A 72,089-nucleotide genomic window follows, 5' to 3' on the forward strand; every position below is an offset into this window, starting at 1 on the left:
TAGTTGTTCTACTGTCTATAGGGGATGGATTTTCCACAATCAGGGAAATTCCTTTAAAAAGAAGATCGATTTTCTTGTTCAGTGTCTCAATCTGAAGTAAGACAGTACTGAACGATTCCCCCAAAAGGTCACATAGGTAGGAAAGATCGTTCTTCCTCCGAGTTTCCTGCATACTCAGTGTCTATTACCTTCTCAATGACCTCCTTATAGTAAACCACTCAGATCTTTCTTTCCTATAGTAAACCACACAGATCTTTCAACAAATTCAGGGTTGACACCCCATTCCTGATATCTAATTCTGTCAGCCTCTTGCACACTAATATGTCAACCTACACAAACCATCTATCACATTCCAAAACCATCAGATTCAACCATCAATTAAACTCGAGGTACTCTCTAATCCTATGTGATTACTTCCTATGACCTTTAATACCAGACTCTCACATCCACTTCCTATTACAATCAGATCCGTATCCCCTATTAGATTACATTAAATTAAAATAAGACTATCTTACTCCCATCCTTAATAAACAACCATTAAAAAAAAGGCAAAGTGGCAAGCTGTAGAACTGATGAATTCTGGAAGGTGCTGCTCCACACAGGCCCGGTCCAGCGCGATCTCCGATGGCCTGGCTCTCTTTATGACGACCAAGGAGTAGGTTGGAGGTTAAGGAGGCCACCCGGTTTGGCGCGGCCTCCACAGGCCTAGTCTTTGTAAAGGTCGAAAAGAAGGATGAAAGAGGCCACCCGGTCCGGCGTGGCCTCTAAGGCTGAGGAAGGCCGATGAAAAAGCTAAGAGAGGGCTGTGGGAGGTCGCCCGGTTCGGCACGACCTCTGGAGGCCTTGATCTCTTAGATGGCCGAGAGGGGGGCTGGGGGTAGGTCGCCCGGTCCGGCGCGGCCTCCACGAACCTGGCTATCTTTGTGAGAGCTTGCTGGGAGCTGTAGTCGTCCCCGGCGTATGCGTACGTGCGGCGGCCGAGGGGGTTAAGGGCGGCCGCCCGGTTCGGCGCGGCCTCCACAGGCCTAGATTCTCCTGGGGCCGATGCAAAGGCTACAGGAAGCCGCCCGGTTCGGCGCGGCCTCCAGGGCCTCGTTGTCTTTCCGACGGCCAGGGGGGGAGGGCTGGGGGAGGCTGCCCGGCACGGCGCGACCTCCAAGCCTGGAAGCAAGCCGACGGGGAAGCCGAAGGCGGTCGCCCGGAGGCCGAAGCGGGAGCAGAAGAAAGCCTCAAAGGCCAGTAAGAACGCTCAGGGAGGCAGCCCGGTTCGGCGCTGCCTCCAAAGTTGAGGGAGAAAACTGGGGGGAGGCTACCCGGTTCGGCGTGGCCTCAAATGTCCCAATGCTCACCCCAATGCTCACCGCTACCGCCACCGTCGGGGTTCCCGGGCGAGCAGATGGAATGGCGGTCGGGCTTCTCCCTCTCCTTATTGATCTTCCGCAGCTCCCGTCGGCAGCTCCTACAGCCCTTACGGTAAGACCAAGACCGAGTCCAAAAGTCCAAAGAGATAGCCAGCAGCCTCACCCCTCAAACAGCAGCCGGCTAGGGTTTCAGAGGGGCCGTGTGGCAAAGGTATATGGCGGTTTTTATTTCTCCTTGTCGGCGGAGCTAGACACGGAGGCTGTTACCACGCCGCCATCTTGCCCTCCTCCTTAAGGAGCCTAGATCCAATGTCAGCTGGGTTCAGTGAGGCAGGTGAACTACAAATCCCATATGCAAGTTCCATTGTCCATGGTCCATCCCCCTCCAAAGAGTGCCAGGATGTAGAGTAGGTCATGGGAGCTCTGACAAGGTTGGTCTTGATCAGTCATTTATGGGGGTTGCAGTGCTCTCAGGAAGTGAAGATACTGCAAGTCCCATCATCCTTGGTCAAAACTCTTCCAAACCACACCAGGATGAAGAGTGGGTCATGGGGGTTCTGTGTGCCAATTTTGGTACAGATTTGTCGTTGGTGGGAATCGCAGTGGTCTCATTAAGTGAGTGAAGGTATTGGAAGTCCCATCGTCCATGATCCATCCTCCTCCAAACCATACCAGGGTGTAGAGCAGGTCATCAGGGTTCTGTGTGGCAAGTTTGGTCTTGATCAGTCATTGGTGGGGGTTGCACTGGTCTCTGAAAGTGAATGAAAGTATTGGAATTCCCATTGTCCACGGTCCAGCTGAGGGTGTATGTACACCAGTGGTTCTCAACCTGTGGGTCCCCAGGTGTTTTGGCCTACAATTCCTGGAAATCACAGACAGTTTACCAGGTGTTAGGATTTCTGGAAGTTGAAGGACAAAACATCTGGGGACCCACAGGTTGAGAACCACTGATCTATAGCATCTAGTTATGGTATTTATTTATTTTATTTATTTGAGATATTTCTATATTACCTTTCTCCATGGACTCAAGGCCATTCACAACCATAGTTAAAACATAACAATATAAAATAGCCCATTAAAATAATCCCAAATCGGTTCATATAAGATATAAAATTATCTTTTTCTTTGTTTCCTCATTTTATTCAATTTTAAGACACAAACACATACCCACAATTTACAATTCCCACCACAATCACGGGGATTTATTCCTTTTATTGTACATATTAATCATTTTTGAGATACAAATAAAAATGTTATATGGTACGTAAATATAAAAGGATCAATGTGTTGTCGAAGGCTTTCATGGCCAGAATCACTGGGTTGCTGTGAGTTTTCCTGGCTGTATGGCCATGTTCCAGAAGCATTCTCTCCAGACGGTTTGTCCACATCTGTGGCAGGCATCCTCAGAGGTGTGAGGTATATTGGAAACTAGGAAAGTGGGGTGTAGGTATCTGTGGAAAGTCCAGGTTGAGAGAAAGAACAGAGCACTTGACGAACATAGCAGAACACTTGATGAAACCAACCTGGACATAGCATTTGAGAACACAGAAATGCTGGACCATTCCAACAACCACCATGTCAGGCTACACAGAGAAGCCATTGAAATCCACAAGCATGTGGACAATTTCAACAGAAAGGAAGAAACCATGAACATGAACAAAACCTGGCTACCAGTATTGAAAAAAAAGTTAAAATCGGGACAGTACATAAGGAAAAACACTCTGAAAACAGGGGAATTCCAGGCAGGAAACAATCAGGGCCAGCTAGCACTTCCCAACAAAGGATTCCCTCAAGCAGGAAGCAGCTAGGCTTTGATGCTCCAAGGCCATTAAATGCTAATCAAGGTGATTAGTTGCAGCAGTCACACTTGCCTCCAACAGACAAGAGTTCTTTCTCCCACCCTGGACTTTCCACAGATATATAAACTCCACTTATGTAGATTCCAACAGAACTCACAACCTCTGAGGATGCCGGCCACAGATGAGAGCAAAACGTTGGGGGAGAATGCTTCTGGAACATGGCCATACAGCTCGGAAAACACACAGCAACCCATATAAGGATCATCTCAAAAAGTACGTACAACTGTCAAAATTAGACAGTCTAAAATACCCAGGGGGGTAAAATGCAAATATAAAATACAGGTCCTAGGCTTTTGTCACCATTAAGTAAAGGTAAAGGTTTCCCTTGACGTTAAGTCCAGTCGTGACTGACTCTGGGGGTTGGGGCTCATCTCCATTTCTAAGTCGAAGAGCCGGCGTTGTCCATAGACATCTCCAGGTCATGTGGCCGGCATGACTGCATGGAGCACTGTTACCTTCCTGCCGGAGCGGTACCTATTGATCTACTCACATTGGCGTGTTTTTGAACTGCTAGGTTGGCAGGAGTTGGGGCTAACAGCGGCCGCTCATTCCACTCCCGGGATTTGAACCTGGGACCTTTTGGTCCGCACCGTTAAAAGCTATTCCTCACAGGAAAGTTTTCAAGCTTTTCCTAAAGGCCAAGAGGGTGGTATAGTTCCATAACTCCATAGCATCCAGTTATGGTAGTGAATGTGAGGTTAAACTGCATTCATTCAACAGCAGACATGGGCAAACTTGGGCCCTCTGGGTGTTTTCGACACCAACTCCCACAATTCCTAACAGCCTATTGACTGTGTTGTCGAAGGCTTTCATGGCCGGAATCACAGGGTTGTTGTGCGTTTTCTGGGCTGTATGGTCGTGTTCCAGAAGTATTCTCTCCTGACGTCTCGCCCACATCTATGGCAGGCATCCTCAGAGGTTGTGAGGTACTGTATATTGGAAAAACTAAGCAAGGAAGCTTTATAAGAGCTCATATATCTTCGGAAGGTCCAGGGTGGGAGAAAGAACTCTTGTCTGTTGGAGGCCAGTGTAAATGTTGTAATTGATCACCTTGATTAGCATTATAATGGCCTTGCCAGCTTCATGTCCTGGTTTCTTCCTGCCTGGGGGGATAATAATAATAATAATAATAATAATAATAATAATAATAATAATAATAATAATAAACTTTATTTATACCCCGCCACCATCTCCCCAACAGGGACTCGGGGCGGCTTACATGGGGCCATGCCCAGAACAATACAATATAACAGAATATAAATTTATTTATTTCGTGTCAAAAGCATTGTACATTTCAAATAATGGAAATAAAAATAAGAATATAAATAGAACAACAAATCATAACACATTGAACAATACAATAAATGATAATATACACTACATTACGCAAAATCAGGAGAACAATAAAACAAGGGTGGGTCACATGAACACTAAGTTAAAACTTGGGGTGAGAAAAAAAATAAGAATAAAAACCACAGAGAACAGGGTCATAAAGTAGTGGATCCTTTGTTCAGAGGTGTTCAGAGGGATCCTTTGTTTGGAGGTGTTAGCTGCCCCTGATTGATTCATATCGAAATCCTCTGTTTTCAGAGTACTGTTCCTTATTTACTGTTCTGATTTTAGAGTCTTTTTAATACTGGCAGCCAGTATTATTCATAGTTTCCCCCTTTCCTCCGATATAAACCACCCTTGCATAGTTTGCAACAGACCTCACAACCTCTGAGGATGCCTGCCATAGATGTGGGCAAAACGTCAGGAGAGAATGCTTCTGGAACATGGCCGTACAGCCCGGAAAACACACAACAACCCAGCCTATTGGCTGTTAGGAATTGTGGGGGTTGCAGTCCAAACACCTGGAGGGCCCAAGTTTGCCCATGCCAGTTCTATAGCGTAGATGTACCCGAAGCATGACTGGATCCACAGGACCAAGTAATGCAGTTTGACGTGCATGATCTGGTGAATGTAGCACCATATCATGCAGCTCAACACTGAGCAGAATCCGCCTGAGAGCTGCTTCCTGCTTGCTTCTCAGTGAGCCTCCCAGGCGCAGAGTGCATGAATGGTCTTTTGTTGGCGATCACAACGGGGTGGCTTTTTCAATGTCTTTGGAGGCTTAAGGCGGCTCCGCAGGCGGCGTCTGCTCCTGTCGCTGCTTCTATTATTACGCAGCGCCCTGCCCGGCCTCTCCCTCGGTTCCATAGAGGTTGCCATAGAGCCCTTGGCTAGCACTGGCCTCCTTCCTTCCTCCTGGCCCGGCTGCCCCGCCCCGCCGGAGACAGCCATGCCCCGGGCCCAGCCGCCTGGACGAAGGCGCCGCCGGAGCGGGTGAGCGGAGGCTTGGAAAGGCAAGCACCTCCAAGCCCACCGGGTAGCCTTGAGCTGGCCATGCCTTGGACGAGGCGCATCCATCCCCTTTGTCTTGGCTTTGGCCTGTGATTCTCTAGACACACTAGAGCTGGAAGAGCAGGGCGAGCGTGTGCATCCCACTCGAAATCCTGTAGCTGCCTCCTGCAGAATTGTTTGCTTTGGAGCTGAATGAGACCCAGGATCTCTCAGACACTAAACTACAAAGCCCAGAATCCTGCAGGAAAAGGCAGCCACAGGATTTCACTCTTTACTGCTTTTTCAGCTGGAGTGTTGATTAATGCAAATGACTTAAATGCATGGCTCAGTGCTAGAGGATCCTGGCTTTTCTAATGAGCTGCATGCTTGGCAGAGAAGGCAGCAGACCTTGTCAAATGGGACCACTGCCTTGACTCCATACCACTCAGACATGGCGATTAAAGGGGTTTCAGACTACATTGAATTCTGGGTTGCTGTGAGTTTTCTGAGGAGTATGGCCATGTTCCAGAAGCCTTCTTTTCTGACATTTCACCCACATCTATGGCAGGCATCCTTAGAAGTGGTGAGGTCTGTTGGATACTACGCAAGTGGGGTTTATATACCTGTGGAATAATGTCCAGGGAGAAAAAAACTCTTGTCTGCCTCAGACAAGTGTGAATGTTGCAAATGACCAGCTTGATTGGCATTGAATGGCCTTGCAGCTTCAAAGCCTGGTTTCTTCCTGTCTAGGGGAATCCTTTATTGGGAGGTATTAGCTGTCCTTGATTTTTTCATGTCTGGAATCCCCCTGTTTTCAGAGCGTTGTTCTTTATTTACTGTCCTGATTTTAGAGTTTTTAATACTGGTAGCCAGATTATGTTCATTTTCGTGGTTTCCTCCTTTCTGTTGAAGTTGTCCACATGCTTGTGGATTTCAATGGCTTCTCTGTGTAGTCTGGCATGGTGGTTGTTAGAATGGTCCAGCCTTTCTGTGTTCTCAAACAACATGCTGTGTCCAGGTTGGTTCATTATTTCAACGTCTGCATTTTCTCTTCTAAATTTATGTGAATAATCTGAGTTGATTATTTTTGTTTTCTTAATATTCAGCTGTAAACTACTTGTCTGCACTTTCTTCCTTGGGTTTGTTTAGTAATTGTTCTAAGCCATTGCTAGTTTCTGCTAGTATCATAGTAAGGTCTGCACATCTTGTTCATGTTTCTGTCTCCAACTTTCACACCTCCTCCCTCCAGATTTAATCCTGCTTCAAGGAGAATATGTTCAGCATACAAAGTAAACATATTAGATGATGAAATGCAGGCTTGCTTGGTCTCTTTCTCAATTGGAAACCATCTCATTTCTCCATATTCTGTCTTGATGTAGCCTCATTGAGTACAATTAAATGCTATGGCCTTAGTTTTTTCTGCACAGTTAAAGGCTTTGCAATATGCACAATTCTCCTGAATTTCCATGGACTGCTCCATTATCTGATTTACGTTTGCAGTATGATTCCTTGTGCCTCTTCATTTCCTGAACCCAGCTTGGACATCTTGCATTATTCACTCCATATATAATTAAAGCTTTTATTGTAGAATTTTGAGGATTATTTGGCTTGTTTGTGATTACTAAAATCCTTGGTGTACATCTTCTTGGGGACTGGAATTTACATTGAGTATTTCCAATCTGTAGGGCATTCTTTTGTTTTCCATATTTGTTGATAGATTTCAATTGAAACTCGAGTAGATTCTGTACCTGTAGCTGAAGCCATTCTATTGCCATCTGTTTCTGGCCCTTTTGAATTGTTATCTTCTGTTTCTCTGCATTGATTATTATAGTAATCATAGTAATACTCTTTGTCCCCGTAAATATGTAGGTTGAAAGTAATGTGCCAATATCTATGTTTGCATTTTACCTTATGGCAGCTGAGACATGTTGTTGTCATGATGCACTATTGCATCATCAGTAATATCTACATCTATGACTGCAGTAATATCTACTGCAGTCATAGATGTAGTATCACAGCAGGAGCTAGCTGGGTAACTGAGGCATGAGTGGAGTTTCAGCACCTGAGTGCTCATCTGATGTGCCCATCTTCTTGAACAGAGGAGCATTTGTCATAATCTTTGGGACAACTTTTGAAGTGTCTGGACACCAAACATAGGTACAGTTGTTGTTCATTGCAATTGTTGTGATCAGCTAAAAGAGTTATTTTTACTTACTTGTTGCAAATTTGAACTGTCAGCATTTCTGAGTAATAGATTTCTGCCCCCTACATATTATTTATTTGTCATATAGAAATATACATATACCTATATACATATAATGAGATATGTATGTTTGGAGGAAAATTTCCTTTTCTGAATTTGGCCCCCAACAGTCTGAAGGATTGTGGACTGGCCCTCTGCTTCAAAAGTTTGAGGACCCCTGGGTTAGACTATATTCAGAGCTCAGTCCCCTGAAACAGTTCCCAGCTTGGAAAGTGGAGTTTAGTTCTATGAAAGTTCCTGGTATTTAAATATGCTCTTATTTCTTGCCATTGATTGGAAGAAATAAAGTGTAGAAGAGTAAAGAAGCCTGAAAAGAAGATAGGGAATCCATCTGGACTGCATCCAACAATGTTGAGGGTTCCCCACTCCTGGCTTAGTGTCCAGGCCATTGACGGAACAATAACAACTCCAGAGTTTCTTTGGCTGAATATCACTATGAAGAAGACTTGACTGCTTTCTTTCTATCTTTTCTATCCAGAATCCATCTCTATGGGAATACCCTTTCTTGATTTGACTGAGGATGTCTTTGGCTGACAAGAGACTTGAGAACCTCCAGATCTATAAAGTTCTCCAATGTGTTCGTCAAAAGGATACGAAACAGATAGAGAAGCTCACGAAACTGGGATATCCTGAGCTCATTAATTTCACTGAGCCCATCAATGGAGACAGTGCCCTTCACTTGGCCTGTGTTGCGAACGACATTGACATGTGTAACTTCCTCTTAGAGCTTGGAGCACACCCTGATGTCCAGGATAGAATGGGTCGCACACCAGTGATGAAAGCTGCCGAGCTTGGCCATGACTTGGCCTTGGAAGTATTAGTCCAAGCAGAGGCAGACATGACAATAGTCGATGCAGAAGGAAAAGGTAGACATTGTTTAACTTTGGTTCATTTGTACTTGTAGCCTAGAAATGTTAGATTTTACTGAATCCTTCCTAGTTCTGCTTAATACTCTAGATCTTCATTTGTTCAACTGTTCTGCCCCTATTCCTCAACAGGTGTGTTGTTCTATTGCATTCTGCCTACCAAACGACACAATCGTTGTGCTCAGATGGCCTTAGAATTTGGAGCAGATGTTAACAACTGTACTACTGAGGGGAAGCCTGTTTTTGTACAAGCCTGTGAGCAAGCACACGAAATCAAAGAGATGTGTATGCAATTTTTGGAAAGAGGAGCAAACCCAAACTCGACAAATACAGTAAGCACATTCTTACCATTTGAAGAGGGGGGGAGTTAGAGCGTTGAAGGTAGAGACATAATGATGAGTGCTTAAACAAGTTGCCCAGTTTAGTTAATTTTTAAAAATTGATTGACTAATAGAGTTTCTTGATGGCACCAGATTATCCTTTAAAAAAACTTAAAAAAAACAGGCACTGGTTGAGCATCCTTTATCTGTAATTCCAAAATCTGAAATACTCCAAAATTCAAACTTGTCCACTTAAATGGCTCAGATAGTGACACCTTTGTGTGTTGATGGTTCAGTGCACACAAACATCATTGCATGCATGAAATTATTTTGACATATTATATCAGTTATTTTAAATAATTATATATATTTCCTTCAGGCTATGTATACAAGGTATATGTGTAACATAAATGAATGTCATGTTGAGACTTGGTTCTATTTTCAAGATATCTCTATATGGATATGGAAATATTGATATTCCAAAATCTAAGCATAATCCCAAATCATAAATGTTTCTGGGTATTTTTGGAAAGAGCAAAGGTAGCAAAAGATCCACTTCCTCTTTGCCTTCTAAGGACGCATTTCCATATCACCAAAGAACCAAGAAATAATGCTTTTCTACTTTAGTAACACTCTGATCAATTGATTGATTCTCATATTAATAATCTGTAATCAAGAAAATTCAAGTCATCCATTCCACGGGACAGTGTGACATTGTTCATGATTGGTGAAATGCATGGAATCTAATAGGAATGTTTAGATTGATAGCAATCCTATTTGATTTTATTCTGAACTTTTAAGAAGCTGTTCAAGGCGCTGAAGCTATTCCTTAAGATTGGACACAAACCCAGAGTGGATTTACTACCCAGCCGACATGCAAGTCAACTGCTGTCACTTGTACATGTTCATAATCCAAATAGATTCCACCTTATCAAGATAGACAAACAGGGATACATACGAGTTGAGGATGACCAAAGGAAACATATTGTTTATTTTGGGCTCTGGACCTTCTGTTTTGTGTCTTGGAAAACAATGCCACTGAGTAAAGAAAGCACCACTTATTACAAATCAAGGGAGAAAGCAGCTAGGAAGTTTTCTTTAACAGCCTGAAACTCTGCAACTAACTCTAATTACTTAATAGAAAAACAAAAAAAATATGGATGTACTTAATTAAGGAAGTCACAGCCCTGACGTTGCAAGATCTGGGGAGGGCTGTTAAGAAGAGGGTATTTTGGAGGTCTCTCATTCTTAAGGTCACTATAAGTCAAAGCTGAATTGATGGAAATTAACAACATCATTGTTGTATGTGCAATATGATAAATAAAAAGAGCAATGTGGACTGGTAAAACCAAATGGAAGGGATGTAGAGAAGAGACAAAGTCTTAAGGTATTGATAAAAAACAAAAGAAAGAATAGAGATGATATATAAATGCTACAAATTAGAATAAGGTACAAGTTACAATTTGCTGCAAAGTGTTTTTAAAGCTGAGACATTTTATATGCCATTTGATGTAAGATGTATGTGCATGTACCTAATGCAGCAATTATAATGTATTCATGCATTGTCCCTTTTCTTTATTTTGTCTTATATCAGCCCCTAAAGAAGGTCATTTGGAAAAATAAAAACATCCTTTTCAACACCCTGAGATCTTGATTTTTCTCTATATTCCTTCCAATATGGTAACTAAACATATCTAAATATCCATCAGATCCAATAAGTCATTGTGGTATATCTGCTATGGTGCCAGACTAGGATACTTGGTTTTAAATACCAAGAAATCAGTCACTACTTTCTTGCTAGAGTTGGTTGTTGTGAGGATAAAAATGGGAGAGGATACTTTGTGCACCTCCTCATGTTTCTTTTAGGAAATATGTGATGTATATGTAATAAATAACAGGAAGTCAATTTAACAAAACTCCCATTTGATTTGTAGGCAACAGGCCGGACTGCCCTGATGGAGGCCTCAAGAGAAGGAGTTTTGGAGATTGTCCGTGGTATCCTGGAACGAGGTGGAGAAGTTAATGTTTTTGATCATGAAAGACACCATGCTGCCCATTTTGCTGCCAAAGGAGGGTTCTTTGAGGTATTCTTTGTTGGTGGTATCAGAAGCAAAGGTACCCAGCCAAGGACGTTTCTTAATCAATTACTATTAATCAGCCTTTGCTTGGGGAGGGATTCCAGAATTGTTTTGCTTATGCTTGTGCAAGGAATCTTCCTGTTTATATTGATTCTGGATGTTACAAGAATGAACGTCTGGCCAAAGCAAAGTACACATTTATGGTGTGTCAAGAGCTGGGAAGGGAGAACTGGCTATCATTTCTGAAGATGCACTCATGAAAAATGTTCAACTTGGGGCCTTCCTCATGTTTTCTGGACTCCCACTCCCAATAGCCCTCTCTAGCAAAGATAGCAATAATGTGTATTGGGAGCTTGAGTCCTGCAATACATGGAGAGCTACACATTACTCACCTCACTTGGGAGTTTGATTTATAGACTGAACTAGACAAGATGGCGAACATGATGATGTTGCTCTCAAAAATATCAAAGCTCCTTTTCCATATAAAGACTAAGCATCACTTATCTGAAATTCTAGAATCCAAAATTGTCCACATGGGGGGCTGAAATAGTAATATATTTGATTTCTAATGGTTCAGTGTACACAAATTCTGTTTTGTATATTGAATTTTTTACTTTCAGCTGTAAGTGAAGTATAAAGTGATGAAATATACATGAATTTTGGGCTTAGACGTGGGTCCCATCTCCAAGAGATCTCCTTATGCATGTAAATGTAAATACAAGGTTTTCCTAAATCAGAAAAAATAGAAATCCAAAACATTTTTGGTCCAAAGCATTTTGGATATGTTGCAATTTGTTGAGGCAGCAGCACTCTTTGGCAGAGAAGGATAAAGACCTTGTAGAACTACACATCCCAACATGCCATAGCACTGTCTTGTCATTCGCTCTCAATCCAGCTGACCAATCTCACCAAGTTGTAATGAGGTTAAAGGTGTGGCGGAAGTGAAGTATGAACAGCACCTTGAGCCCACTAGAGGAAAAGTGAATTTAAATATAAAAAATAATATGTTAAAGGTACATACAATGACAATTTCCAGCATTTCCTTTCTTTTTTTGCTAGTTTTGCAATCATTTCTTTGTTGTCAGGGGTTGTGTCCTAATGGGATTCACTCAGATTTAAACACACCATACCCTTAGTAAAGGTACATTTTAGCTGCAGGGGAACTGGTAATAAAGGAGGTGAAAGAAAACCAGAGAAAGATTTCAGGAAGGTTGAACAAAGTGCAGACTGTTTGGGAAAAATTGGGAAAAAGAAGAAAACACTTATTTAAGGAAAGAAGCTTATAGTTTGTGATTCCTTTTTGGGTAAACAACCAGTTTCTCTGCTTTGCTTCATCACCTTTGAATATTTCGACATATAGATGATGGGGAAGACAACCAAGGCTCTTGACATTTTGAAAAGTACTGAGGTGTCTGTTGAAATGACAACTTGATACTGAAAAACACTGTGGAAGAAGCCCTAAGAGAACAATCTCTTAGGGTTAAAATTCGGACAGAAAAGGAAAATGTCCTCAGATGGAGAAAATGTTCTCTTAAATGTATGCTACTTGGGAGCTGCAAGGTGTGCTGGGTTCCAATGCCCACCATGCTGCCCGAGGTGTTAGAATTTGCAGCCCAGCAAACCTGGAGGGTGATACGTTGGAGGCATTGACAAGAAATGGTATTTGAGTGAAGAATACTTGCTCTTTTGCCATTACATAGCAAGGTATTGCTGTTCATTTCTCTGACATTCATAGTGCATGACATTTAAAGCATTAAGGTAACATCAATTAGCTACTGTTCTGCTGTGGGGGCAAGGGAGCTGGTGCAGCGCAAGACCAATGGTGTGGGGGGGAGTAAAATAAATTGGCTTGAAGGCAAGTGTGTGAGCATCCAGAAGTTTATTTTCTAATGCTATTGATGTTTCCTTCTTAGATCCTGAAGATTCTTTCTGCCTACAATGGAGATGTGGGCTTGATTGCCATGAATGGAAACACGCCACTTCACTACGCTGCTGCTGGAGGTTTTACAGAATGTTGCAAATTTATAGGTCAAAGAGGTAAAATAGTATTTTACTTTTTTATGTGAGTCAGTATTTGGTCTGAGTTAACTGGCTCATTAAACAAGAATGCATTCTGTGTAAAGACTAGCTCCTGGCCTATAAGATGAACAATTAGAAAACATTTATTGCCAGTTAGAATTGTTCAATTGTACAACCTTGCAATGTTGTGGGGTTTCCTTTGTTGTGTATGGCAACCTCTTAGGGATGCTTTATCCATGGATTACTGTACTTGTTTTATATGTTTTTTATTTTGCCTATTATCTGTTTTTGGGCTTGGCTCTGTGTAAGCCCCTCCGAGTCCCTGCGGGAAGATTGAGGCAGGATAGAAAAATAAAATTGTTGTTGTTGTTATTGTTGTTGTTGTTATTATTACTATTGACACAACGACATTGTATGACACAGCAAACAAGATAGACATGCTGGATTTCGTTTCACAAAACCACAAGTCGAACACTTCCCAAGTGTCTAGGACTGTGTGATGTATTTTCGGATGATGCGTGCAGATCCCAGCAGGGTGGCCTTTTGCAGTTGGCAGATCGTAATTTTGTCAATGTCTATTGTTTCCAAATGCCGGCTGAGATCTTTTGGCACGGCACCCAGTGTGCCCATCACCACCGGGACCACCTGCACTGGTTTCTGCCAGAGTCTTTGAAGTTCAATCTTGAGGTCCTGATAGCGGCTGAGTTTTTCCTGTTGTTTTTCGTCAATGCGACTGTCACCTGGGTGGTGGGGGGGCTTAACTGCTCCAATGATGACTGAGGGCTGTGCTGGCGGTAGTGTAACTACCGGCAGGTCCAACCAAGCCAGAGAGGCCTCAGCTGAGGAGCAGGACTAAGAGCACCTAACCCATTAGCATTATGGAGAATCAAACCCAAACGAAGTCTATACTGGCTCGGTCGTCGCCCAGGATAAAAAGGACCGCAGTGGATGCTGCTGATTCTGGACATCCATCGACAAGTGGGCTGCGGAATCATCAAAGCCCAAATGAACAGTTACAGAAGCGGCAGAAATATACAATGCCAGAAAACCGCACAATTGTTATTATTATTATTATTATTATTATTATTATTATTATCAACACAACGACGTTGTATGGCACAGCAAACAAGATAGATATGCTGGATTTAGTTTCGCAAAACCACAAGTCGAACACTTCCCAAGTGTCTAGGACTGTGTGATGTATTTTCGGATTATGTGTGCAGATCCCAGTAGGGTGGCCTTTTGCAGTTGGCAGATGGTGATTTTGTCAATGTCTATTGTTTCCAAATGCCGGCTGAGATCTTTTGGCACAGCACCCAGTGTGCCCATCACCACCGGGACCACCTGTACTGGTTTCTGCCAGAGTCTTTGAAGTTCAATCTTGAGGTCCTGATAGCGGCTGAGTTTTCCCTGTTGTTTTTCATCTATGCGACTGTCACCTGGGATGGCAACATCAATGATCCAAACCTTGTTCTTTTCCACAACTGTGATGTCTGGTGTGTTGTGTTCCAGAACTTTGTCAGTCTGGATTCGGAAGTCCCACAGTATCTTTGCGTGCTCATTTTCCAATACTTTTGCAGGTTTGTGATCCCACCAGTTCTTTGCTGCTGGGAGGTGGTACTTGAGGCATAAGTTCCAATGAATCATTTGGGCCACATAGTTGTGCCTCTGTTTGTAGTCTGTCTGTGCGATTTTCTTACAGCAGCTGAGGATATGATCAATGGTTTCGTCGGTTTCCTTGCACAGTCTGCATTTTGGGTCATCAGCTGATTTTTCGATCTTGGCCTTGATTGCATTTGTTCTGATGGCTTGCTCCTGGGCTGCAAGGATCAGGCCTTCTGTCTCCTTCTTCAGGGTCCCATTCATGAGCCAGAGCCAGGTCTTCTCCTTATCAGCTTTTCCGGTAAACATCACTGTGAGGGTGCAGTGAATGATGAATGGTCATGAGTTTTCTTGTTTTTCTGTCCAAATTGTCCAGTTCCACCTGTGTCCAATTTATAATGCCAGCAGTATATCTTATGACAGGTATGGCCCAGGTGTTTATGGCCTTGATGGTGTTGCCTCCATTGAGCTTGCTTTTGAGAATTTTTCTGACCCTTTGTGTGTATTCTTTGCTGACCACAGTTTTCACATGTTCATGCTTGATGTTGTCCAGCTGTAGTATGCCCAGATATTTATAGGCCTCTGGCTGGTGACACTTTATTGTTTGGCCATTGGGCATATTTATGCCCTCACTTTCAATGATTTTTCCCTTCTTCAATGCCACTGTCGAACATTTGTCCAAACCAAACTCCATGTTGATATCAGTGCTAAAAATTCGGACAGTGTTGGTCAGAGACTGGATTTCAGTTTCCGTTTTCCCATATAGCTTCAGGTCATCCATGTACATCAAATGTGAAATTTTGTGAGAATTCTTAGATATTTGATAGCCGAGATTTGTTTTTTGTAAGATTGTTGACAGAGGGATCATGGCAATAATGAAAAGCAGAGGGGACAATGAATCTCCCTGGAAAATTCCTCTCCTGATGTTGACAAGTCCATAGCTTTCATTTCCAACAAACAGTTCAGTTTTCCAGTGCTCCATCATGTTTTCAATGAAGGTGCCAACTGTTTTACAAATCCCGATGGCGTCCAGGCACTTGATGATCCAGCCGTGTGGGAGTGAGTCAAAGGCCGTTTTGTAGTCAATCCACGTCATGTGGAGATTAGCTTTTCGGCTCTTACAGTTCTCCAGAATCATTTTGTCAATCAATAACTGGTCTTTTGTGCCCCTGCTTTTCTGTTTGTTGCCTTTCTGTTCATCTGGCAAGATGTTTTTTTCTTCAAGATAGTCTTGAATTCTGTCAGCTATGATGCCAGTCAGTAGTTTAAACATAGTGGGCAGACACGTTATTGGCCTGTAGTTTCCTGGTGCTGCTCCTTTTGCTGGATCCTTTTGTATCAGGTATGTTCTTCCAGTTGTTAGCCATTCACTGATACTTCCTTTCTGCAGCATCTCATTGAATTGTTGGGCCATTTTTCCATGTAAACTAATCAGATGTTTGAGTCAAAATCCATGAAGTTGATCACTACCAGGCGATGTCCAGTTCTTGACTTTTTGCAGTCGTTTGCTGATCATTTCAGTTGTTATTTCCATCAGTTCCATTTTGTTCTGTGAGAATTTTCCTTCAAACTCCTTTATCCACCCAGCGTTTTTGTTGTAGTTTTTATTATTTTCCCAAAGTTCTTTCCAGAACTTTGTTGTTGCAGTTTTCTCTGGCTTTATGGTTACTGTGTCTGTTGTTTGGTTCAGACTCTGGTAGAACCGTCTTTGGTCTGATTGAAACAGTTGATTTTGTCTGTACTGGATGATTCTGGCTTCATACCTTTCAATTTTTCTGGCTGTTGCTGTAATTTGTTCTTTCACGATTTCCAAAGCTTCTTCAATTTTTCTGGTGTTCAGCCAGTACTTTCGGATCAGGTATTGCTTGATTTTGTCATTCTTCAGTTTCCTCTCTTTCATATTTTTCAGGTTACTTGCATCTGATCTAAGTTTCTTGATTTTCAACTCTAGCCTGACCTTCCACTTTGGTTTTCCAGTCGATTTTCTTTGGGGCTGCCTTGGTTGTAGGAGCCCAAGTTCTTCTGTTACTATCACTGCTGCACTGTAGGCAAACTGGTTTGTTTGTTCAATTGATGTTATTTGGACAGTGGAGAGTGCTGCATTCACATCTTTCATGAGAGGCGCCAGGTGTCTCTTGGGCACTGTTTTTAGAGTTGGGAGCCGCTGTCTTATTGCATTTGCTGCAGCATGAGCCATGATCTTATCCTTGAGCTCTTGTTGTCTTGCTGTCAAGGTTCCTGGTGGTTCAACAGATGTTTCAAGTGCTAGTTCCTCAAATTCTTGCAAAAGCGCCACACTTTCTTCTGGTTCAATCTGTTCCACCATTCCAAGTGTTGCTGGAGTCTCTGCTGCTGTCTGTGCTGTGGTCTGATGGTAATCTACTTTGCAAATTTTCTGGATTTCTTCGAGTTCAACTTCACTGAACACTTTGTTTCTGATAATGAATCTTCGTTGGTCAGCCAGTCGGGGTTCTGTTATCTGTGAGTCAGGGTACTCTTGTTTCCATAGCTGATGCATCCTTTTTTGGTAGCCACGCCTTTGAGGTTCAGATTTGTAGTAGCATTTCATAATTGTGCGGTTTTCTGGCATTGTATATTTTTGCCGCTTCTGTGACTGTTCATTTGGGTTTTGATGATTCCGTAGCCCACTTGTCGATGGATGTCCAGAATCAGCAGCATCCACCGCGGTCCTTTTTATCCTGGGCGACGACCGAGCCAGTATAGACTTCGTTTGGGTTTGATTCTCCATAATGCTAATGGGTTAGGTGCTCTTGGTTGTGCTCCTCAGCTGAGGCCTCTCTGGCTTGGTTGGACCTGCCGGTAGTTACACTACCGCCAGCACAGCCCTCAGTCATCATTGGAGCAGCTAAGCCCCCCCACCACGTCAAGGTGGCATCTGTGGGGGGGGATTATTATTATTATTATTATTATTATTATTATTATTATTATTATTATTATTATTATTGGCTTTCATTAGATTGCTCTTGGAGTCCTCCACAACTCAAGCATCCCATTTTTCTAAATTACTTTAGACAGCTGTGCCTTATCACCTGTGTTATAGTCCTTATCTTCCTTGTATGCAGGAGGGAACTGTTGCCTACTTACCACAATGACTTTTGGTAATGGAGGATTTTGGGGTGTTTCTGAATGAACAATTGTGGCTATGATGCTAGTGGGACAATACTTCACTAAGGATTTTTCTCTGAATGTAAAAGGAGTTATCCAAGGTTTTTTTAAAGTGTATTTTGGAAATAGAATTCCGCACTTTGGATAGCTACTTGTGTGGCAGTATGGATAGCTCCATCCCCACCACACTCTCATCCCTTTGTAAACTGTCACTTATCTCCAGTGAAATCTATTTTTCTTCCTATTAGGTTGTGATCCTATGTGGAGGAACCTTGAGAAGAAGACACCAAGACAGGTTGCAAAAGATGCTGGTTTCAAAGGAGCAGTAAAGGAGATCCGTAAAATTGAGCGCCGCTTTGCCAAATATTCTAAACCCAAGCCAGGAGTGAGGAACCCCAACCCACCCTGGGCAGTTCGGCTGCATGACTGGTCCGTAGAAAATCAAGCAAGTCTTCGTGAAGCATTTGAAGCAGCGGACCGAGGTGATGGGACTGTAAGTAAAGATGACTTTGTGTCCATCATTGAAGAGAGGTGTCCGTTTGTGAGTGTTGAGAATATAACAACGATTGCTCAGGCTCATGAGAAAACCCGTGCTGGAGGGATTCATCCTGAAGAATTTTTTACCGGGAAGCGGTTCTTGCAGAAGGCCTTCCTCCTTTCATCCTATGGTCCCAAGAAGAAAAAGCCCAAAAAGGCAAAAGGCAAGAAAGGGAAATTTGTTATCCCCATGCCAATTTGTGTCATCCCAGACAGCTCACGCCAACGTCGGCCAGATGGCGGGCCACCAGAATTCATGATTGAAACTTACCAGAATGTCACTGATAGCATCCGGTTCAATCGTGATCACCCTCCTGAACATCCCATCCAAGATGATTCTTGGTGGTACATTGATAACCCATTAAAGAACTTTTCCAGCATCAACTACCTCACAAAAGATGGAGACCTCTCATCCCTGAAAAAAGCCTTCGAGTCAGGTGTGCCAGTGGATGTGAGAGACCATTTTTACAAAACTCCCTTGATGGCTGCCTGTGCAAGTGGCAATTTGGAGGCAGTGCAGTTCCTTCTTGAGAAAGGGTAAGTTGGCCTCTTGTAGGGGATTAGGGCAGGATGAGCAGACTTCAGACTTCAGGTTTTTAAATGAACCCTTATGATCCACCAAATAGAAAAAAATGTGAAAACGATTAAACAGTGGGAACTAAAGGGTTGGTGCCCTGGTATCAGATCTGAACAAAGCTCACAATCCTTATCCACTTTTTGCTCTTAAGTGTGTTCAGAATTATATTGTTTTGATGGTCAATGAACAAATGCTGACCAGAAACTCTTGATCTTTCACTTTAAATTAGCCAGATCAATCCAGAACTACATTTCATCCAGAATATATTTTCCTGATAAATCTTGTTGTGTATTCAAGTTGTATGTGTCTCTTCGGGGTTGAAGGCATGTCTGACCTTCTGTGGATCAGAGTGGATAGTGGTGTGAAACTCAGTGGAGGGCTTGAAGTAAATCACAGACTCTCAGCCTAACCTACTTCACAGAGTAGTTGAAAGGATTCACAAGAGAATAATAGAATCGTAGAGTTAAAAGAGACCACAAATGTTATCCTGTCCAACCTCCTGCTATGTAGGAACATACAATCAAAGCACTACCACCATGCTTCAGGGGAGCATATTTCATTGTTGAACAGCTCTTACCATCATGAAGTTCTTCCTAGTATTTAGGTGTAACCTCTTTTCCTGCAATTTGAACTCCTTTGCACCATGCCCTAGCCTCTAAAGCCCTAGAAAAAAGTATACCCACTCAATATAACATCATTTTGAATACCAAAACATGGTTATAATGTCCCCTCTCAACCTTTTCATCTCCAAGCTAAACATATGCAGCTCCTTGAGCTTGACTTCCAGATCTTTAACCATTTTGGTCACTCTTCTCTGGTCATGTTCTACCTTCTTGAATTGTGGTGCCCAGAACTGGACACAATTCCATGTGGGATCTGACCAAAGCAAGATAGAGTGGGACTATGACTTCACCCGATCTAGGTCAGGCCTGTATAATGTGTGACCCTCCAATTATTTTGGCTTCCAACTCTTAGAAGCCCTAGCTAACTTGTCCAATGGCCAGGAATTCTGGGAGTTGGAGGCCAAAACAGCAGGAGGGCCGCAGGTTGAGCAGGCCTTATCTAGACACTGTTTTCTTCTTGGTGCAGACTAGAATCACATTGGCTTTGTAAGCTACATATTCACATTGTTGATTCATGTTCAGCTTGTGGTCTACTAAGACTTCTAGATCCCTTTCACTTGTACTGTTTTCAAGCCAGGTGTCACCCATCCTATATCTGAGCATTTCATTTGTATTACGTAAGTGTTAGCACTGTACATTTTTTCCATGATGAAATTCATTTTATTAGTTTTGGCCCAGCTCTCTTAATCTGTTAAGTTCATTTTGGATCCTGATCCTGTCCTTTAGCTATCCCTCCCAATTTGGTGTCCTCTACAAATCTGATAATCATGCCTTCTCTTTTGTTGTCAAAGTCATTGTTAGATGTTGAATAGTATCAATAATAATAATAATAATAATAATAATAATAATATGTTGAATAGCATGGGGCCCTAGACAGTATGAAAAGGAGCCATTGGGAAGCAGCCTTTGGGTTAACCAATTCCCAGTCCACCTAACAATAGAATTGTCCAGCCCACATTTTATTAACTTTTTTGTGAGAATACCATGGGGACCTTACTGAAATCAAGGTAATGCTACATCCACAGAAGTGTAAATTGATGTACACAAAAGAGCAGACTAGATGTAATAAGGCCAGTGTGTAACTATCTCCCAGAGCAAATTATTATGTCAGATCACATGGAGAGCCTCCATGAATTGAAGAGACAACAGTGGGAGGGAGGGCAAATTTTGTGTATTCAACTCCTCATGCGGTTATTGTATAAGCTTAAAAAACACTTGAATGTCATCTGTGCTGGAGAGAGAGTTCAATTGTTAAAACTTTCCACCACTAGCTCCTGAAGAAATGCAAACTGAAAAAGGCACTATAAATAACAGAAATAGACCAGGGGAGCAATGAAAATGTTTTGACATTTGCATTCATTGAAATCACACTTCTAACTGTATGGTTATTTTTTAAATCATATTTAAAGAATTCTGTATTCTCAGGCTTTGAGTACCAACATAGGGAGATTGAAATTCTGTATGGAGCCCTGCAGACTAAAATCCTCACGTGGTGATATTTTTAATATATGAAGATACCTTGGGTAGTTGTCATATAAGACTAATCCATTATAACTAAATGTGATTGATGTTTGTATATTTTCCTTGTTTCTACCCTATACTTGCTAATTTTCTACAGAAGAGATATCTTTAATGAGAGGAGAGGCTGAATGCAATGCAGCATCAACAGTGATTAGGAAAACCCCAAACTACATAAGAAGTTGATGTAAAATCAATAGGCAAATAATTGCTAATAATGGATGAGATATTGTCATTTGATTAAAAAAAATCACTTTCAAACTGCTGGTATCACATAATCTATGTTCAGAGGATGGTAAAAACATCAAACATCTGGGTGTCCCCTGGGCAACGTCCTTGCAGATGGCCAATTCTCTCACACCAGAAGCAACTTGCAATTTCTCAAGCTGCTCCTGACATGAAAAAAATGAGGAAGAGAGATAAGTTCTTGAATTTTTGTCAGAGCTATTAATTTTTTTATATAAAATGAAAATATAACTTATTAGTGTCACCAGAAATAGGACTTCTATGTAAGTACAGTCAGTCCTCCATATCTGTGAGTTATCCTTCACAGATTTTTTTTTGAAAATTTGATTAATATGGTCTCTCTAGGTTTCTCTTGATCCTCTAGCACAACAGTGGAAGTTAAACATAGAGTTGTATTGGAGGATTTAGATATTCCTAGGAAGGTGTTATATGAGCCCTTGTGGCAAAGTGCGTTAAAGCACTGAGCTGCAGACTGAAAGGTCCCAGGTTCAAGCCTCGAGAGCAGCGGGAGCAGCCGCTGTTAGCTCCAGCTCCTGCCAACCTAGCAGTTTGAAAACATGCCAATGTGAGTAGATCAATAGGTACCGCTCCGGCAGGAAGGTAATGGCGCTCCATGCAGTCATGCTGGCCACATGATCTTTGAGGTGTCTACGGACAACGCCGGCTCTTCGGCTTAGAAATGTAGATGAGCACCACACCCCAGAGTCAGACATGACTGGACTTAATGTCAGGGGAAACCTTTACCTTTACTTTTAGTAAGGCGTTCTCTTCCGTTAAAAAAACCTAGCATTTTTTGTTTCCTGTTTTTCTATCTTCATAGGGGTTTTGTGCCCCTAACCCCAATAGAGTTAGAAGGCCAACTTTTAGACACCTCAAAACAGCCTAGCAAAGACTAGGTTGACAATGTCTACCATGAAAATACAGGACACCCTGCAGAGGGAGAGGAGGGGAATTCCAGGCCCTCAGACAATGAGACATGCTGGACACAAAGAGGAAGAAAACAGGATGCGGGACATTTGCTTGAAATGAAGGCTGTCCCTTAAAATACGGGACACCTGGAAATACTGATCATAGGTGAAGGTGTGGGCTGGATTACAAGAACATAGGACAGCAGCATTCTCCACTGTAACATGTTGTTACAGTTCCAACATTTTAGTACTAGCATGTCCAGACATGAGTCAGTCCACCGTAAAAGCTGTCAAAGCTAGTAGCCATCCCCTTATTTTGTGATAGCAGATTTCATAAATGAACCTGAAGACATCATTTCCTCCTTCCCTCTCTCATCTCTACTACTTTGTCTCTGTTCCATTCTGAATCCACTGCCATTCAGTCTAAATGATCCCAAGTTCTATTATTTAGAGAGGTGGAAAGAAAAAGATCAGCCTGTCCATTTTGCAATGATTGTGACCCACTGCTGATAAGAAATATCTGGCTTTCGTGGTATTTCACGATATCAAGGAAATTCATTAGAAACTATTCCCTTTTTCTTCCTTAAGTCACCAAACCCTATATTTGAACCTCTCTTTAAACATTCAGAAATAGGAAGCCGAAGAGTTTGTTTCTTATACTACTGTTTCTTCCTCCACAGGGCAAACGTGAACGCAACAGATAATTTCATGTGGACTCCTCTCCACCATGCCTGCCATGCTGGTCAGCAGGATATTGCTGAACTGCTTATTAAATCTGGAGCAACCATAGATAGTATTTCAATCAATGATGGAACCCCTTTAATGAGGGGAATTGAGAGTTGTCGGTTGGACACTGTGAAGTATTTGGTCGACGCTGGTGCTAAAGTTCAGATGCAAAACAGAAGAGGTAAGTGAACCTTCCCACTCCTATTAACTGAGGTCCTTTCCACACAGATGAATAAAATCCCACATTTTCTGCTTTGAACTGGAATATATGGCAGTGTGGACTCAGATAATCCAGTTCAAAACAGGTATTGTGGGATTTTCTGCCTTGATATTCTGGGTTATATGGCTGTGTAGAAGGGCTATTTGATGCTAAATGTATCGGTTAATGAACTCTTGTTTGAAGGCGAGTCTTTTTATTAGTGGTTCTTATTATCTAAACTCTCATTCCACCCTGCCTTTGTTCTCGAAACAGTAGAATAATAGCTTTTCAGGAAAAGCAATCCTGGCAAGACCAGAATGCAGTGTTAAATATGCAATACCTAATTTAACATTGTTGACTTCTATGCTTTTGGGTCTTCACTGAGGGTGGCCTAACTCTGCAGTAGTCAAGCTGTATCAGGGCTATTACACTTGAAAGAGTTGTGAGAGAAAGGTACTGAATGTTCATCTACACCAGGACACTTCAACCTGTGGCCCTCCAGGTGTTTTGGACTTCAGCTCCCAGAATTCCTGGCCATTCAACAAGCTGACTAGGGCTTCTGGGAGTTGGAGGTCCAAACATCTGAAGGGCTACTGGTTGAAGACATCTATCACAAACAAGCGGATTGAAAGATAAGTAGGTTCTAGACTCTTCTTCCTTACTGGCAGCTTTCTGTGTACAAATAATAGCTCAGTACTGAAAGATACTGCATATCTGAACTGTACGCCAACCAGTCACAATTGTACACAACTCAACCACTTTGATTTTGTGAATTCAGCTTTTGTCGATCCCCCATTTCCAACATCCTGATGGAACATATATTAGACATTAGGAAGACCTGGGATTTCACTGCTCTGGTGTGGACTATTAAGATCAGCCTCATAAATCTGATCAACCATATAAGTAGCATCATGATGTAGGTCAGAGATGAGTGTGTAGAATGTGCAGTCTGCAGACTCCTGTTAATATAGAAGCACTCTTTCTTTCTTACACTTATAAATCACATCCCTCCATCTGCCTTGTTCCTGGCAGATAATGTGGCATAATCTTGCCATTAAAATGTCTCACAGGACCAAGGAATGCAGGAGCAAAAAACATCATAAACAAACTCATGCAATAAAATTTGAGCACAGCCTTGAAATTAAAGAGTAGCAGAACATTATACAATATTGAAAGCTTGACAGAATAGAGGACTTTATTTCCCCTCTAAAAGAGCCAGTTTCTCCTCCTTAGTGAGTTATGAAGGCTGATGACTCTTGATGCTATTTGGCCAATGAATCTATCCTGCGTATAAAATAACTATCCAAGGTGATGAACAGAAGCTTGTAATGGGGTTTGGCACCATGGATGATAATGATGATGATGATTATTGTTATTATTTATACCCCATTTTATCTCTTCTGAAGGAGACTCAAAGTGGCTTAGGATAAAAATTAAAATACATGTGCAACATTAAAACAGAATTAAATATAAACAGTATTAAAAAAATTCACAGTGAAAAACCATTAAAACATATTCCAAGTTAAAAACCACAGCAGCCCCTGAATTGATCTTAAAATCCTTTTTCTTTAAAAACCTGTCTGAATAAAAAGGGTTTAGCCTGCTGCTAGAAGCACAACAGGGAGTCTCTCTCTGTCTCTCTCTCTCTCTCTCTCTCTCTCTCTCTCTCTCTCTCTCTCGTGTTCCCACCAACCGAGCTTGAGATGGAGGTGGGACCACCAGAAAGGCTTCAGCTGAAAATCTCAGGTCCTGGGCAGGATTGTGCAAGGGGATGTGGTCAGCCAAACAGCCTGGACCTGAACCATCTATTTGAACCATTACAAGTCATAATCAGCACTTTTAATTGTGCCCGAAAACAGGCTTGCAGCCAGTGGAGCTGCTGCAACAGGGGGCTTGTATGCTCACTGTAGCCAGCCCCAGTGAGCAACCTGGCTGCAGCTCTTTGGACCAGGTGATGTTTCCCAGCACTCTTCAGAGGCAAGCCCACGTAAAGCATGTTTCAGTAATCAAGATGGGATGTAATTAAGGCATGTACCACCATGGGAAGATCTGGCTTCTCAAGGAATGGGTTCAGCTGGCACACAAGTTTTAATTGTGCAACGGCTCTCCTGTTCACCACTGATATTTGGGCCTCCAGGTTCAGTGCCAAGTCCAGAAGAACCCCCAAACTGCAGACCTGTGTCTTCAAGAGGGAGTGTAATCCCATCCAGCACAGGCTGGATAACTATTCCCTGATCTGCCTTCTGACTAACCAGGAGTACCTTTGTCCTGTCTGGATTAAGTTTCAATCTGTTTGGCCTCGGACTGGATGAGGTCCAGATTATTGATGACAGGTACTGGTTTAGGGTCAGGACAGCTTCCTTGGCATTAGGTGGAAAGGAGTAGTGGAGTTGGGTGTCATCTGCATATAAGTGGCACCGTAATCCAAAACTCCAGATGACTTCTCCTAGCAGTAACCATTAACCAGCTTTGTTCTCCTCCTGTGTTGTTGATAATTTGCATAGTATTTTAATGTGTCTAGCACTTCATAGAGTAGCATGGGTTTTCCTCGGGGATTAAAATTAAGGGCCCAAAAGGTTTCATGTAAAAGTTAAGTGTTGGGGGCAGTTTGAAAAGAAAGGAAGAGGTAGTCTTACAGTGGTGTACTCAGGAAGAGTTCAAGCACCAAGATAAAACAAGGGAGAACAAGCAAAGCTAATGATGGGAGCAGGATAGTATGGTTGGATTGTAGGAGTGAAAATCATGGTATATCCAGGCAGGAACATGATGTCAGGAGACATGAACTAGATCTGGGAGCATAGGAAAAAGTTGGGCCATCCTGTAGTACAGGGTAGTTTGAGGATAAGAGAGCTTACAGGATCCGACAGTTTGCAAGTCAAGCCACGGGCAGGGTGAGCTCCTGCCATCAGCCGAGCTTCTACTTACCTAGCAGTTTGAAAACAGCAATGTGAGTAGATAAATAGAAGGGAGGTAAAAGGCACCTCTGAAAAACATGCTGGTAGCTCGATCAGGTAGGTGTCCATGAATGACAAAGCTCCTTGGTGTGGAAGAATGGAACAGCAGCACCTCCCCATGGTCAAGTCAAGCACAGCCTCTAGATGCCAGAGATGGAAAAAAGAGGGAAGCCCTACCTCTGTTTATGTACTGTTCTGTTTTTGTCAACTGTATAATGGCATTGAATGTTTGCCATATATGTACCTGTTATCCGCTCTGAGTCTCCACGGGGAGATAGAGTGGAATATAAATAAAGTATAAAGTATATTGTTATTTTTGTCACACATACACAAATCCATTCAATTTTATATTGGCAAGCATTGATAGGAAGCATGGAATGATTTTTGCCATGTTCTGCGGTCCACCAAACCATGTTGTAGAGCCACCATGGTGTTGTAGTTTGAATGTTGAACTACAATTGTGAAGGCCAGGGTTTGGACTCCTGCTCAACTTGAAATCCACTGTGTAAACTTGGGCAAATCATATTATTTCAGCCTCATATGAAGGCAAGACTCTTCTAAGAAAACTCCGTGATAGGTTCACCCTTGCATTGCAGTCTTTTAAAATGACTTGAAGGCATATGACAACAACAGCAGGAAGAAGAAGGTCGTGTTAGGTTCAGAAGAGGCTTTTTTTCCAAAAAGAATTGACCTGGAAGTTGCTTTCTATTTTTTGAAAGGCCTCTTTTGCACCTAAAACATCCCAAGGGAGCTGAGAAATGTGGGTGGGCATTGTGCTACTTCTAGAAAAATTTTCCATACTCAGCAAATGAACTGTAAAAGAGATGAACGGTTTTGTATTTTACTTCTGGACAGATGAGAAAAAACTCAATGTGTGACATCAAAGAGGCCACAAAAGAAATTACTGTGTCAATAAAGACTAGAAGATTTCACCCAAGGGTGCTATGTTCTAGCAGAGCTTTCAGAAACAAATTGGTCAAATATTACCCATGTATTCTATCTTGCAAACAGGACAAAATGCTCTGGAAATTTCAAAGGCGTACGCTGACAATCGACTGATCCACTTCATTCAAGACACAATGGATCGCTTGCCCAAACCACCAGAAGGCAAAGGGGATAAGAAGAAGGGGAAAAAAGCCAAGCCGAAAGCACCAGCTCCAGCCGCTGCACCCACTCCTGCATCTGCACCCACACCTACACCAGCTTCTCCCAAACCAAAGCCTACATCAAAAGAATCAGTGAAAGAAGAGGTATTGTGACAATGCACTACAATATGTTAGGGTGCTTCCAGACATGCCAGAAATATGCACCAATGTGGGTTTTTAAAACCCACTTTGGCACGCATTTCTGTCTCCACAAGCCTCCTCCCAAAACCCAGGTTTTCCCAAGGAGAGTGGCTACATGCCATCTCTAGGCCCCACAAAAGAACCCCTAAAAAGTAAATCAAACTTACCCAGCTGTCCTTATGGTCCTCCTTGAACCCTCCTGGCAAGAGGAAACAAAGTGGCAGGAGACTGGGGGGCCAGGAGGCCCCCCTCTTCTGACACATTAGTACCTTACACCAGGAAAACTGTAATGGAGGCCGGGTAAGCTTTTTTTTTTTTTTAACTTTTTAGGGGGAAATGGGGGGCTGGGAGGAAGGGGGTGGGTGCCATCCTGGACCTTTGGGCTCCAGGAGCCCAAAAGGTTCGGAATGGCAAATAGGGACTCACCCCTGGGTAGTCCTCAGACTACCTAGAAATGAGTTCCCACAGGCCCAATACACCATTATATCCTGACCTTTCAGGAAAGCCCAGATCTAATGGGGTATTTAATTAATTTGGAATAACCAAGGTTATTCTGAATTAATTCATTTTTACCAGGGGCATCGTTTGGATGCTCCCGGTAAAAACCCAGACAGGTCCCACGTTTTGGATCTGTCTGGATGGGTCCTTAAAAAATCCACGAGTCAAAATGTATCAGCTCATCCTTTTAATGCCTACATAGTTATGCTGTGATCATAAAAGGTGGTGAAATTAAAAGACTATTGCAAGAACAGGAGAAGCATGGCCCATAAGGCCAGTCCTGCCACTTCTCTTTTATTCATATATTAGTTAGTGTTTCTCCAAAGCAGCATAGAATAAATCATGTAAGTCAATAAAGTGATGTGAATATGCTTGGCATTTTTGCTGTGCTTGTTAGCGTTTTTGCAACAAGTTGCATTTCAACAGGGAGGTGCTCATCAATGTGAAAAAGGACTGCCTTATACCACATTGGTTAGGCCTGACACAGAACTTATTAATTTACAGTATTTATATTCCGCCCTTCTCACCCCGAAGGGGACTCAGGGCGGATTACAATGAACACATAATGCCAACAGACAAACAACATACATTAGACAGACTCAGAGGCATTTTTAACATTTTTCCAGCATCACAATTCCGGCCACAGGGGGAGCTGTTACTTCACCGTCCAGAAGTGGCTGTACTTCCTCATTCCTTTCCTCGTGTTTTGCTGGCAGTTTTATGGTGTTGTAAATTAGCCTCCCGCATAAAGCGTCCCTAAACTTCCTTAATTGACAGGTGCAACTGTCTTTCGGGGCTGCATAGGTCAACAGCAAGCTGTGGCTATTACTGGTCGGAGGCTTAACCCGACCCGGGCTTCGAACTCATGACCTCTAGGTCAGTAGTGATTTATAGCAGCTGGTTACTAGCCAGCTGCGCCACAGCCCGGCCCCAACTGTCTGTAGCTCTCTGGAATTTCAGACAGAGATATTACCCAGTTCTACTTAGAGATGCCAGGGAAATTTAACTTACAAAATGTGCACTGTACTAGCTGTACATCTACACTACATTGAAGCTGTGTCATTTTGATGCTTAATTAGTTATGTGTATTGCAAAAGGATCCATTCAGGAGAATCAAAAGAGACATCCAAGTAATGAATGTCATACTTTTCAGATTTCACAGTTACCTGAACCAGTCGCTGAGAAATCTCTCTTCGATGACAAAAAGGAATCAATCAGGGATAATGTCGTCCATCTGAATTCATTGATAACCAGAGGAGCTACGAAGAAGGTCAACATCACTTTCACGCCACAGAGAGTAAGTGCTAGGCTTGTCCGATCAATGGAAAAAATGTTTCAATTCTCGTTTCTAAAGTAGGGGGTGCCGGCTCTTCGATATAGAAATTATTTCTTAATGTTTCACCCAAAATTTTTGGATATTTCTGAAAATTCGTAATGTTTCTAAAATGTTTCTAAAATGGCGGACGCGCATGCGCAATCGCCAAAAAACAGGAAACCGGGGGGGACTTTTCTGGGGGTCTCCCGCCCTCATTTCTTGAGCTATTCTCATCAAATTTGGTACAGTGGGAGAACACATTCCACACTCTTTGCTCAACAAATTGCAGAATGTTTCCTGTCTCCTATGATTTTTGGCGAATTTTCATAACTTTTTATAATACACTATTTTTCAATATTTGAAGAAACCTGTTCCTGGTTTGAAAGTCTTATTTCCTGTTCAATTGGGTTCTTATCACTGTAAAAGTCCCTCTTCTACTTGTGTAGACTTTGGATTAGAAATGCAGCACATGCCAAGCAATGCCTTGGCAGGAGTGCCACTGTCCTTTGGAAACTATAAATTGCCTTTGAACCTTTTGATCAATGGTGCCACTGGCTGACCTTGTGATTGCAAAAATGAAACTCTGGCTGAGGACTTTGGATTAGAAATGCAGCACACGCCAAACAATGCCTTGGCAGGAGTGCCCATGCCCTTTGGAAACTATAAATTGCTGTGGACCCTCTATTGAATCAAATCAATGTCTGACTTTGTGATTGCAGAAATAAAACTCAGCCCAAGGCTTGGGAATAGAAATGGAGCGTGAGGGAAGCAGTGCCTTGGCGGGTGCCCCACGTCCTTTGGAAACTATTTCTTCCAATGTACCCTTTAGGTTTGAAAACAATGTGTGTCTTTGTGATTGCTGCAATAACACTCAGCCCGGGGGCTTGGGATTACAAACGGAGCGGGAGGGAAGCAATGCACTTGCAGGAACGCAGACGTCCTTTGGAAACTATTATTTTCAAGTCCCCCCCTTTCAGGATTGCAAAGAAGGGCTGATGTGGTGATTGCTAAATTCCAAAAAAGAAAACAGAAAGGCAAAAGGTCTTCCTCAGGAGTAGATGGAAAGCACCCCAAGCTCTGCACTTGCAGGAACGCAGATGTCCTTTGGAAAATAAAAGTTCCCTAAAGCCACAGCAAGGACTCTGCCACAAGCCCCAAGCCAATTACCCCCCCAAAAAACCACAATATCGAACCAGCAACAACAGACAGACACTCTACCCCCTATAGCCAGAACAGTCACTTAGCCCTCTCTCCCCCAAGCAAGCAAGCAGCTTCCCAGCACGCGCGAACCACCCTCTCTCCTCGGTATCCTAGCCCAGAATGGCTTGGCTCAGTTGGGGAGGGGATTTTTATAGAGATCCTCCACGTGGACGCGGAGGACGCTAGCCCCCACCTTTTTCAGCCATCGTGGAAGTCTCTTATTGGCCAGGGAGCGGTAGCCATGTTAGGCTGTGCTAGGCTCCCATTTATGTTAGGTGCAGAAACAAAAAAAATTTAAAATTAAAAAAAAATATTTAAAAAAATTTTGGAAGGAAAAAAATTAACGAAAATTTTAAGAAACAATTAGAGAATGGGCCAACGATGGTTTGAATTACATTGCCAGTTGCGCCCAGGGAAAACGTTTCAATACTCGTTTCAAAAAACGAGAACAATCCGAAATAATTACGAAACGAGAAACATAACGAATATTTGGACAACCCTAGTAAGTGCAGTTGTGAAATAAGCCAAACATAATTCCATTGAGGTGTTATTTTAGGGGTTCACCATAATCACCAAAATACCAACCTTCTCTTGAAATGAATCCCATAGGGATTCCCATTGACCAAAGCACTGCCGTTTAGAACATCTAGTCCTGAGAATTCCCAGTAGCCTTTTGCAATCTCATGTCAGCATTCCTCCTTGCATGTATGCCATTTTCTATTTATTCCATCTTGCCATGATCAGAACTTTTTGAGAAATTGACAGCTATCAAGATGGAGAATACTTTTGTATTCATTTTTACAAATATAAGGAAAATACTCACAGAATCATAAAGTTGGAAGAGACCACAAAGGCCATTCAGTGTAATCCCATTCTGCTGTTCAAGAATATACAGTCAGATGGCCATCCAGTATCTATTTAAAAAAAAACTCCAGAGAAGGAGATTCCATCATATTCCAAGGCTGCATATTTTACTGTTGAACAGCTATTACCATATTCTTAATATTCAGGTCAAATCTCTTTTCCTGTACTTTGAATGCATTGCTCCATGTCCTAGTTTCTGGAAAAGCTGAAAACAAGCTTACCATGTCTCTAAAATATTTACAATAAATTTTGCACATGGCTCCTTTTGATGGACCTCAGGAATTTGGGAACAAACCAAAGTAGATCCTTCAGAAACCTGAAATCTATCCACCCTTACTCTAAAAGAATCACAGTCCCAATAAATTGTTTCTCACATTTATTTGTTTCTTCTGTAACAAATGAAACTATGTCTAACCCTCCACATTTCTGGTTTTAACTTTTTTGGATTTGCTTATTTGCAGATTTAATTAAGAAGATCTCTTCAGGAATTGCTATGTCCTCTAGGATGATTCTGTGGTCAGCTTCTGCCAAGGGCTGACTACATAATTTCTCTAAAGGACCTAGAGATTCTGGAAAGGTGTTTTGCAGTATAAAAACAATTTTAAAAAATTCACTTCCCTCCACCGCCTACTTTCATGGAGGTTCTGTACTTTAACCTCTGTGAAAGTGGAGAGCCTACTATATAGCCCATTCAACAAAGCCTATTGAATCATAAAGGTGAATTGCCCTTTTTTCTTCTAGATTTGGAGTCCAGAGGCAACCACCAAAGATCTTCTCAGAAAGAGAGAGTTACGTCGGCAACGTTTTACCTATGAGGTGGACTTTGAGGACTTCATGATGCCGTTTAAGAGGAATTTTATGGAGAAAGTCCGAGCATTGGACCAATTAGCTGCCTTGCATTAGTCACTATGTAATTTCTGCATGGACTTTCACGAAGGACAAGAACCCAAGTCTCTGAAGAAATGTCTTTGAGAAGCCATAATCATGTTCACCTTAATGGTGATAAAAAATTTCCTTCATTCTTCGGTTGCATTACTTCAGCATAGGTATCTTTGATCACAGGAACATGTTCCTTTATGTTTGGAATCAGATCTATATAGTTTTCCTTTAGCAGCAAAGTTAACTTACATAGCATGATATTTGCAAAGTAGGTGCCCTACTATGTGGCAATTGACATATTGTTACCCATTCCAATTCTAATAGATCTTTCACTACATAATAGTTGCTTAGGAAAAGAAACCCTATCACATTTCAGAAACTTGAAACCAATTATTCCCAGGTGCTATAAATGTCCATTGCACTGAGTAATGTGACTGATTTTTAAATCTAGAGAAGTTCTGTAGAATCTGTCCAAGTGCATAAAATGTTCCCTTGAAAAAGTTGTCCTGGTGCTCATGATGACACTGAGGTCTTTTGTTGTGTGTGTATAGCATAAAAAAAAGCTTGGCTTGAATGTAATTGAAAGTGTAATGAAGGGAAGTGTGGGCTTCTTAGTTTCACCTCTGATTATATTCCTCCATCCAGATATATTTTTTAATAGGGGTAAAGTAGAGAACCTTGATTGATACAAGGAGATAATATCTAATCCTGAAAAGTTCTTTAATTTTTTTACAAATCCCAAGCTATTAGGAGAGTTGGCATCAGAACTTGAAAATGTTTGGATCTACAAATCCCCAGATTCCCTAGGGTTTTTTTTTAAATCATGTCAGAAGTGAATTGAGAATATACTGCAAATCACTTCTGGTGTGACAGAATCGGCTGTCTACAGAGATGTTACCCGGATGTGTCACCATCCTGTGGGAGGCTTCTCTCATGTCCCCGCATGGAAGCTAGGGCTGAGAGATGGGAGCTCACCCCATCTCGCGTATTCGAACTGCTGATCTTCAGATCTTCAGGTCAGCCATTCAGTTGGCACAAGGGCTTAACTCATTGCACCATCACGGCTCCCTACTCACCTAGGTGAAAACTGAGTTTGTTTCACCTATGTTTCACTACTTCTTTCTTTAATTTTGTATTGTTTTATTGTGTAGATAAGAAATATGCACAATAAAACTACTACTTTTGACTGTTTTGAGATTGCTGCTATACAGAAGAAAATAGTTTAGCCGTTTACCCATTTCTCACATAGATCCCAGATAACATTTTATGTAGACTGAAAGTTGAAGAGCTGGATTACCTCTACTCTAATATGTCCTATAGGCCAGGGTTCATCAAACTAAGGCCCACGGCCAAATATACCAAGGTCATTTACTTGACCCCTGCTCTAAACTTTAGGGTTGTCCTAAGTCTAAAACAAAAAAAAATAAATCCTAATTAACTTGACTATCCCATCAGCCAAAAGTAGCCCACACTTCTCACTAAAATATTGGTTAAAACGGTTCATTATTTTAATTATTATAATGACTTATAATGGGGTCAAGGTCAAGGCCAGCAATGGAGCCTGCAGGTTATTGCTTGCAATATATGATATATTTCTCGCTTACCCTCACTTATCAGTGTGTTTTCTTTTGCAAAGCCTCCCTTGCTCTTAATCAAGGGAATGTTTTTAAAAGGGAAAGACGCCCTTGAAACTCAGGAAGAAGAAAAAAAAATTCATTAATCTTATAAAAACATTTTCCCCTGAAATATTTGTTAAACTCTCCTACAGATATATAGGCATTAACCCCTTGCAAGCTTTTGTAATCCTTATGTACATCTATCTATCTATCTATCTATCTATCTATCTATCTATCTATCATCTATCTATCTATCTACATTAATTTTATATATGAATTTCCCCCTCATATGTTTGCAGGTCTTTGCAAATCCTATATACATATAGATCCATGTACCTGTATATCTGTAGCCATACATATACATTATTTTATATATGAATTTATCCTTATATGTTTGCAAGTTTCTGCAAATCCTATATAGATATAATTATCTATATAAAGACAGATATAAAGAGATATAAATAGAGATGTATGGATAGATATGAATATATTCTTACCTACCTATATATAGGGGTTGCAAATATTGTAGGGGAAATGCACACACATACACAGAGGATTTGCAAACGTTTCAGGGGAAATGCATATGTGAAATTAGTATCTGTAATTATAGATCTATATCTAGCTCTGCATTGTTTATATAAGCATTGCATGTTTGCCTGCTACTATGTTGGCAGCTGGCCTGGGTCCCCATGGGCAGATAGGGTGGGATCCAAATGAAGGTTTTTTTTAAAATTATTATTATTATTATTATTATTATTATTATTATTATTATTATTATTATTATTATTATTATTATTATTAGGTTATTGTTGATACCATATTGTTCTTGTTGCCCTTACTTTTCCACTTATAGAGCTAGTTTACTGTTTTTCTTTGAAATACCGTAAATATTCAAAAACATTTAACCTACTGGTGCCTCGATTAATGTAATTTTATTGGTATCTATTTTTATTTTGAAATTTACCAGTAGCTGCTGCATTTCCCACCCTCGTCTTAAACTCGAGTCAATAAGTTATCCCAGTTTTTTGTGGTAAAATTAGGTGCCTCGGCTTATATTCGGGTCGGCTTATACTCAAGTATATACGGTATATGGTGGTGTACATTTATATAATCTAGTTCAAAGCAGATAATCCGGATTCAGAAACTGGATTATATGGCAGTGTAAATCCACGCTGAGGAACCAGAACACTTTGGCAAACAAGGCTAATGACCTTGTAATGCTACAATTCCCATGATTCCATAACATTGAGTCATGGCAGTCAAAGTGGTGTCAAACTCCAATAATTCTACAGATGTCCAAAAATCTGGTTTCTATCATTTTTTAAGAATTGAGTTGTTTAGTCCTTTTCTTCTTTTCTGTTGAGGGGATTGAATACCAGTGAGTATTTTCATCTTTCATATCTAATTTAAACTCAAGAGTTCCTGTTGAGCTCTTTTCACATGTTACATGAATCTTTATTATTGAACCAAGACTTGTTTGTTCTTCACCCACTAATTTTCTCTGGTGGTTATGCATTTTCGATTGAGATGGAAACTCTGTCCTTGACTTTACTGAGATTATTCCAGGTTGTGAGTTTGAAGATGTCACTCACGCTTTGTATAGAAGCAGAACAGCTTCAGACTTTTAAAAAGTCATAATACTATATTACATAAAGCCATGGGGAACAAGAACATTGAATGGTCAGTGCTTTCTGGGAAATTCTTATTATGAAATAATGCAGCTGAATTCAAAAGGGTACATCAAATATTGCAATAAAGAAATGAGAGGTAAAAATAACTCATTGTTCAATTGAGAGTTCAGCTTCATAAACACTGAGGGTTTTCTTCTCTATTAAGTACTGGTTGAGCACCTCTTATTTATCCATAATGCTCCAAAAGTGTCTACGTGGGTGGCTGATATAGTGACATCTAAGCTTTCTGATAATTCAATGTGCACAAACATTTTCATGCAAAAATACTGTGCATAAAATTACCTTCAGGTGTTTATGAAACATAAAGAACTTTTGTGTTTAAACTTGGATCCCATTTCCAAAGTGACCTATTATATAGGTAATGGTAAAGGTTTCCCCATGACATTAAGTCTAGTCATGTTTGACTCTGTGGGTTGGTGCTCATTTCCATTTCTAAGCCAAAGAGCTGGCGTTGTTTGTAGACACCCCCAAGGACATGTGGCCAGCATGACTGCATGGAGTGCCATTATCTTCCTGGATAATTGATTTATTCACATTTGCATGTTTTCGAACTGCTAGGTTGGCAGAAGCTGGGGCTAATAGCAGGAGCTCACTCTACTCCCCGGATTCGGACTGGCAACCTTTCGGTCAGTAAGTTCAGCAGCCCAGCAGTTTAACCCGCTGCACCAGCGGGGGCTCCAGACCTATTATGTACATATATGCAGATACAGGCTGTCCAAAATCAGGGGGAGGGGGGAAATCCAAAACTCTTGTAGTCCCAAGTATTTTGCATAAGGGATGCTCAACCTGTCTGAGAAATTGGTTATTCAATTAACGAATGAGTTCAAGAAGCAAGATAATTTGATTGTTTATCCTTTAAAGCCTCCCAACTGGAAGGAATGGAGTTGGGTAGTTGATTAGTTTGGCCATGACAGTAGCAATGTTGGGACCTTCCTGATATTATGGGCCTGCAGCTCCTACCAGTCTTGACCAGAACAGGCTATGATGAGGTATTATGTGTTCTGAAGTCCAAAAATATTTAGAGGGCCTATTACTCATTAGTGCAACAACATTTCCTTTGGTTGTGTATCTCATATGTGTATACTGTAATTGAGATTTCTGCCATTGCTAGAGACAGAGATAAACCCATCCATCCTTGACATCCCTTGCATTTCAAGGCGACAAAACCTGGGAGTACTGAGATGTGACAATGAGGAAAGCAGTGTGGAAAACTGCAACTTGGGCAAATTGAAATGTGTATTTTTCATTTTTCATTGTACATTCTAAACAGTCTTTGCCTTATCTTGCAAAACAAAGATGCATCATCTTTTTTTCCTTCTAGAAGATGTTCAAACTAAAAAGGTTGAAATTAAAACCAGAAATAAATATTCTAAACCAAATACTTTTTTAAAAGGCATTGTGATGCTTATCCAAAGTTCTTTCCTTTCTTTCTTTTTTTTTTTCAACATACTGTCCTTGTCATCTCATGTATACCTTGTCACCCAGTTCAGATTGTGATGCAAGAAAAGTGGGAGGAAAAATACAGGTGCACATGGGTTATCTTTCTATCCTTTGTTGATGACTGTAAAAACAGTGATTTGGGTCTAGAAAAAATATTTGTGATAAATTAGTTATGCAATACATGTGTGTGTATTAAGTCCTCTGGAATAGTCACTGCAAACAGAACACTTTTCAAAATGTTTGGTCTTTGAAGCAACTGAAGAAATGATTTGGAAGATAGCCATGACCACAAGTAGTCATCTCACCCATCTAATGCCCCATACTGCCTTTGATTGGAGCAAATTTCATTCTTCCCTTCCCTTTAGCAGGATCATAAGATGTTAGTACTTTGTACCTCCATGGAAATTATGTTTCACATCCATTTTTTTTGTTGTTGTTCTTGCATTACTTCAAGTCATTTCCAATGTATGCTGAACTGAAAGTAAATCTATTAAAAGAGTTTTTCTGGAGCTGAGAGCATTGACCAGGGCCACCCAGGGCACACATGCAGTGACCACTTGGGTTGTTTTGAAATTAGTTTGGAACAAGACCATTTCACTGTGTGGATTATTTCATTGGCATGACAGGAACAGGTTTGAGACTAGGTGAATGATTACATGAATAATGGATAGTGGGTGCAATAATTTTTTTCCTCCCACTTTCTGGTGAGATGCGTGCCAGTGCTCTAAAGGCATTAGAGGTGGAGGGGGAAGGAAACAGCAAAGAAGGGAATCAATCTCCTGTTCCAGGGGATCACTTAGTCCCCTGCTACCCAGTTATGCTCTTGGGGCATTTTTTGGCAACCACCTGCCTTCTGAATTGTATATGCGTTCCAGCACAGGCAGGTATCCACAATGCATGTTGTATTATGTGGAACCAATTTCTCTGTGATCTGTGGTTGACATTTTGGGTTCACTGATCTACATGAAGTGGTTTAAAATAGGCTTTCCCTCAACTTAGCTTAATGCACTTTAAAGACACTAATTCACACTGTTGCACACTTTAGCGGTTTGCATGTTTTAGCTGCCGCAGCTTGGATTTAACTTGAAGCTGCATTCAATGGTCAGTGCAGATGATCCTCCAGTGGTTTTTCATGGCAGAATTCGGATTTGAACCCCAGGTTTCCAGAGTCATAGCCAACACTCAAACTGCTACACCACATTGATTAGTTACATTCTATAGCCCCCCTCAGATTTTGGTACTGTTTTGAAATATCAAGTTCATGTTGTGTTCTTGGGGGGGGGGGGGGGGGGCAGGGGTCTCCTGCTGTTTACACATTTTTCTTTACACAATATTTTCAGTATTTTGTTTGACCTAATAAATGTCTTTTTCTTGACCAAATAAAAGTAGTAATACAACACAAAAAATTCTTGAATTCTTTGAGAAATGTTGATCTTTTTTTTCCAGTGTTGAAATATTTTCCTGCCTCCATCTGTTAACAGCCTTCTTCTCATAACATGAAACTGTGAGCAATCTATTCTCTCACTCCTCTGCTTTTTGCTTCAATTTATGCTTAATCTTTATTTATTGGCAGCTTAAATATCTTCTATACTACTTTATTGAGCAATGAAACTCAGTCTTTAATGCTCTACAGTTCATTGTCTGCATTTGTGGCCTTCTATGATGATAGCTGAAATAGCTGAGAATTATTAAGTGTAATAAAATATCTTGGTGCATAATTCTTATTCAATATGCAATAAATCAATACTATTTTAGAAGAAATTTGGCCAACTCCACTAACCCATATTTCTGTTAAGCCACATGGATCCTTTTGTGTATTCTTATAATTTTCATAACCATTCCTTCATTGTAGAAATGTATATTCAATTCATCTTGTACTAGGCAAGCTTAGTATTGGCTGTAAGAACGAAGCCCATAATAAACAACCGCAACAAATTGAGAATGCCCTGTGCCCTTAAAATAATTGTTAAAACAAGGAGATGGCTTTACATATGTCATAGTAGACTTCAGCACATATCAATCCAAGCCAACATGGCCAATAGTGATGGTAGTTACAGTCCAACAACACCTGGAAGCCCACAGGTTTCCCATTCATGTGGTAAAGTGTAAAATTTCAGCTGCTTCGTGTCATATAGAAAAAGATCTGCACTGGCATGGTTTTAACATTTATAGAGGGTGACCTTCACATAAAATATACTAAAAGCATAAATGAGTAGGTCTCCCAAAAATGCACCAAAAACAACTTTTTTCCCTCTTTGGTAGGAAAAAAATGAGTGATGTGTCAAAATCCTCCTGGGCTTTTATGAATCCTGTTGGGCAGATACCATTTGGTATTAATGATCCCTATAAATTCCTTAGTTTGATGGATATATAGACCCTGTTCTACAATTCCCAGGGCCCTTCCACACAGACCTATATCCCAGAATATCAAGGCAGAAAATCCCACAACATCTGCTTTGAACTGTGTTATCTGAGTCCACACTCAGATAATGTGGAATTTTCTTCCTTGATATTCTGGAATATAGGGTTGTGTGGAAGGGCCCCAATATACCAGGAAGCAGCTACTGTTACTAATGGGAGCTTGTCCCCTTGTCAATCAGGGAGTGGCTAATTGTAGTTTTCACATGCCCTCACATGAGCAACCTCTAATATGGAATACTGTAGGGACTATGCTTCTGCCCGTTACAATGAGAGATCATTCATAGTCAGCAATGTGGAAACACCAGTCAGCAGCTTCCTAATCCATGGGGAAATTGACCTCCTCTGATCACAATGACAACTTCCATAGTAATTGGGATGGGACATGTGTCAGAACTACAATTGCTGCATTTTCATTAACTCCCAAATCAGATTCTGTATGTTACAGTTTGGGGATTCTGCTAGTGTACCGTCCACTGCAGTCTCCCTGCTCGAGCTGGCAGAGGTGATCTCTGGTGCGGCGTTGGTCTCTCAGTGGCTGGTAGTGCTGGGGGACTTTAACATTCATGCCGAGGCCACCTTAACTGGTGCAGCTCAAGACTTCATGGCCGCCATGACGACCGTGGGACTGTCCCAAGTGATATCTGGTCCCACTCATCAAGCTGGACACACACTTGACCTGGTTTTTGTTGCGGCAGATTGTGAGGTCGGAGTGGAAGAGCAAAATATTCTTCCGTTGTCATGGTCCGATCACCACCTGATCAGTTTAAGACTCACTGTGACCTCAAACCTCCGCAGGGGTGGTGGACCCATTAAGATGGTCCGCCCCAGGAGACTGATGGATCCAGATGGATTCTTGAGGTTTCTTGGGGATCTTCCTGTCATGGAGGCTGACGATCCTGTCGATGCCTTGGTAGATCGCTATAATAGCGAGATGTCCAGGGCAATTGACACGATCGCCCCCGAACGTCCCCTCTCGTTGCGAAGAGTCACTTCGGCTCCCTGGTTCACGGAGGAGCTGGCAGTGATGAAGCGCTCGAGGAGGGGACTAGAGTGCTGCTGGCGGAAAACCCGTAGTGTTGCTGACCGAGCACGGGCTAGAGCCGCTATTAGGGCCTACTCCGCAGCTTTGCAGGCAGCCAGGAAGACCTTCACAACTGCCCGCATAGCGTCTGCAACTAATAGACCATTGGAGTTGTTCCGTGTCGTCGGGGAGCTCCTTCACCCTCCTGAGGGTGGGAAGGCACCCGAGGACGCGGCAACTCGGTGCAGCGAGTTCGCGCATCACTTTGCAGACAAAGTCGCTCAGATTCGCTTCAACTTGGATGCTAGTTTTGTTGCAATGCCAAAAGAGGTAACTGAGGCACCTGTCTGTTTGAACTTGTGGGATTCATTTCAGCTTGTTCGCCCGGATGACGTGGACAGGATCCTTGGCGCGGTGAGAGCAACCACTTGCTCCGCAGATCCTTGCCCCTCGTGGCTAATTAAATCAGCCAGAGGAGGGTTGGTAGAGTGGTTTGTGATGATAATTAATGCCTCTTTGGATCAAGGCAAATTTCCATCTGTCCTCAAACAGGCCATAGTGAGACCCATATTGAAGAAGGCCTCCCTTGATTCGACCATTCTAAACAACTACAGACCAATCTCGAACCTCCCTTTCTTGGGCAAGGTCCTGGAGCGGGTGGTTGCCTCACAGCTCCAGGGTTTCCTGGATGACACCGATTTTCTGGACCCATCGCAGTCCGGCTTTAGACCTGGTCACAGTACTGAAACGGCTTTGGTCACCTTGGTGGATGACCTCCGCAGGGAACTGGACAGGGGGAGTGTGACCCTGCTGGTTCTCTTGGACATCTCAGCGGCTTTCGATACCATCGACCATGGTATCCTTCTGGGGAGGCTCTCCGGGATGGGGCTCGGTGGCACGGTTTTGCTGTGGCTCCGGTCCTTCCTGGAGGGCCGCTCCCAGTTGGTGAAGCTGGGGGATACCTGCTCAGACCCCTGGCCATTGACCTGTGGGGTCCTGCAAGGTTCCATTCTGTCCCCCATGCTTTTTAACATCTACATGAAACCGCTGGGAGAGGTCATCCGGAGTTTTGGAATTCGGTGCCATCTCTATGCAGATGACACCCAACTCTACTGCTCCTTTCCACCGAACTCCAAGGAAGCCCCTCGGATACTGGACCAGTGCTTGGCCACTGTGATGGGCTGGATGAGGGCAAATAAGCTGAAGCTTAATCCCGACAAGACAGAAGTCCTCCAGGTCAGTCGTATGTCCAATCGGGGTATTGGGTGGCTACCTGTGCTTGATGGGGTCGCACTCCCCCTGAAGGTGCAGGTCCGCAGTTTGGGGGTCCTCCTGGACTCAGCGCTGACGCTGGATGCTCAGGTGTCGGCGGTGGCCGGGAGGGCCTTTGCACAATTAAAACTTGTGCGCCAACTGCGACCTTACCTCGTGAAGTCTGATCTGGCCATGGTGGTCCATGCCTTAGTTACCTCTAGACTGGACTATTGCAATGCACTCTACATGGGGCTGCCCTTGAAGATGGCCCGGAAACTCCAACTAGTCCAACGTTCGGCAGCCTTGCTTCCAACTGGAGCTAATTATAGGGAGCGGTCAACCCTCCTGCTTAAGGAGCTCCACTGGCTGCCATTCACCTTCCGGACCCAATTCAAGGTGCACGTGATCACCTACAAAGCCCTGAACGGTTTGGGACCCTCCTACCTTAGTGATCGCCTCTCCCCCTACGAACCTGCACGATCTCTTCGTTCGTCAGGGGAGGCCCTCCTCTCGCTCCCACCTCCGTCACAAGCGCGGCTGGTGGGGACGAGAGAGAGGGCCTTCTCCGTGGTGGCCCCCTGGCTCTGGAACTCGCTCCCCAGGGAAATCAGGCAAGCCCCCACCCTGGTAGCATTGCGAAAGAGCTTGAAAACCTGGCTCTTTACTCAGGCCTTTAGTTAAAGATTGCTCATCCACATAGCAATCTGTATCTGTGACCATTCCTGTACCATTCCTTGATAAAGACACAGGGTCTATTCCCATCCCAATTTGCACTTCCAAGAATTTGCAGCACTTTATCAGTCACCTCATGTTTACAATATTTATATGGTGCACCTTACCCAGTCTACTTTTACAACCTCTCCATTTTAATCCTTGTTTTTATTAGCTCTTGTCATTTGTTTTTACTGGCTAATGTTTAAATTTTTATAATTGTGCATGTTTTTTTGTCTATTGTGTTTTATATTGTTATTGTTTTTATTCAGGCTTGGCCCCATGTAAGCCACCCTGAGTCCCCTTTGGGGAGATAGAGGCGGGGTATAAAAATAAAGTTGTTATTATTATTATTATTATTACTATTATTGTAGAAAAACAAGAATAAAGCACAACAATACATAAGAGCAAAAACATTAATGCCTAATCTATTCCCAAATGCAACTAGAGTAGATCAATGCATCAGCAGAATTTATACAAATATAAGCCCCTCAATATAAAGTAAGTCCTGCATATTTTGGCGGCTGTTCTCTCCTTCTACATGTCACAGCAGTGGTGTTTGGGATGGAGGCAATTTTATTAATTGCTGAAGAAGGAGGTCTCTTCCCCAGCATTGGGGAAAGTTCAGAATATACCTTAAAATAATAAATGGATATATAAAGTGTCCATTTGTCTCAAGCAGCAAAAATAAACTGTGTGATTTCCATCAGTTTCATCATGTCAGGAACACAATGACTTTTCACCTTGCCATTTGTAGAATACCTTCTGTTTGTCCTGAAAGTTTAAAAGTGTTATGTAAATGCTAATAGCTCTTCCAAGGGTTCCTGAGACACTCCACAGGCTTTAATTATCTGCTTTTGTCGTGCTTCACTGGCATTCAGCAACTTAGTCAAGCCCATTACAGGAGCATTGATTGTTCTGTTTCCTTCCCTGTGATCTTTCTGTTTTGCTTACAACTCCCTTTATTTATGATAATATGTTGCTCCACTGGTGTTTTCAAGGTCTAAAATATAGTTAAGAAGTAGATGTGCTTCTCTCCATAGTTTCCCTAACAGAGAATGTGAAAATAGAAACAACATGGGAAGAATAGAGATAGGGGGTCTGTATCACAAAATAGAACAGCTCAACATATTTCAGCAAACTTTTGATTCAAAACTAAGAGTATGTACATGTGAATGACAGCCAGGTCATACCTTGCAGAGGTATGTATGAAAGAACATTTTGAACCTCTTAGAGGCCATTTCAGGGCTTCTTCCAAAATGCATCCAGGGATGACCACACTTTTAACTTTGTTGGCCAAACGTAAAGGTCTATGCTTTACAAAAAGTACACTCAAGGTATTGGTAAAGCGGACTAATCTGCTATCCCAATTTCTCTGGTTTCTAGAGACAAGTGCTGTTTACCTCAACTGTTGCAAGCAGGCACACATGACTACAGTGAGATTAATTGTATTACAATCCTGCTCTTGCCCAACTCAAGCTTGGTTTATTGTACTGTTTATTGCAGACAAAATAGTGTATTGTTCTAGTCCATCATCAATATCTTCCCAAAGCCAAGGGAATTCAAGTTAGGCAGGCAATGAGGAGGAAAAGAGTGGACATAACTGTTAGAGGCTTTGGTCACATCTACACTGACCACTTTCAGTTTCAAATCAGCATTGTGGGAAATGGTTTAGCTGTGAGGATGATTACATTGGGAATCCTGGAACCAGTTTGATGCCTGGATGGTGATTACACAAACCATGGTGCACTGATGACCATTAAGGGCTTTCTTTTGCATGCTTTTCTGTATGTTCATTGTCCAGCTACCACAGTTTGAAGCTAGCTTCAAAACTCATTGAATGGTCAGTGTATATGGGATCCTTGTTACCTGAGCTATGTCTGTGTATATATGGTGAAAAGTCATACTCCCAGTTCCTGATTATTGGTTATACTATTTGGAGATAGGGGTGGGTGACTACAGCCCTCTTTATCAACAGATTTTGTATCCATAGATTCAACTATCCATGACTTGGAAGTATTAAAAATAGCAAACTTTGAATCAAAATAAACAACCAAAATTAAACAAATGCCTTCATATGTTTGATGGAAATAACCGAATAACGGTAATACAACAAGAAAACAAAACTGGTTGTTGTTTATGGCTAGGTCCAAAGCTTTAGATGCTTAAATCTTAAAAGTCTATCATTCTGACACCTTGAATATGCAGTCTTTTTGTGATGCTGAGTTAGGATTATCACCTCTCTCTTCTAGGAGAGCCATGATATCTGCTGACCTTGAGTTATCTTCAATAACTACAAGGTCAGCAGACATAACATGGCTCTCTCCATGTTGTGCTGTCAAATTAATCTGCCTATTGAACTTGACCAAGGCAAATAGGAGAGCATTTGCTTTCAGAATACATTCAGAACCTTGGATAGTTCCTTTGAAGTTCCTTTCCTTAGAAACCACTAACTCCAATGGCAAGACATGTGCTGAGAAAATTCTTAAAGTATGAAATTAATTCTTTTCGTATGTGAGTAGCTTCATACTAAATTCACTCTCATCTGCTCCAAAACATTAATAAACTAATCAGAATTATTTATTTATTAATTTAAAATTAAGATGAATTTGATAGAAAAGGAGAGATTGTTCAGAGATTTAAATCAAAACTGTTACTGTCATCACACAGGCAGTGATTTAAACATGCTCCAAAGTACAGTCCAAATTCACATTATATCCCTTTGTCACTATAGAAAATGCCCCACTGTGGAAGAGGTATAAACATGCTTATGGACATGAGAGAAGCCTCCCCGCAGGATCATGACATATCCAGGTGTCCTCTGGGCAACGTCTTTGTAGATAGCTGATTATCTCACAAGCATAAGCAACTTGCAACATGTAACCAAACAAAAAAAAACTGACCAAGCTGACTTGAATGTTGCATGGGAAATTATTTATTTATTTATTTATTTATTTACCATATTTATATTCTGCCTTTCTCTACACCAGATGGGAATTCAAGGCAGCTTACAAATGGCACTACATAGTGCCTTGGACATAAAAACATGAAGTATGATTAAATTAAAATTAATATGTATATAAAACATAATTAAAATACATTCCAATGTTAAGACATATTATCCAAAAGCAAGGTCTAAGGCCATTCCATAATCAATTGCACAATTTCCAGGAAACCTATTGCACTGCACTATTTTTCAAAGTCCTGCTCCTAAAGCCAGGTTTTTACTCTCCTTCTGAAGGCCAGGAGGGAGGAGGCTGATTCGTTATCACTAGGGAGGGAGTTCCACAGCTGAGGGCCACCACTGAGAAGGCCCAAACTCTCATCCCCACCTATCACGCTTGCGAAGAAGGTGGGATCGAGAGCAGGTCCTCCCCAGAAGATCTTAGACTCCGAGGTGGTTCATGGGGGAGATACGTTCGGACAGGTAGACTGGGCCAGAACCGTTTAGGGCTTTGTAGGCTAAAGCCAACACTTTGAATTGTGCTCACTTTTATACAGAAAATTCCTGTGTAGCCATCAACATTAGTTAGAGCTCCCTGAAGGAAAGACAGTTAGTTAGAGAAGAAAATCAATAATCCTAATACAATATCAAACACCAATAAGATCCACAAATACAGTAATAAAATCATTTATTCCAATCTCATCTCAGATATCATGTTCTTCAGCAAGTTGAAATGAAGTTTCTGTGTCCCAATATGAACCACACCAGATCCATTTGCCATTCTATTGCTTGCATGGCCTTCTTCATTAATAGAATATGAATTAAAAGCAGTTAAACCATTAAGAAGAGCAATACATGTAAAGATCATTGCATATGAAAGCTCTTTTCCTTTTTAAAAAATATGTATTCATAACTTACCTTTTCTCTCCCAAAGGAAACTCAAAGCAGCTAACACCAAAAATCTTAACAATGTGTTAAGCAATCTGCCCTTAAAGACATACTAAAAAGGTTTTCACCTACTTTCAAAAGGAGAGCAAGTATGGTGCCAGTCTAACGTCTCCAGAAAAAAGTTCTAGGAACTGGAAAAGGCTACCAAGAAGGCCCCATTCTATATTCTAACTAGATGTACTTGTGAATGTTGTGAAATTGAGGGGATCCCCTGCCTCTCCAAAGATCTTTAAAAATATGGACAGCCTCATACAGTCCTTCAGGTAACCAGATAATTTTTTAGGTCATGACCAGCATTTCAGATTGTGCCTTGAAACAGATCAGTGGCCAATGGAATTGTTTGTAACATGCAGTTGTGGGCCAAATGCTCTTCAAAGGCAGATGCATTACAAACTGAATGTAACGAAGTCATGCATGGCCAGATCTCATGTCCCAATGAACAGGTGTAGCTGATGCACAAGCCTTCCCTATGTAAAGATACTCCTGATCATCTCCCACTCTGTGAGAGAAGATTCCCCCACCCCAAGGACTGAGACAAATGTTCTTATGGTTGTGCTCATGCATATACATCCTGAAATAGAGAAGAACATAGCTCAGTCACCCACTTTCCAAACTACTCATTGAGACATCACTTGTTCCCATTTGCCCACAGCAAAGGAGGACAAATGCCCAGTGGAAACATAGTGTCCAACATAATGGTGGCCCCTACCTGAACAAGGATATGGACACCGTCATCCTGTTCAGTTCTGACATCACCAGAGGCCAGCCTGGGAGAGCTGTGCAAAATGGCACTGCCCTGCCTGTGTATGGACAAAAGAAGGTAGTCATTTTGCTACTCTCACTGCCCCACTGCCAGAGTCAACCACTTCACAAAGGATACTGGCTGGACTGGCCCTACTGGAAACCATGGGTTGAATCCTGAAAGTGATTTTATGGTTGCTTAAGTACAATAGTAGGAGTCAGTGTGGCATAGTGGTTTGAATGTTAGACTAAGATTCTGCAGAACAGGATGTGAATCCCCGCCTGGCCATGGAAAAACAGTGGGTGACATTGCACAAGTCACAAAATGTTAGCCTCAGAAAACCCCACGATGGTTTCATCTTAGATTCACTATAAATCAGACATTACTTGAAGACGGGCGGCAATAAAACACCATCGATGCAGTGCTATGAAGTGAATCCCAAATTACCCACTGCCTAATCCCCACTTCTCAGGAAGCAGCCTCTGTTCTTAGGAAGCAGCTAGCAGTAGCTACTGTTTCTATCCCATTTCATGATGAATCTCTGGTGTGACAGGCAGAAGCAGAACCCCTGAAGCAATTCCTCCTCAACTTGGTATTGCTTACATGAGAGGTGGTGGGACCATCAGCTTCTCAATCAACAGGGAAACGGACCCCCTTTGACCACAGCAGCTGCTGTCTGATAAATGGAGATTGGGTGAAATTCTATATATTTCCTAAATGAGAGGATATGTAAAAATCATGAATACATCACAGTCATGAGCATGTAACTCAACATGATGCATTTATCATTGCCATAGAATAGTAGGCTTCCTAAAAAAAACCCACTTGAACAGCCAAATCCAATGCACATTTCATCAAAAAGAAAGAACCATTGTGCTCAATTAGGCTTAAACTTACAGGTAAGTGTACATTGAATTGTTACATATATTAATCTGACAAAGAAAGTCATTTTATTATTGGAGACAAGAGAAATGGCTGTATTCATGCAGCATGCTGAGAATATCAATTTTACTGAAATGTGTCTAATATCTTTAATTGGCTAATTAATCAATGTGGTGAAACACTGCTAATGAAAAAACTGGCAATTACTTTGTAGCCTAATAGGAGTATTATGCAACCCATTTATATGAGTTAAATAAATGCTTCAAATACAAAACTAAATTGTGCATATACCTCTGTACATGTGTTGCATTTTCTTTTCTCCTCAAGTCCTCTTTGTATTTTCTTGTTTGCAGCTCTCCCTTTAACATCAAATTGATAGATAGAACAATGTTGTCTGGAACACTTCTACAAATGATAGGCAGAGCAGAAATAGGCAGAAAATAGCCCTTCAACACTCTATGCTTCATAAGCTACATTTTAATTGTCCCTATGAGGATGCATTGCCCTGTTGAAAAACTCTAAGAGAAGTATGTTCACATTTCAAACAGAGCCTTTTGTATTTTTAAATATTGAAATATACCAGTTTTTCAGAACTGAATGACTTTCTGGATCCTTTTAGGTTGATGTGTCTTCTCTACGTTTTAGTAGCATAAAATTGGCCACAGACACTGTAATTGCTCTTATACGTTATAACTTATTATATCCTCAAAGATAGGTCCCATGTCCATGTAACAGTGAACCTGCTTTGAGTTTTGGCCTGAATACTTTGGATAGCAACTTTAAAGTTTTGAAACTTTTTTGAGGATATAATTCAAGACCCTGTATAGCTCTTCTAAATGTGTGGCTTTGCCAGGCCATCAACATAGGATTGACCAACCACCACAGCCTATGAATAAGTAAAAGGGAACAAATCAGTGGGGAGAGTCTGGAAACTTTAGACCTACATATTCTCATTCCTTTCTTCCACGGCTAGTTTGTTGAACTTTACTTGATGGCACGGTAGTAGGTGTCATGCCATAGCTTGGTTTTTACATTAACTAGTTTTGCTCTGTCAAATTACATCCTGATACCAAGAATTGTTAGGGCAATTCAGACTGAGTCTTTTCCTTCAGGGGTCAATCCATGGGCACTGAGTGGCTTGACGTTTCATCCAGGACTGACCCAAGACATTTTGGTGCCTGAGGAAAAACTCAAGTTGGCATGCACAGCACCCCTCGGATCCCCTGCGTAAGTAAACTTGTTTGCCAGACATTTCAAGAATAATAGATAGTAAGCAACCATTGCTGTTCTCTCATGCTGCCTGAGTCTAAGGCCAGTCCTGGCCTCACCTTCCTTAAACTACACCACAGAAGCCTTTCCAATGATATTCGGCATAGTAATTTGTCAGAGGAATGGGATAACTATTTTGTCTGTAGCAGCATAAATAGCAATTATTGTTGTCTTGCCACGAAGACTGACACTTTTTATTTTGCACAAGCTTTCATGGAAAGCAACCCACCACATCAAATGTATGGCATAATAGACAGGCACAGCAAGTAGGTGACCTGGTTTCCTAAAGTATATTCTGTTACTGTTTATCTTGAGACTGGTGAAGAAGAAACTGAAATAGCAGCATAAGCTGCTGCTATGGCAAAACACCCTGCTTGGTTTTTGAACTGTGCTGAAAGCTAGGAAGAACACTTTTAATCTGCAGAATTTATATTTCCACATTCATCTTCTTGTTTTTTAAAGTAGGTATTGTGGAAGCCTGCTTTACCCAGGAGTGGAGGCTGCTTTACCCAGGAGTTAGACTATTGGTTCATCCAGCTGTCTACCTAAACAGTGGGAAACTTCTGGTCTTTTGGACAGGAGCTATATTGAACCATTTATTTATTTGTTTGTTTGCTTGCTTGCTTGCTTGCCTGCTTACTTGATTGCTTGCTTGCTTATGTGCAGTATTTATACCCCACCCTTCTCACCCTGAAGGGGACTCAGAGTGGCTTAGAGAACACACATACAGCAAACATTCAATGTCAATTATACAATTAACAAGAACCGACAACACAACAGAGATAAAGGCAGTTTTTTCCCATCATATTTCCAGTATCTTGGAATAGAATGGGGATTGCATCACAGTGCCAATGAAGCAGCAGCTGATTTTTACTATGACATTTCAGTGGTAGGGTTATGGTTGCCCATGGTGGGAACTGTTCCACTGTCTTTCTCCATAGCACCCTGACAGTGCTGCTGGGTGAGTGTCATTTTCAGGACATGAGCATCTCTCTCACAACAAGAGCTGCTTCTACTGATTTTCAGTGGCATAGTTTGATTTTTCTGTGGTGTAGGAGGGCCATTGCCCCTCCCAAAAGAGTTGAAGGTAATGGCACCTCACAGAGATAGCATTAGTCCCACTTGCATACTCATTTCATGTTCCATAAATGCTCAAAGGTTCACATGCAGCACAAGGGTCATGTTTTCCACCTTTGATCTATGTTGATTGTCAGCAGCCCTCCAAATTTTCACGCAGGATTTATCCAAACCTCCATGGGAATGTCATGGTTTGAACTTCTTATGGTTTTGGACACAGTTCAATTTCCCACACAGTGTTAATGCACTGGGCATTTTGTGGAATCACAGTAACATATACAAAGCTGCCGTGGTTCTGTCCCTTTAGCTTATCTCTCAAGTTGTCAAATGAGAACCAAAAAGTAGAATTTCAGTGTATCTATATCAGGCACGGGCAAACCTCAGCCATCCAGATGTTTTGGACTTCAATTTTCACAATTCCTATCAGCCTGTAAACTGGCTGGGATTTCTGGGAGTGAAAGTCCAAAACTCCTGGAGGGCTGAAGTTTGCCTATGACTGATCTATATCCTACATTTTCTATATATGACATGTTAAACCAGAGGAGCACAGCACTGAGAGTCTGGGTGCTACTTTTATCTCATTTCCCTCCCACTCCCAGTATCTTCATGGATGATTCTATCTTTTTCCAAAGAAATGGGAAATGACTGAAAGCTCAATTTTGGTTTTCGAGAAATTTGTTGGAAAACTGAAATAAGGGGAGGCATGATCCCTCATGGCTTCTCAAGGCAAAGGTTGTTTTTTTCTTTTTAAAAAAATGAAACCCCCCACATATGTAATGGGAAGGTGGTGTTATATGGTTATTGGGAGCCTCTATGGGTTACATAATTAATTTCTGCATTATATGATATGTCTTTAAAAACACACCTGCTGGAACACAGCAGGCAAGTACATCAAGATGGATTGGAAATAGTTCTAACTATGGCCTGAGGTCCTTTCACACATTTCAAGATTTTCTTCATATGAGAGAAACATTCCAGTTTTGCTCTAGTTTCAATATACAGCTCCTGCCCTGGAAAGTGGTGCATCAGAATAAAAGGAATAACGCAAGTGCCAAAGTGTGTGAAATCACTGAATTGCAACTTGTCAAAAAGTTCCATTCCATCCATGGTCAGAATTTAGACCAAAAAAGGTATTTTTTATACCATTATAGATGTTAGAGTCAGTACAGTGTAGTGGCAGAGTGTTGTACTAGAACTCTGGAGACCAGGGTCCAAACCCACTGTGTGACCTATGGCAAGTCACACTCTCCCATCTTTAAGAGTAAAGAAAAGATAAACCTCCTCTGAACAGGGTTTTTGTATGTTTTCCAGGCTACATGGGCATGTTCCAGAAGTATTCTCTCCTGACTTTTCGCCCACATCTATGGCAGGCATCCTCAGAGGTTGTGAGCAATCCTTGCCAAGAAAATCTCATGATAGGTTCACCTTAGGGCTACCATAAATTAGAAATGACTTGAAGGCATCTGCATCCACACACACACACATGCACAATTAGCTCAAAAATGCCAAAATTATTATGTTAACATCAGTGCTGTTTTCTAAAGAATCAACTTGGCTATTTTTCTACATATAAGCTTTAACTGAATTGTCATATTATGTGTGATCGGTATTTCATTTCTGTCTGTCCTTAGGTTCAACATCTTCAAACCCTCATTTGATGAAGAATGGTCTAGAACTGTTTTAAGTAATGAATACATATTCCACAACTCCATATCCTACACATTGATCTAAAGTAATATTTCATTACTTTACAATATTTCAATTTCTTGGGCTTTTGTTCATTAATTTTTATATCATAATAAACATGTTTTTCTTTTTGTAGGTTTTATAAAAAAATGCTGCTCTCCTCCCTTAGAATCAATTTACATCATTTTTCACCTACCACTTCATCTTAAATGTAATTTTAAAACACTTATATTTGTGTTGGGAAATGTATAACCTTTGTTATAAATGACAGTTACTTTGGATTCAAGTGATTATTTTGACAGCAGCCTCTCTGTGAAGCTGCTTAGGTATCAGTATAACTTGTGCTGGTATGTTTCATAATCTATCAAATGGCTAAGTAGTTCAAGAGGCAATGGGTGGAAGTGAGTAATCATAGCATGGAATGACTGACAAAAATGTGGGTTAGCATATGGATGGAGATTGGCTTAGAAATTCAGAAGGAGAAACACAGTTTGAAATAGAATAGACTGAGGGAGGATGAAAAAGACAATATAGCCCTGTTCAGATATTTAGGAAGACCCTCGCCATGCCCCTCTATATATATGTGATATATATATATATATATATATATATATATATATATATATATATATATATATATACATACATACATACATACACACACACACACACACACACATACATACATACATACATACATATATATATATAGAGCTAGTATTCAGAAGCTTAAGGCTGAAAAAAGAGTCTCCACATGTAATAGGAACACACCTGATCAGGCTTGTTGGTTGCCAGGTGCAGAAAGTAACAAAATGGAGCTGGAGATAGTGGCGCTAGAATGTCCTCTCTTTTAATAAGTTAATTCATAAAATCATAGAGTTGGAAGAAACCACAGGGGCCATCCATCCCAATCCACTGCCATGCAGGTATACACAAGCAATGTACCCCCGACAGATATCCTCTGCTTAAAAACCTCCAGATGACATTTCACCACATTCCTAGGTAGCATATTCCAGTGCTGAACAGCTCTTACTATCAGGAAGTTTTTTTCAATAGGGTTGTTGTGCATTTTCCGGGTTGTATGGCCATGTTCCAGAAGCATTCTCTTCTGATGTTTCACCCACATCTGTGGCAGGCATCCTCAGAGATTGTGATTTATATACCACACAACCTCTGAGGATGCCTGTCATAGATGTGGGCAAAACATCAGGAGAGAATGCTTCTGGAACATGGCCATACAGCCTGGGAAATGCTCAACACCCCAGTGATTCCAGCCATAAAGCCATCAACAACACATTTTTCTTAATAGGTTGCGGGGGGGGGGGGGGGGAGGGGGGGGGAGAGAGAGAGAGAGAGAGAGAGAGAGAGAGAAACAGTCTCTATTGCTTTTTTATATTGAGAGCAGGATATTACAATGATCTAGGTGACTGGTTAGCCCAGAAAAGAATGATTATGATGGCTTAATGTTACACTATTGACACCCCATATGCACATCATCCTTTACTATGAATAGGAGAAATCTGTCAGTTCTGTTTTCCCCTCCTTCTGAATTCTTTTATAAAGAAAGATTTCCCTATCAAACTGGATTTTGGTAATTTTTTCAAAAGGACTGAAATGAATTCCTGCTTCTCCCAATATAAACCAACAAAATTCAATAGATAAGAGCTATACCCAGGAGCAAAGAGAAGACTATATGCTACCTGCCTATTGGGAAACTGGTATAATAAGAAAAAAGTGGTAACCCTACTTGATCGCAAATGTGGTTGAATATCCAAAAAAGCAAACCCACTGAAAGCGCTAAACTTGTATGAACAAATCTGCCAGTTCTGGCTTCTTTCATATTGTGATATCTTGCAACTTCTATATTAATGATGTGGTTATTCTGCTCTTGGGATTGTAAATTCCATCACTAAAGAAGCTAGCCAATACGAAAGTTGTTTGGGTGAAGTTGAGTAGTTTGCCTTGTTTCTTTAAAGCACTCAGACAAATATTCACTTCTTTTATTGAATTGAAGATGAACCAACATCTCAATATAATAGTAGTTTGAGTGTTCAACTATGACTCTGAAAACAAAGATTTGAATCCCTGTTCAGCCATGAAATGTGACTGGGTGACCTTGGGCAAGTCACACATGAATAGCTTTGGCAGATTACTATAGTCCTTCATCTTGAAGATCATTTCCCAATTTCAGTTCTGTATACAGTGGATGATATGTACACTTCCAATGAGCATTTAATTCTTTGTTCAGTCCCTCTCACAGTTTCCCCAAAGCAATACTTGCAATTGAAGAAGACCTCAAACCACAGGCATCCATTTTAAGAAACCTCTTATTGTTTCTTTGGCCTCTCTCACTTGCATTCGACAAAAGCTGGTAGTCAGCTCTGGCAGAAACATGATCTCTTGCCAAAGCTGGCAGTTCTTTCTTAATTGCTCAGTCTTATACATCTGAATTTGGCATGTGGTGTTGGGGTGGCGGCAAATTTCCTCAGAAATCAGTCAGCAGGAGTCAGCTTACACAGCTAGAATAGTTACTCCAGTTTTTCTGCCCTCCCTCCATCCATCCCACTTTCCATCTGGGTTAGAGCTAGGCAGAGCATAGACAGCAAGCCACTGTGCCTGCCTCTTATTCAAGTGGAGAACAAATACAGAGTCACTTCAGAGGCATGTTGTGAATAAAAATTACGGCTAAATAACAACTTTTTTCTTGCTCTATGGAGGAATGTGTGTTTGCGGGCAGGATGCCTTCCTTTATCCATAATCCATCAAAGACACTCAAGGTCAGCCTATAATTTCATGCACCCCTTTCCATTTTTTAAAAAACAGATCCCTGCAATATGGTTACTGTGAGAACAGAATGCTGGACTAAGTAGGCCAGGGAGGCATTCCACACTAAATAATTACAGCACTGCCATATTTGGGGTCTGTAGTTTGGCCAAAGGCATCAGAGGAGCTCCATGTTTTGAGGATTCCCAATGCTCCTCCCTAAACTGTAAATATCCCAGAAGCTCATAGGCAGAGTAGCCATGGCAGCTAAAACAACATTACTGTACAGCCCCAGTATCCATAGAAGATTTTATCACTGAACTTGGACACTGTGGATAATACTGAATTCTATTGAAATGAAGGAACTATTCTATTATCGGGGAAGAGGCCACCCGGAGTGCTAGAGAGAGAAGGATAGTCCATTTTGTGGGGGTGGAGGCTGAAGGAAGAAAACAATTTTCTCCTGTTTTCCTGTTATTCTCCCACCCATGTCACCATTGTGGAAACAACTCTTGTTTATGATAAGGGAAGGAGGGAAGGGGGAATAACTAGCAAAAATTGAGAAAATTGTTTTCCAACTTTTCGCCTGTAAAATGGACTATCCTTCTCTCGCTAGCACCCCCTGGTGGCCTCTGCCTAGATAATGAAACAATGCCAAAATGAATTACTTTTATCAGACATTGCCATAGAGTTACACTGGAGGATGCAGAAAATTCCTAAAGAGCTATGCCCTTTTAGGACTTGTCTGAAGGGGTGGAGGAAATTATTGGGAAGATGTTGAAACCTTTCCTACTCACAATAATCCCATGATGAGCCAGGCCACCTGTAAACTCAAAGTATAGCCCCCAGATTCAAGGGGGATATGTTCCACGATTCTCCATGGATACTTGAATTCGTGGGTAACAGCCAATCTTATGTTTTGGGCTGGAAGTATTTTTTGGAGTGTAGTTAAGTGAAACCATGGATAGTGAGTCTGTGAACAAATGAGTTTTACAATATTTGAGTGTTTTAAAAAGTAAGTGATCCCAAATTGCATGGTATACATGTAGACTAGAGCTTTGGGAGGCAGGGAGCCTCTGAGTGCCACTTGTTGACCAATACATGCAATCATAACCTTCCTTGTGATCTACCCATAGAGCTGTAATTGGTCACTGAAATAATGAAGTTATTAACTTGACAGGCTCTTGAAACAAGCCTTTTGGAATAGACCTGTTCCAGTGTTGCTCTTCTGAAATACTGCAAATGTTTGAACACCATTGCCCTCTGGTGGCAAGACTGAAGAAATCTCAACAGTCTGAATGTGTCCAGATCTCGTGTAAGCTTCAATGGGGAAACAGAGCAATGGTGTGGGATTCTCTCATTTATTTCATTTGGAGGATTTTGTGTGAGAGAAAGCGTATGTCTCTCTTGTTGCTTCTCTTTTTTCAAATGATCTTCAAAAAAATAAGAGGGATGAAAATGCAAAAGTAATTTTGTAAAGAAGATTTAAAGGGAGAGGTGAGTCCGGCCTTTAGGTAATTGAAGGAGTCTTCTGCATCTTTGAAGGTGAAGCATATAGGTTTTACTTTGCTCTAGAAGGCAGGAACAGAAATAGGTAGAAACAGCAAGGAAACAAAGTTACTGTTCCATTATCCGGGCACAAGCCACTAGGGGGAGCTAGAGAGAGAGATGGGTTGTCCATTTTATGGGGATGGAGGGTGGGTGTTTTCCTCTTATTCCCCCCACCCATGTCCCCCTCATGGAAACAACCCTTCTTTATGATATTTCAAGGGGGGAGGGGAATGACCAGCAAAAAGGCATGATGAGAGCAATGAGCTAAACTTTCAGGATGACTCAAAGTTGTTCTGTGTCATCCCCAATTCTAAAATTCCAAAAATGAGCAACGATTGAACTCAAGCTCTATTCCTATTCTAAAATTCCAAAATAGTTATTCTAACTCTAACTGACTTACTCACTTTAAAGAGAGATAAAGATAGATTGCAGTAGCTTTGGTTTGATCCTGCTTTTGCCTCAGGATTATCGCACATCATGGTTCTTCTGTGTTTTAGTTCTGTACAGTCATTAGGAACTACAGTATGTTTTTGTTTTCATTGCAAAAATAACCTGTTAATGATACAGACACTCTTTCTCTTATGAATTCCACAGCCAGTTCAACTGAGAATATCTCATTCCACTTCAATGCAAGAACAACTGATTAGTAGGTCTGGTGTGGTTGGATTTTGCTTCCTTCCATATTGACATTCACAAGGACAACCTCAGTCTACCTGGGTGGGGAGGGAAAAAAAAGAAGCAAAGATGTGTTTTCTGTAGTCTATGCTCCTTAAATCCTTTTCAGATAGATAGACGAATGAATGGTTTCTGTTATAGTGCAGTAATGCTGTGATCTAGATCTATTGGCCATTTAAAGTCACTATTCAGATGTTCTTACTACATGGGGGTGTTTTCCAAAGATTTCCTTAATACTCTCCTGAAGTATTCCACACTACAGTGTTGGCATCATTGTGTTGCTTTTTTTTTTTTTTAAATATTTTTAAAAGTAAGAGTAAAATAGCAATATGAAAGCATGCTGTAATAGTATTCTTATGGCTTAATGAGTACAAATGAAGTAGGTTTTGCACAGGATGACCTGAAACAGCAAACTATAAATGGTTTCTTATTGATGGTTTTATTGTTATATGTAGGGAGCCCTGGTGGTGAAGTGTGTTAAAGCGCTGAGCTGCTGAACTTGCAGACCGAAAGGTCCCAGGTTCAAACCCGGAGAGCAGGGGGAGCGGCCGCTGTTAGCTCCAGCTCCTGCCAATCTAGCAGTTTGAAAACATGCCAATGTGAGTAGATAAATAGGTACCGCTCCGGCGGGAAGGTAACAGCGCTCCATGAAGTCATGCCAGCCACATGACCTTGGAGGTGTCTACGGACAACGCCGGCTCTTCGGCTTAGAAATGGAGATGAGCACCAACCCCCAGAGTCAGACATGACTGGACTTAACGTCAGGGGAAACCTTTACCTTTTACCTTGTTATATGTGTTTGTTGTTTGTAATGTTTTGAAAATGTCGTAAGCCGCTTTGGGTCCCATTCAGGGAGAAAAGAAGGATTTATTTATTTATTTATTTAATATAATTAACATGATTAACACTTTTTGTTTTATTACAAGAAAAAGGTAGTCCTTTCTTTCTTGTGTTGCCTTGCAAAATGCAAGATCTAGGTAGTGATGAGTGGAGTGTAATCATATTGTGCTGTAATAGTGTTATTATGGCTTAATGAGTACAAAGGAAGCAGCTTTGAACACAACAGCACTTTTGTTTTTCAGAGGGGAAAGGCATCAAAATGGTGGGGGGAGGTGGCGTAGTCTGTTTCTCTTGCTGTGCTCCTCCTCACAATGTGAGATTTGGGCAGTGAGGGGTGTTCTGTAGTGACGCTGTGCTGTAATAGTGTTATTATCATGAAGCAAAAGCTGATGGGGTGGTGACAATGGCATTAGTGCTGATGAAACAAAGCTGCCAATAATGCTATTACAGTGCAACCATGGTGAAGATGTGCTACACAGCATCAACAGTGAGCTATTCTTGCTTGTACAGCAGAAGCAGCTTTACTGCATGATGTGATAAGGACCACTGATTTATTTCCTAGAATTACACATCAAAAACTCCTCTGCATTAAATAAGAATATGTATTGTTACTCTAAGACTATAAAAGTATCCCCCAGCCCACCTTAACAGCAAATAAGCAGATTAGACAGAGGAGGTCCGTTCAACTGCTGATTGTTGTGCAGGAAGGATGATGGATCCCGTCTCTTCTCACCAGCAAGCAATGCTGTGGCTCCTGTCACAATTCCTTGCTGCAGCCACAAGTCACTGGTGGGAGGGATACAGAAACGTCATCCTTCTTGCACCAACTGGCAGATGAAAACATATTATTTGCCTAATTCAACCACTGGCTGTTAAGATGGACAGTTGGGAATCTGGCCAGGAGATTACTTAACTGTGTATGTATAAATGTAGCTGATGTTGAATATTGGTGAAAACCTTTTCACATTTCACCTAGCAATTTTACCAAAGCTGTTGATAAAAGTTCTCTTTCTACTGGTCTGTTTGTGATATCAGTGAAAGACTCATTTACCATTCATTAGCTTTATACCTAATTTCATTTGCTAATAGCATGCATTATGTTTGGCCTGTTGTTTGATTAGGAAAATAGGCAGTGAAGTTGGGGATAGAATGAGTCCCCAAGACCAGTAAATACTCCTCATATAGAAAAAGGTCCATAACAAAGAGGTGATGGGCTGTTTCTGTCTGATATAATTATTAATTGACATTATCGATTATTGTTTTTTCTGGAGTATGCAGTCAATGTAAATGAATCTTGGCACAGCTGTGATTTTGATTCCATTTATAGCTGAATAAAGAAATGGAATCTGCTTCACTGCAGATGAATCTGAAGCCAGAAGGGAATAAGCCAGCCTTCTCTCTTTCCTACATATTCATTTCCCTTTGGCATATTGAATGCTGTTTGCATCCAAAGCAGGGTGGCATATTTTGTGCCAGAAAGTTCTGGCCTAACTATTCAGATCACAAGGTCTGAGCTTTTGCTTTGAAACTCTCTCCGAAGACCTCTAGCTGTCCATCCCTTGTCATCTTGCTGGCTCTTAGCCCCTTTCCAATAACATAGCTTTGATCATTCAGCAGGCCAGGGGAATCAAGTAAAGAGCATATGAGGAAAGTCATCAGGGCCTATAGTAATTCTAATGTATGAGGACAGTGCCTCTTACATGCTTCACAGTCCCAGATTTATGTAATGCCAGATCTATTCAAATAAACAAGACCCAAAATACAGTTTTTATAAACAAAATTTCAACCTTGACACATTACTATACCCTTCTGATAATATTCTGGGACTTGGCAGAGCTGGAGGTGCATCTACACTGTAGAATGAATGTATGTAGCTGGATCGTAGTTTGACCCAACTTTAACTGCTATGATAGAATAATGGGAGTTGTAGTCTCTCATCGAACTACATTTCCCATGATTCCAGCATTGAGACATGGAAGTTAAAATGGTGTCAAACTGCATCCATTCTACAGTATAGATGCACTGTTAGAATGTCAACATAATGAAATCCTCTGTAACTTAGGCCCAAAATCTATTATCAACATTGTTCTTTATTCCTTTTCTCCAAAGTTGTCCCCTTCTTCCCCAAACAGGAGTTAAGGAAGGGCAAAAGGGGAGACACAGCTTCATCCTGTCTCTTCCTGTTATTAAGAAATTGAAAATAATATTGTCCATTTTGTTCCTCCATCCCCCCCTCCCTCCCTCCCTCCCTCCTTTCTTTCTTTCCCTCTTTCCCTCTCTCTTTCCTTGGATCAGTTCAGAGGTGCCATGCCAACAACCGTTGTGCCAAATCCTGGGAAAATATTGTTTTTTAAATTGAATTCAAATCACAGTTTCTGACTCAGCTTTGTTTTCCACTTTCAAGGCATAGTTTGTCAATGGAGACTCTGTACTAAACTGTTATTATACTTTCATCATCATGGAAATAGGTCTGAGCTAGAGATGTAAAAAATACTCACAGACTTTCTTTGAATGGTTGGAAAAGGGTATCTTAACACATTGACATCCCACATTAACATTTTTTGTGAAAAAATCATTTACATATTGTTTCTATGAAAAACATGGAATTTTGAACAAATGACAAACTCATAAAAAAGTGGAAGAAATGTTATGCTCTCAACAGGATGGAGAAAACTTCTGGAGTTTTTCATTCTTGTATGCAAAAACAAAATATACAAACAATTACATCCTAGTCTAAACTGAGCCATTATGTTTAATAGGTTGATCAGTAGCTTGAGGTGTTTGCTGATTAATGATCCCACTGTTGATCAATGTGCAGGATTAGCATTTAATTTGAAGAAAGATAATAAAGCTTCTTTTTTTTTCTAGATATATCTATACTGTAAATTAATGCAGTCTGATACTATTTTAAATGCCACGGCTCAATGCCATGGAACCACGGTAGCTGCAGTTCTACATGGTTTTTAACCTCCTCTGCCCAAGGACCTCATTACACTTACCTTTTTTAGCATCCTGGGATGCTAAAGAGACAGTCTAGCAACAGATGGGAAAGATACATATCACATGATGTTGCTGGACTTCCCATTGAAGCCCCGCCCCCAACTGGAGTGGAAGCATTATGGGATGCTTCCCTCCTAACACGAGAAGGCTCCACTTTCCCCATGTGGTGGGGAAGCATTGCTGTTCAGGAGACTGGCAAAACGGCAGGGAAGGGATGGCGTTGTAAGATTGCAACTCACATGATTCCATTGCAGTTAAAGTAGGATCAGAATGCATTGATCCTCCAATATGGATACTCTGTCACAGGTCTACCCTGTCAGCACTACATGCCTTTGGACAGGGGTGATAAATATGTGACCATCTAGATATTACTGGATTGCACCTCCCATCGTCCTGGAATGCCTTATTCATTAGACATTTCAGGCACAGTGCCTAGGGCCTATGAAAACAAGTTTATCAAAATGTACAGGAAAACTAAAACTAAAGATATTTTGACTTTCATGATTTAATTGATATATCATGCACATTTTGAAGCATTACCCGTGTGTCAGGGTGAAGTGGAGAGTTGAATACAAGAGTACCTGGGACCTATCTTACTGCCATTACCCCTCATGATTCACTGCATTGGTTAGGGCTGATGCTGGATGTAGTCCCCCAACGTCTTTAGGTCCACTCATTCCCCATTAGAGCATTTGTTGACTGTGCCCAGAGTGGCAATCCTCATTGTATCACTGGTAATTGCTTCCTATATTTCCTCTTTGAACACCTTGACAATGATACTGAATGAACAATAGGATGATTTAATGTCCCTGCCAGAGAAAGGTTAGCAGAATACTGCCTGCTGCTGATCTGGGAAGAAATGTCATCTTGATTTAAACCAGTGTTGATTTAGGCCCTCCTCCCATCCTGCAGCAGACCTTGTTCGCTTTTGCTACTGCACTCTCTTTGCCACAGCCCTTGAGCAGTGTAGCAGGCTGCTTCGATTTCTCGAATTCTCGAAGGAAATCGCCACTGTGTTTACACCACATCTGTGCTTCCTCAAACAGATATGATGGTAGAAATGGGAACGAGAAGCAAGATAATTTCAAAGAAGCCTCCATCACAGTTTGAGCAAAGCAGCAAAGGGTCTAAGTAAAGCCAGAACAGAAGGATTACAAAAATAGGATCCTTGAGGAAATAGCATTTGTTTTTCTGCTGGCTGTACAGCTAAATGACAAAAGCAAGAGACATTGGCAAAGTTACAGTCTCTTCATACCCACAATCCTCCTGGAAACACTTCTAACAAGCTGTTTTTCTGATAGCATTAACTTTTTCTTTTTAATTATGTGTTTCCTTTATTTGTCCTTTTTCTTGATAATGTGCTTGTGCTTCTGTCAAAGGCTGTCCATTTTGTTATGGCTTCTTTCCATGGCACATCATAAATTTTCATGAATGGATACATCAACAGAGGTGTGCTTCATGTAACCCCTTATCAACTTAGCACCCTCCTGATGTTTTGGAGGGCATCTTGTGTCTCTTTCAGATGGGAGGCAAGAAATGTATTGTTTGGCATATCTGAAATTCACCATTGGAAGATGCCCTAGTGGTTTGAAGACTGAGTGAAAAGAAAGGCCATTAAGAGTGCACCTACACTGTAAAATCAATGTACTTTGACACTACCATGACTTAATGCAATGGAATCATGGGAATCGTAGTTTTATAGCCTTTAGTTTTCTCTGACAGAGAATGTTGGTGCCTCATTGAACTACCACTTCCACGATTCCACAGCATTGAGCTATGGTAGTTAAAGTGGTATCAACCTTCATTAAAATATATCCTGAGTGACTATAACACTAGTGAAAAGTAGAACCATGTTTAGGAACAGGCACCCAGTAAAATTTTTAGAAGCTGCAAAATTAGTAAGTTGTTATGAATTTCAAGAAAAAGCAGGTTAAAAACTCTCTACTAATAACAATGACAATCTGAAATATATGTGAAAATTTCAACATCAATCGTGTTCACTTAATGCTTGCATATTGATTTTCCATTATGGCTTAATGTGTGCTGTTTAATGATTGACTAATGCATACACAGTATCCTCCTATAATTGGCTGTATGTCATTGCATGCTATTGTTGAATTAACATTCTAAAGCATCCGTAAACGTAAAGTGTATATTTAACTTCAGTGCAAGATTGCTCAGCTTTAATGCTGACATCTGGTCCGACATGTCATAAAACTAATGTGATTAAATACAAAACTAACTTCAGTCTTACCGCTACAGACTCCACTCTTCAATCTTAAGGGGGGCAAAAGTTCCTCTAGAAGCACCAATTTCCAAGCAAGGAAAAAGAAGCCAAATGGATGTCTGGCAAAATGGCGTTCTGAGGCCCCCATCTACACTGACCATATGTAATCCAGTTTCAGAATGCAGATTATCTGATTTAAACTGGATTATATGAATCTACACGACCATATAATCCAGTTTAAAGCAAATAATCTGCATTCAGAAACTGGATTATATGGCAGAGAAGATAGGACCTGAAATGGACCATACTTGAGATTCCCAATCTCAAGACCCCAGGCTATCATTTTCAATTTCATGATTTTGGCCAGGGATACTGAAATTTGTAATCCAACAACATTTGAGAGTCCCACTTGGACAATTGTTGGACTTTATTAGAGAATAAGCATTTCTGGGTGGAACAACAGTGTGATGATAGATAGATAGATAGATAGATAGATAGATAGATAGATAGATAGATAGATGATAGATAGATAGATAGTATATAGATAGGGGTGTGTGTGTGTGTGCGCGCGTGCATGCGCACATGTACATATACACAAACACACAATACGACCCCCATATTTGTAAGGGATATGTTCCCTGCTGGACAGCAGTTACATGAAACCACAGATACAACCAAACACCATTATATTATTTGACTTCTGGTCCCAGCATGCCATAAATTTGGTTTGGAGGACCTAGGGTGCATATGTACTGCAGAATATAGCATAGTGTCAAACTGCATTAATTTTGCAGTGTTGCATCCCTAGAGATTTACTAGCTCCTCCAACACAACTGTATTCTTATTTCTGGGGGAAGCTTAGAAGATCTATCAAAAACTCTTTTTTCCTGGACTCAGGAAAGTGAGACCATGGACTTCAGTTCCACTGTCATGCAGGGAGGGAGTCTTACTGTACTTGAAAGTCAATGTAACTGGAAACCTCTATCCATGAAGTGCCAGAACTTTTCAACTTCCAACCTCTGTTCTGCTATGATACAATAATGCAAGTAACAAAAAGGGGAAATAAAGGTATATACTACCTAGTTTTATTTTCCGTTCTTTTTGCTTGAATTATTTTATTATGGCACAATGGAAGCTGGGATTTGGAAGGGCAGGAAGAGAAATAAAGCTGTAATCTATCTAATTAGACCCAGTAGTACATAGTGATTTAGTGTTAGATTAGATTCTGAAGTTCAAATCCTTGTTCAACCATTACAGTCATTGGATGACCTAGGGCATTCTCCCAGCCTTTTGGGAAGATGTTGATAAACCCCTTCTGATTAAATCTTGTCAAGGAAAAAATTAGGATAGAGCTGTCACAAATCAAAGTTGACTAAATGCATCCCGACAAAAACAAGTTATCTAGCAAGCAGGAAAAATCAGGTCTGTAGTTGTGTGTGTTTTTTAAAGTCCAGCCGTGAAACTGGCTAGATTAAAGTGTCTGATTGTATAGTTGAGTAAAGATGAGCATTTTTGATGAAAACTCATGGGAATTTTCAGCATGATTTGTCATCCCATGTAACTCCTGTAGCATTTCTCCTTGAAGAAATGGTGGGATGTGTATGTCTGGTATGCTGCATGGGTGTGTTACTACAGCTCTTAATTGCATTTCTAAGGGTCTATCTTCACTATTGTGCTCCCCATTACTCTACATGTTTGTGAAAGCTGGGCAATGAAGAAAGCTAAAGATCAATTCATTTGAAATATAGCACAGGACAGAGTTGGATGATAGTTGAAGAATTTCATGGTTGGCATCATGGAATTGCTGTGAGCCTTTGGGTTGTATGGCCACGTTTCAACAGCACTCAGGGAGAGAATGCTGCTGGGATCAGATCCTGGAATATAAGGCCTGTCTGGAAGGGCCCTATGCTCTTTGGTGTAGTATAAAGGCTGAATCATGACCAAAGGGCTCAAAACAGAGCACTGAGGACATGTGTATTTCAGGTTGGATCCAAGGCTAGTGGAAACCCGGCAGAGGAGAGAAATAAATGAAGTGAAAGAATATATGAGGATGACTAGAAGAAGGAAGTGATGTGGGCGAGGGGGAGGGCAGGGAGGGCAACATTCAGCTTTCCTCATTCTCACATCCCCTTTAATGTAAAAAAAAATGTGAGGCTTCCCTCAAATACACTAGACTGAATGACTGTCACATATTTTATCATCCTTATGTAACCTAGGAAGTATACCAAAGCAGAGATAAAAAATGGGTGCTTAATGGGGAAATCATACCTGCTTTTTTTGCTCAGAGTGAAAATATTGTCCATAATAATCTAGTGGCATCACTAGGGTTGAGGGCATCACTATGGGCCTTCTCCCACACCAGTCCATACCACAATATTGTAGTTAATATAGTAGAAAATTTGACAAACTCAGTGACTGCAAAATTAGTTGTGCATGCTGGTAGCACACACAGACAAATGAAACACATGATTTGATATGTCATTGTAATGGGGCACATGCACATTAGAGGATTCACAAGGTGAATTAGCAGAGAGTTTTAGCCTTGGTGGTATGTTTACAGGACAGATAAGCTAAGCTTGGCTTATGAATGTTTTGGGAAAAATTTAATAAGAGGAATTTTTAAGACCATATTTTAGTGAGAGTACACCCCTTGCACGCCTCCCCAGTGATATTACTGTAATAAGCAAAGCATTTTAAGCAAACAGAGCTGAGTTTTGTCAGATTTCGAGAGGATGGGTGGCTATTAAAAGACATAATTTCTGAGGGTAGTGATGCACAAAGGAAGAATTAACAGTAATGCCCAAGAGGAATGCTACAAGATTAGAACTTGCTCTCTGCTTCACCACTGTGATCATTCAGAAGTATTTTGTTTACCACTCTGTAATAATAACAAGACAAACATATAATGTGCTTGGGCATATTTCCCAGATGATCCCTAAAGTGTTGTGTGACCTCTTTTTCTTTTCTTGGGTAACCAGATTAGACAGCCAATTGTTGGCAGATAGTTTTTCAATTTAGCCTGAAACTGTCCCAGTGCACTTTAGAATTATTGGCTGGTTTCTTAAGATGCACCAACAATGTAGACATCACTTTAACTACGATAGCTCAGGTTGGATTTACTCTGCCATATAATCCAGATCATCAAAGCAGATAACACTGGGGAAGAATTTTTGGAACTGTTCCATTATTCAGGTGGAGGCCACTAGGAGGTGCCAGAGAAAGAAGGATAGTCCATTTTATGGGGGGGGGGGGTTGAAGGAAGAAAACAATTTTCCCTGTTTTCGCTGGTTATACCCCCTCCCCGCTTCCCATAGCATAAAGGAGGGTTGTTTCCATGATGGGGACATGGGTGGGGAGAATAACAGGGCAACAAAGGAAAATGGTTTTACCCCTTCAACCTACCCTCCACCCCCATAAAATGGACTGTCTTCTCTCAAGCACCCCCTGATGGCCTCTGTCCAGATAAAGGAACAATACCCAATTTTTAACATAATTCCTGTTGAGTTTGATTTTTCAGCTGTTTTATACTTAAATAGGTTTGTTGACTTCAAAACTGCAGTTAGTTTTCTTCTATCATGTCAGTTTTTTTCTCTACAGCATATCTTATTGCGACAACTTTTGACAGGATTGAGGGAAGCACTAGTGCTCTCCTATTGGCTGAGAACAAACCTCTCTTGAGTGGGGAGGGTTGGGAGACAACCTTGGAGACCAACAAAAGCTTCATACTTGCTTAGGCTATTCAGTTACACATGAGACAGTGTGGTGAGAGTTTGTGTGTTGTTCTGCATAGTGAATCGTATTCTGTGTTCTTGTCTGTATATAGCGTGTTAGCAGATTTTTTTATTTACATACACACCTATTTCTTGTTTTTACACTTTAGGTTCTTCAGTACCAGCAGAAGAGTGTGAGGCTTCAACACAAGGTACATTTAAACTATGGGATATATCCCTCCACTATTTGATAACATCAATTCAGATTAAAATGAGCAAGCGTGACCTTAATATGGTCAAACCCGGGCAGGATACTGCATGCTGAAGCTGGGATATAGCTGTCATGTGGATTCAGCTTCCAAGGGTAGGAAATTATATTCGTTAAACCAAACTTTTTCAGCCACTGAGACCTTTCTGAAGCAAAAGTTTCTCATGGAGCTACAATAAACATTTATATGTTATATTATATATAATGTGTGTGTGTGTGCGTGTATATATATATATCAGGAATGAACAAACCTTTTGACAAACATAAACTTAACAGTATTTCAGTGGAAGACACCAGGAGCCATCCTGTTCAACTCCCCTCTGCCATGCAGGAAAAGCACAATCAAAGCACCCCCTGAAAAGTGGGAGGAAAATAGGGTTTTGGGGATGAGGGAAGAGAGGAAAAAAAGATTTTTGGAGATGTGGAAAAGGGGCTTTGGAGACTGAGGGAGGAAAGGGAAAAAGGTTTTTGAGGTGAGGGAAACAGGGGAGGGGAGGAGTAGAAAAAAGGAGGAAAGCTTGGAGGAGGGGGGAGGAGGAAAGTGCAGAGCCCCTCAGTATGCTTCGTGGAGCCCCAAGGACTCCGCAGAGTACACTTTGAGAACCACTGCTTTAAACTGCAACTCCAAACCTTCCCAGTCAGCACAGCTAATAACTGGGATATTCTTGGGAGTTTAGTCCCAAGAATATTAGAGCATTAACAAGATCTGATTTAAAACACCGTCAAGAATCAAAGCTACACATCAGGCAATGCTTTCTGAGGAAAGCCTGAGTCACACCATAATTTGTGTTCCTCTGCCATACAGATACTTTCATTCTATATTTCTGGGAGGTTTTTCCCTGCCGCTTTGCTATTCACCTCTGCTTCCAAATATTCATCATGAACATGCAGTTGCTGCAGACTGCTGGTGCAGAAAGGGAACAGTTTTAACAGCTGCCTTCATGCCGTGAGTGTTTTGAAATACTAAACACCATGCCTGGTATTTTATTTATTGAAGAAGCATAAGTACCCTTATGTTTTTGACTGGATTAAGTGTTAGCTGGCACCATGCATGTGTACACACACAGGGGGAAAGAGAGAGAGGGGAGGAGGAGGGTGGAGACACACACACACACACACACATTTTTATAGAATAATAAACCTTGAAGTGCCTGCTCCTTCAATAGTTTGTATCATGGATAGATTTTGCAAGCTAATGCTCAATTAATATCGAAAGCCTGAGCTTCTAAGCAAAGGAAGGAAAGATTGGGTAAGAAAAGGGATCTTAAAGAGACCCTTGTCGTCAAAAGAAGAGGAAGTTGCAATGTAGCCATTTCAGACGTTCTGTGACAGTATAAAACAGGGTGGGAATCTTTACTGGCCTGACAGGAAACCCTCAGTGGTTATTATGATCACCCTACTCAACACTTCTTTGCTGACCACCATTCACAAAACACACATACTCCCTGCTTTCCCAGCCTACATACCAATTTGTTATTTTCTTCTCTTCAGTATTAAGCACAGCAAACTTTCTTAGCACTGAGCAAGTGAAATATTATAACATTTTTGTTGCTCCTTTTGCAAACTTACTATATATACTCGAATATAAGTCAAGTTTTCAGCCCTTTATTTGGACTGAAAAGCCTCCCTCAGCTTATACTGGGGTCAAGCCAGGCAGCAGTGCTCGAAGGCAAGGCTCTGAAGCCAGCTGGCCACTTCTCCTCCCTCGTAGCTGGCTGACCATGGAGGAAGAGGAGGCCGAGGATGAGCAATGGGGCAGCGAAGCCCCCAGGCGAGGCTCTGCTGCCCCTGCCACAGTTATTGCTGTTTCTCCTGCTCTTCCTCCTAGACCAGCTGGCCATGGAGGAAGATGAGGATGAGGATGAGCAGCGGAAGCAGTAGAGCCCCCAGGCAAAGCTCTGTTGCCCCCGCCACTGTGGTCGGCGCTTCTCCTGCTCTTCCTCCTAGACCAGCTGGCCATGGAGGAAGGGGAGGATGAGGATGAGTGGTGGAAGTGCCAATGCCTCCTCCTCCTCCTCCTAGGCCTACTGGCCATGGAGGAGGACAAGGACGAGTGCCACCACTGTGAGAAGAGGAAACTGGTAAGGCACATGCCCCAGCGGCACCAGCTTCCTCTTCCCACCATGGGCGTGCCTTGCACCTGGTGCCTTTTCACATGTCGAGGGGTGTGAGAGTGGCAGGCCAGGGTTGCCAGGGTGATAGCAACTACTCCTTGGCTTCACCCCAGTGAAAAGAGGGAGTCGTGTGGCGAGAAGAGCAGGCTTATTGTTGAGGCTGGATGGCCATCTGTTGGGGTTGCTTTGATTGTGCTTTCCCTGCATGAAGGCAGATGGTTCTTGGTCTAGATGGTCTTTAGAGGTCCTTTCCAACTCTATTATTATTATTATTATTATTAAGGCTGGATGGCCATCTGTCGGGGGTGTTTTGATTGTGCTTTCCCTGCATGAAGGTAGAATGAAGGGGTTGTACTAGATGGCCTTTAGAGGTCCCTTCCAACTCTAGGATTCTTTGAAAGGAGTCTCAGTTGACTAAAAGCTAAAAATTAGCCAACAGTGTGATGCTGCAACTGGAAAAGCCAATGCCGTTCTAGGCTGTGTCAATAGCAGAAGTATGAGAGAAAGCGAAAGGGAACTGATAGGACACTTTACCTCAACTGCTTTTAATGGTAATTAATTAATGCAACTGTTTATTGTACAATGTTTAATATGGCATTTATGGTTTTTTGTTTATTTAGGCATTGAATGTTTGCCTATTACTATGTTGGAAGCCACCCTGAGTCCCCATGGGGAGATAGAGCGGGGTACAAATAATAATAATAATAATAATAATAATAATAATAATAATAATAATAATAATAATAATAATGTTATTGTTGAGACTATATTGCTTTTGTTGACCCTCCTTTTCCACTTACAGAGCTAGTTTATTGGTAAACTATGGTAAATATCCAAAAACATTTAATCTACTGATGCCTCAATTAATGTAATTTAATTGGTATCTTATTTTTGAAATTTACCAGTAGCTGCTGCATTTCTCACCCTCAGCTTATACTCGAGTCAATAAGTTTTCCCAGTTTTTTGTGGTAAAATTAGGTGCCTGGGCTTATATTCGGGTTGGCTTATACTCAAGTATATACGGTACACAGGAGTAGAGGCAGCCCTCCATATTCAAAGATTCTGCGTCCATGGATTACACTATTCACAGCCTGACAATTTTTTTTGGGTTGGGGGGCACGAAAAAACAAAGCATAACAATTTTTGTCATCTATAGAAGGGGCATCATTTTATTACACCATTGCATAGAATGGGATTTGAGCATCCATGAATGTTCCTCTCCATAGGGGTACGAGGAGTTCCAGGAACCAAACTCCATAAGATAGCAAGGGTCTACTCTATATATCACTGAATTCTGGGGCATCCTTCCAATTATGCTCACATAGGATTGTAGTGTCATTCACTGATTCCTACTAAAAAATGTCCCAAGGTACCTTTCACATCTTTGTCGCAGTTTTCAAACAAAGGATGGAATTCTCCTCACTCTTTTCCATAGATTGTCAAATTTCATTTGGAGGCCACTGTTCTTAGACCCACCAGGAAGCCTGGCCATTGCTGGATTCTGGAAATTTTAGTCCAAAACATTCAGTTTCCCCACAGTCAACTCTTCTCTTATTGGAATACGTACCTTACAGGACATGAATAGTGACACAAGCAGAAGCAGAGAAAATGACGACTGTAGGCTTTACTATGGCTCTTAATGGCATTTAGGAAGCATTGGCCATGAGATGGTTTAAACTTTATTTGATTTGTAATATAATGAATGAAATCTAATGTGACATTTTATGATATTTCTCCTGCAAGTGCTAAAAATGCAAATGAAGGTGGTAATGTGACATCTCTGGCATTCATTCTTAGAACAGGAACATCTTTTACCTTTGCTTATACTGTTAGGATATAAGGAGCTGCCCTTTTTGGAGTCACAGACAACTTTCTATCTAGCTCAAGGGAAAAGGAAATTGTAGTCTCTCCATATGGACTATGTATTTCCTGCCAACCCTGGCTGGTTCTACAGTGAGGAACTATGGAAACTGCAGTCCAAGGCCATGTTTATCCACCTCTGATCTAGCTCTGTCATGTCTATGCTGATTGATAGCAACTTTCCAGGGTCTTTCCCAGCACTGCCTGGAAATATAGGTTGAGTAGCCCTTATCTGAAATAGTTAGGACCAGAAGTGTTTCAGATTTTGGATATATATATATATATACACACACACACACACACACACACACACACACACACACACACACACCTATATTTGCATATATGTACATCATGAGATATCTTGAAGATGGGACCTAAGTCTAAATATGACATTTATTTATGTTTCATAGACATTTATGTTTCAGCTGTAGAACTCTCCTGTCTCACAGGGTAGCAGAAGCTCCTTCCTTGGAGGTTTTTAAACAGAGGGTGATGGCTGTCAAAAGTACTTTGATTGTGCTTTACTGCATGGCGGGGTTGGACTAGATGGCCCATGTGGTCTCTTCCAACTCTATGATTCTACACCTTATACACATAGCCTGGAGGTAATTTCATACAATATTTTAAATATTTGTCTTCATGTAACAAAGTTTATTTACTCTAAACCATCAGAAGGAAATATCTCAGCTACCCATGTGGACAATTTTGAAATCCAGATTATTTCGGATTTCAGTATTTAGGATAGGGGATGCTCAATCTGTACCAGGTACTAGGACTTTCTGAACTTCAAACCATGTAACCTGCCACTGAATTGTGTTGCTTTGCTATGTTGTTTCATTTCTTGTTTAGCCTCTCTCTTTTTGCATTGTGAACAGGAATACATCTTTAATCTGCTCAGATATTGCCACTTCACAACTGTTTCTCTAACTCCCTGAAATTTTTGGTTGTACAGAAGTTTTTGTCATCAAGCCTTACTCAGCATGGCAAGTGGCGAGGGCACATGGAATATGTGATCCAAAACACCAGAAAGATTAAAGCCTCATCTCTGCTGTCCTAAATATCCTAAACACGAATATCCCAAAGTTCATTAGGAATGGGTTAAGACTCCAGTGAGGGGCCGTAGGCCAATGGTAGAGTTGTTGTTTTTTCAGGCTAGTTCTGAGTCTGACCTATGGCATCCCTGTCATGGGGTTTTCTAAGGGTAAGAATGTGTGACTTGTCCAAGGTCAC

General features: G+C 41.3%; 1 protein-coding gene across 3 annotated transcripts; it reads left to right on the top strand.

The window, feature by feature from the left end:
• The first annotated feature begins 5,342 nt into the window (after positions 1-5,342).
• ankef1 (ankyrin repeat and EF-hand domain containing 1) lies at positions 5,343-32,288 on the top strand. 3 transcript variants are annotated; one of them, XM_062957672.1, is made up of 10 exons: positions 5,343-5,565; positions 8,284-8,671; positions 8,804-9,003; positions 10,926-11,075; positions 12,983-13,106; positions 18,065-18,890; positions 22,906-23,132; positions 27,116-27,354; positions 29,042-29,185; positions 32,009-32,288. In XM_062957672.1, the coding sequence occupies exons 2-10, from the start codon at positions 8,326-8,328 to the stop codon at positions 32,168-32,170; spliced, it is 2,418 nt and encodes an 805-aa protein (XP_062813742.1). In that variant the 5' UTR covers positions 5,343-5,565; positions 8,284-8,325; the 3' UTR covers positions 32,171-32,288. The 3 variants fall into 3 exon arrangements, with proteins under 3 accessions (XP_062813742.1, XP_008114260.2, XP_016851574.2); XM_008116053.3 differs by having other exon boundaries at positions 5,343-5,545; XM_016996085.2 differs by lacking the exon at positions 5,343-5,565 and adding an exon at positions 7,498-7,699.
• Positions 32,289-72,089: the final 39,801 nt, after the last annotated feature.

The sequence above is a fragment of the Anolis carolinensis genome, chromosome 1 (assembly GCF_035594765.1).
Source record: "Anolis carolinensis isolate JA03-04 chromosome 1, rAnoCar3.1.pri, whole genome shotgun sequence".
In the NCBI taxonomy this organism is placed as follows: Eukaryota; Metazoa; Chordata; class Lepidosauria; order Squamata; family Dactyloidae; genus Anolis; species Anolis carolinensis.

Bases quoted from the DNA above. Each gene is read 5' to 3' on its own strand.
- ankef1 (XM_062957672.1), top strand. From the start codon at position 8,326: ATGTCTTTGGCTGACAAGAGACTTGAGAACCTCCAGATCTATAAAGTT. The intron at 9,004-10,925 runs GTAAGCACATTC...TTTGATTTGTAG, and splicing joins ACCCAAACTCGACAAATACA to GCAACAGGCCGGACTGCCCT. The intron at 29,186-32,008 runs GTAAGTGCTAGG...TTTTTCTTCTAG, and splicing joins TCACTTTCACGCCACAGAGA to ATTTGGAGTCCAGAGGCAAC.